Below are 72,089 nucleotides of genomic sequence, written 5' to 3'. Positions count from 1 at the left end.
CCACAAAATTCCTCACAATCGCTCTCAAACCCACGAGGTCCTTAGAAAACCCACGAGTTCGTCACGAAATCGTCTCAAAACCTCACGAATTGCTCACAAAACCCACGAATTCCTCACAAAACCCACGAATTCCTCACGAATTCTTCACAAAAACCTCATGAAAACCTCACGATTTGCTCACAACAACCCACAAATTCCTCACAAATCCTCACAACCCACGAATTCCTCACAAATCCTCACAAAACCCACGACTTCCTCACAATACCCACAAAATCCTCAGATCTACACTTAATTATGGTGAACTTTTAGCCACTTACAAACGTAATCTTTGAGAGTGATTGCGATGATGAAATTGCGTTCCTTGTTAGGTTAATTGAGTCGATTGAGCAAGACACCCCCTGGGCGAAAAATTTCACATTCATAACAAAGGTCGTGACATTTTGAGTGAGCAATCGCTCATTGCTTTGGGGGAAAGTTCTCGGCGAGGTCGAGGATGAAAAAGAGGAAAAACGAGCAGTTAGGACTTTAAATTTGGTCGATTAAGGAAACAAAGGCTGAGGGGGGCGGTTCCAGTATTCGAAGGGTTTCGTGCTATCAAATTCGGAGAATGCATGGAAAGGGGGCTAAAATATGCGACCTCCTCCTACCCCTGGTCTGAATTTTGGAAAAAAATAAATGGTTAGATCGGGGCAAGTTGTTTATGAGGACGGGGTTCATCGTTCTAGCACTGTAACGGTGTTTAATTAAAAAAATAAACCGACAGATATTAAAAAAAATTCTGGTCCCCACTTTCCCTCTCCGCAATGTTTAATTGCTTGCATTTATTCTCTTAATCTTAGCTTACCAAATTTTGCAAAGTTGCCAATGTTATAACTAATAAAAAACGGAGGTAGTAAAAAAAAAATAAACTAAAACTTAATAAAAAAAACAGCCCACGCCAACCCTCTGGCAGCCGCAACACCCTCCCTCCCTCGGAGCGCCAGCCGAATTAGCCTCCCTCCCTCCCACAAGTGCCGGCCAACCTAGCCCCCTTTCCTTCCGTCGCTAACCACCCACACTCCTAAACATAACTCGTAAAACCCACCCCTCCCTTCGTTCCACCACCACGAAACATCCCCCCTCCCTTTCCCACACCCAAACGGCGAAGGGGGGCCATTTTGGGGTGTGGGAAAGTAAAGGTGGGTTGTTTCGTGGTGGTGGAACACAGGAGAGGTGGGTTTTACGGGGTGGGCTATAAGATTGTGGGTGGTTCATGGCGGGGGTATGGAAGGGGCGCGGCCATGGAGGTAGGTCGGCAGCGGTTTTCGTTGGGTGGGTGGGTGAAGACTAGGGAGGGGGGTTGTGGTAGTGGGAGGTGGGGAGGGGGTTTGCCGGAGTGGAGGTGGTGGTGGACTGGTGGGGGTTTGAGCTGGAGTAATTTTGTTTTTTTTTTTTTAATGTTTTAGACCAATGACATTAAATAATTTAAAAAAAAAAATTACCCAGCCTATTTGGTCACAAAGTGAAAATTTTGAGGTGGAGTTGGTACATCCAACCTCTCATTCTTAAAATAAAAAATAAATAAATAAAAGCGGAAAGAACGTAGTACTATTTCTAAAAAACATCCAGTTTTTGAGTCATTAAAATGAATAATTTGCTCCGTAATTGAAGGAGTTTGGCAATTATTTTCCATATTAATAGGATCTCAATTTTGAAATTTCTCCATATTTTTAATTTTTCGAATTTTTTAGAGAGAGAAATAGAAAACTTAAGAGAAAAATAGAAAATTTCTAGAGAGAGAAATTCCAAAGATCGAAGATGCCGGATGCGCATTCAGAATTTGTCATGATTTTGATCACTGCTTTTTAATGGTGTGACTGATGAATGTGTATGTTGAATTTGATATCAATGTGACAAAGGTTGAAGGTGATAATTTTTATAAAATATGTTATGTTCATTGTTTTTAATAACACTTATGTTCTTTTTGTATATCTTTTATGATCTTTAAATATACCCCTTATGTTCTTTTAATTTATCCCTTATGTAGTTTTTCTAAGTTTTTGTTCTTTTTGTTAATCTTATATGTGTTTTTAAGCCGATGTTCTTTGAATTCAGCCCTTATATTCTTTAAATTTACCTCATATGTTCTTTGAATTTAACTACTATGTTCTTTGAGGTATTGAGCAATACATAATTTATGTTTTAACTAGTTATTAACCCGGGCGATGCCCCGGATCAGAACACTATAAATTTATAAGTTTGATCGAAATTAAATTTAGAAGGTTATTGTGTTCAACAATATTTATAAGTGAATAAAAATATAATAGTTAATTTAAGATTAATGAGTGCTAGTTTTTATTCATTTTACTTTATATAATAAAATAATAACTTATGTAAATATTATTGTATTTTGTACAATTACTTGACCGAATCTTGAAAATTAGCTTCCAAAGAATCAATGACCATTAATGTGTGATTAATGTCTTACAAATTAAATTGTTAAATAATATGCAATTACTTATGAGTTATATTCAATGGGAAAATTAAATACAATTGAAGGTTACACATATGAAGAGTTTTAGGATGATAAATAATAGTAACACATAATGTAACATATAGCACTCATATGACGCCAAATCATAAAGAAGGGCGATGACACGTGGTAGTAGCATGTTGTCCCTTTGATTTTTAATATTATCATAGATTATAGATAGTACGCACAAATTAAAATAAGATCAATAATAATAATAATAATAATAATAATAATAATAATAAACATTTAGCTACTTAGCAGAATATATATAGTGAAGTTTATACACTATAACAGTATAACCTTGAGAGCTTTATATGTATATTTTACGTCCAATTAACTATATTGAGCTAATCAATGAAATCCCAGACTAAAATATACTTCATAGCTAATTCATACATATTATTACACAATCATTAAAACCAAAATGCTTGTAAAAGAAGTGTAAAACCAATATAGCTTAGGCTAAAGTGTATTTGCATTAATAAATCATAAATGTATAAAAACATGAAAACAGCACAAAACTTGTTCCAAGAGGCCAAGGTTAGTGAATCGTTTCCAACAATTATAATTTAAGTTTTATTATTTATAGGGATGAATTTGTTGACTAATTACTCACTCATTCATTGTTCAATTGTAGAATTCTAATTGATTGACAATTGATCATCGGTTACAAACGACTCCAATTCAAGCAATTCAATAATAATATAATTGTTCAATTCTTAATTAAGACCATTATAAATAATGTCGGTTACAAACTTTGAATTGGGAGAATTTTTTTTTTTTTTTTACTAATAATTGAAATATCATGTCGCTTATGTGGCAAGTTTATAAGTCAAAGAAAAATGATGTGGCGAAATGAAACAAAAAAAGTAACACATGGCGGAATTGCACTCCTTACCTTGGAGTTTTAATAATAATATAGATATATGTAGTTTTTAACGCCATTTTTAATTATTATAATATTAATTTTGAATATTATTTATTAATTTTGTGTTCTTTTAAAATATTAATTATCATTTAATAACTATGTATTCCGTATATTATTATTTTAAAATGAGAATCATGAAGGTTGATGACGATATTCTTTTGGGACCTCATCTATTGATGATTGATTTCCAAACCTAAAGAACATCCTTAGTATTAATAAAAAACATGATAATACTATATAATGAACATTATTTATATTTATTCACCATAATTTAAAGACAAAATTCAAAAAACATTTCACAATAAGCAATGAACATTATGTCACAAATAAAAATACATTACACTTACAATCAAAGAACATGGACATTTACAATCTAGTTTATCAAAATATTCAATAAAGATCATTATCTGGTATAATAATAATGGACATATGAAAAGAACATAGTGTTAATAGTTAATTGACAAACAAATATATAAAGTACATCATGTTTTCTGATAAAGAACATTATTTAACAGTATATTCATTCACTGTAGGTATATGTTTATTACAGTTTAGCAGTATGTTCTTTCACTATAGCTATATGTTCATTACATTTCTATAATATTTTTTTCCGCCTTTTTTTGAAAAAAATAAAATAAAATGGATGTACCATGCGCTTCTTGAGGCGCCTCTAGGAACCACCGATTGGTCACAAAGAATCAGTAGAAGAAAATGCCCTATAAAAATGGAATTATTAAATAATAATAAAAAGGTGTGATTATTAATATCGAAATGACCAAAGGTGGGATTATTAAAAACAATTTTTTCTTTTTTTAATACTTGTGAGATATAATACTAGCGGCTCACCGAGAGCTGTTAGTACTTCCTCAGCGAAAGAAGAGTTCCCTAATAAGTCCAAGAGATAAACCATTAAAATAATGACCTCATTAGCCTAGTTTAGTGTAAGGGTTTGATACTAGATTATTGTCTTATTGCCTATTGGTATGTATATGCAACATAGCATGCCACTTACCATAAAATAAATGAAAATGATCTTAAGAACTGCAACATATGAGATGGGTTGCTTGGATTTCTGTGGAAAAAAAAATGTTGGCTTACTGTTTTTTTTTTTTTTTTTTTTTTTTTTTTTTTTTTTTTTTTTTTTATTATTATTTTTTTCATTTTATGTTCCTCCTTTATCGTTTAGATTTTCTTTATTGGAGGGATGACGGATGATTGTTACAACTTTGGTACTTAGTTTTCGTGCCTTTCTTTTCCCCTTATTTTGCTTGTGTTGTTGACCTATGCTTGTCTGAGCAAAGTTGTTGGAGTAAAGAGAGAAAAAGTAGTTGACCATAACACACTAGCCCGATCGTGCACGAGTACAAGTGTTTCTTTATACGTTCGCCCGTCTAATCGGACGCGAATGTAAAGTTGATTTTTGTTGATTGTTTGCCCAATCAGACGCGCATGAAAGTTGAGATTACATATTACTCTCACCCGGTCGGGCAGTTCCGACCGGGCGCGAATACGCGTCAACAGACCAACGACTCTTTCTCTTCCTATTCCTTTGTAACTTCCTCTTAACACCCACAATTAATGAAATTTCTAAGAGGTTGTTAACCTCCCCCTTTATTTCTGATTAAGTCTGCATTCATTTGGTCTTCTTCAACCTCTTGAATTTCCATTGTTACTCTATAAATTCCATGAAAAGAAATCAAATTTTTACACACAAAAATTAGCTAAATACATTTGTTCTTTGGGCATAAGTTTACTTTGACTCTTCCTCTTACTCTAAAGTACCTTAGAGTGAGAGTGGTGTGTAACCTTAGGGGACGATCCGGCGATACAAATGTGCACCCCAGTTGAGCCGGAATTCTTTTCAAAGGCAGTGATTTATCACGCCACACCGAATTTCCTCTACTATATTGTTCTTGCTAAATGATATAATTTGGGTTGACAATTTGTGCCATGTAAACCACTTACACAACTTAAAATGGAAACATGATTAGTAGCAGCGACAATGAACGTGCTTTGATAATCATAAATCGAAATACCTAAAGTTAATAGTTATTCAAGTAAGAAACAACTTAATCCATTGACACTAGCAGATTTCAGTAGGTGGTCCCTACAGGCACCTGTACGGTGCATCGTACTACCGTTTTGTAAAAAAAAAGCGAAAAGAACATAATATAGAAAAGTAATGAACATATAGCTATAGTGAAAAGAACATAATATTAAAATGTAATGAACATATACCTAGAGTGCAGAGAATATATTTGCACCAAAAAAAGAGTGAAAAGAACGTCCATGTTTTTTGATTGTCAGTGTAATGTACTTTTATTTGTGACATATGTTTATTGCTTATTGTGAAATGTTATTTGAATTTTATCTTTAAATTATGGTGAGTATATATAAATAATATTCATTACATAATATTATCATGTTCTTTATTAATATTACAGATGTTCTTTACAAAACAGTTATATGTTCTTTACAAAGCAGCGGTATGTTCTTTACAAAACAACTACATGTTCTTTCCGCGTTTTTTTTTGTACCAAGTATGGTACAGACGCCTGTACCTTAAAATTTTCAAGCAGATTTGACTTTTTCGAAATATTTAAGTGGATTATGCACCTATTCGTTAAAAAAATAATAAAAATAAAATAAAAAGTAGATTATGCACCCATTAGAGTATGCACTTGCTAAAAAAAGAAGTGAAACGCTAAACATCGCCCGCAATTTACCATATAAAGCCCACAAATATGTTATGATTTGACCATTATGCCCTTTTACTAAAATTGAAATAATCTCGGTGTAAAAAATGTGGAGCCGTACTGGCTCGCCGGGGGAGACCGGATGGCAGGCCGGAGATGCGGGGGACGCCGGAGGTACGTCGTTGTCGACGGAAAACGAGGTAAGTCACCGTTAAAATTCACGGTTTACCGTCGGAGTGGCTCCGGCGCCTAGGGTGGACGCCCAAACCGTAGCCTGGACGTCCAAGCCGGACGCCAGAACCACCAGAGTGGCGTCCACGCTAGACGCCCAGACCACCAGAGTGGCGTCCAGCCCAGACGCCCAGACCACCAGACTGGCGTCCTGGGCAGACGCCACTCCACTGGGTGAGGCGGCCCTGCCAGGCGCCAGTCTAGTGGCTGTGGCAGCCCTGGCAGACGCCACCTTTAATAATTAATTTTTATTTTTTCCTTTTTGATTTTGTTGTTGTTTTTTATTTAATTTTTTTGTGAAAAAAAAAATCGAAAATGATTTTTTAAAAAAAATTCGAAATGGGTTTTTTGTAAATTAAATTTGAAAATTCGAAATAGGTTTTTTTAAAATTAAATTTGAAAATTCGAAATGGTATATTTTTAAATTTAGTTTGAAAATTCGAATTGGGTTTTTATAAAAATTAAGTTTGATTATATATAATTATGTTTTTTTTTGTGTTAATTATGTGGAAATGTAGAAATTAAATGTATTATCCGTTAAATGTATTTATTGTAATATATAATTGATGCAGGAATATGGTGGAGACGGAAATGATTACAGTGGGATATTTGGACATGATGGTCCATTCGAAGAAGCTCAACAGGCGATTGATTGGGCAAAACAGGTTGCAATTGCAGCTGGATTTTGCTTGGTAGTAGCAACTCATAAATCTCAACGGGATAGTAGAATGGATCGCATTTTGAGATGTGACCGTTATCGCAAAAGAGAAGAAAGAGATTTTCGTACAGCCACTCGGTTTGACACAAAGCGGAAAGGTTGTGGGTGTGATTTCAGAGTAAAGGTTCGACAACTACGAAGTCGTGACGGTTGGGAAGTGATAGTTTACTCTAAATGGGGGCATCACAACCATGAGATGATAGTATATGAAGAGGGTCATCGACAACTGAGCGGCTTAAGTCCTGCTGCGAAACTAGTTGTGAAAGAAATGAGTGATGCTCAAGTGAAGCCTGCTAAAATATTAGCATCTGTGTTAGAGAAATTTCCAGAAGACCATCCAAACCGAAGACACATCTACAACGTCAGACAGCAGCTCAGGTTTGAACGGTCAGAGGGAAGGAACCCTATACAGCAGCTGCTACACCAGGCACAATCACGTGGTTACCTGTTCTGGTTTGATTCTGATGAAGATACAACGGAGGTGACTCATCTTTTCCTTGTGCATCCTGATTGTGCTGATATGATCAAGTCTTGGCCATTTGTGATTTTGATCGACTCAACGTACAAGACAAACAAGTACAAGTTCCCTCTGGTTGAGATGGTTGGGATGGCTCCAACGAACCAGAACTTTCTGATTGGTCATGCAATCATCAGGGATGAGACGGCTCCAAGTTATTATTGGGTTTTGGAGAAGCTGAGAAACTATATCGGGCCTAATGTTCATCCAGCAGCCATCGTCAGCGACTGTGAGGGAGGTCTCTTTGCCCCCATAGCAGAGCTGTTTCCCGAATCGAACCACTTATTGTGCACATGGCACATCAACAACTGCGTGAAAGTGAAAGCCTACAACCTTTTCAAGAATAATTTGGAAATGGCAGAGAGATTGGTGAATGGTAAGTGGCGGAAGATCCTACAGGCTACCACAGAGGAAGCGTATGAGCGAGCATTGGCTAACTTCAGGGATTCGTACCAGTGGTGTCCGGCACTGGTGGACTATGTGATGCATCAATGGGTCCCTCACAGGGAAAAGTTTGTCAAATATTGGACAAACCAGGTACTTCATTTTGGGAACACTACAACATGTAGAGTTGAGAGCGCTCATAGAGCTACCAAGGACTGGATTGATTCATCGACCGCTGCTTTGGATACACTGTTCGCTAGACTGAACAAGTCAATTGAAACTCAGAAGAACGACATCAGGAACTCTCTTGAGGACTCCAGACGACGACATGGTACGATGTATAGCCATTTTATATTTAAGATTCTCCATGGTCGTGTGTCGCACTACTGCTTGGGGTTGATTTTCACTGAGCTGAACAGGGTGAGGGACTTGGCTGACGAAGTGTATACTCGGTGTGGGTGTACTATTTCAGTAACTCATGGATTACCTTGCGCATGCACCATTCATCGCGTTATTACAGAAGAAAGGGCGTCGTTACATGTTGATCAGGTCCATTCATTCTGGAGGACGCTTGTTATTGGTGAGCATGCAGACAATCAAACGGACGACCGTGAACAGGAAGAGTTGGAGCAGTTCCGTTCGATGTACGACCGAGTGTCCTCCAGCCATCCTTCTATTATTCGTGACGCTACTCATGTGCTTCATGACATGTTCCACCCGTCTAACTTAGATTATGAGGAACCCGAAGGAGTTGACCGTCCTCGAGGTCGACAACGGCGGAACAGGAGTGCGTTTGAGTATATCCGTGGTCTTGGTCGTGGTCGTTCTCGTGGTCGGACATCGTCATCTAATCGTAGTCAATCTTCATCGTCTGTGAATATGCCCCTGAGAACTGGTACGTTTTGGTTGTTTTTATTGCACATAGTTTTAAAGTGTTACTCCTGCCTTCTTAACTGTCTATAATTAATTATTTGGTGAATAGGAAGAAACGATGTTGATCAGTTTTCGTACAAGGAAAGGATACCTGCGATCATCATGTCGTACTTGGAAGGGTGGAATGATGTAATCGGAGATGGTAACTGCGGATTCCGGGTCGTGGCTGATGTTTTTCAAATGGGCGAAGACAACTACGGTTTGGTGCGTGAGTTGATGTACAGCGAAATTGCCTCTAACCGAAATGTTTATCGTCATGTGTACCAGGATGACTTGGATGGCGCTCTCCGGCGTATCCGGTGGGGAGGTGGACCTTGCGGCGAAAATCATTATTTTGACGCGCCCCTAGATCTGTTTGCCGTTGCAAACATTTACAAATGCGCAGTCATGCATTTCATCCTGGGAGTGCATAGTCAAGCTTATTATCCTTGTACCACGGTTCTCCCTTGGCGGTCGCGTGAGACTGTCACCACACCGGTCAGAGAGCTAGCTATTGCGTTTCTTGGGTCGTCATACAGACATTTCATCCGACTAGACATGTCAACCGATTTTCCGGTGCCACCGATTATACCTCGGTGGTACAACATTCGCACAGCGAGCGTAGAGGGTTGGGATGCGCTATATAATGACCGGATCCACGAATGGAACACCCTAGCTGCATTTTAGTTTTTCATGTTTACATTCTTTATTTGTAATCTTATTTGTACGTTGCTCTTTTAATGAGAATATTAATATTTTATATTGTATTGCTTACTGCATTCTATATGTTGCATGGGTAAGTTGCGCGGATCCACGAACGGTTATATCAAAATTTAAAAACAGCACTGATAATATGTTTAAGTTGGAAGCTAAAAGAACAATCTAAAATGTTACAATTTTACAACATAATATCCAACATAATGCTCTATAAATAAAATACAATAACCATCAGTAATCCCTCCTCGACGACGACTCCCACTGCGCAAGGGTCTGTTCCAGACTATCAACAACAGCTCTCCCTGTTGCACTCATGTTGTCCTTCTCAAGAGAGAGTTTCTGAACGTCTTGCATTATCTTTCCCATCCACTGCATACAACAAAAAACAGAAGATGAAATACAATAACAACAAATAAAACTTAATTAAAAGACAACGATAAATATAATAAAAGACATACCGCTTCCGTGGCAGTAGGCGGTGGCACATAATCATCATCGCTGTGGTCGAGATCAGCGATCAACCTCGGGTGCGAATACCGGTTGAACCATTCCATGTAGTAATGGTCACACATGGGAGTAACCCCAGACGGCGGCCGCTGCAACTCCGCTGTCCATAAGCGGGCCACCATCGGAAACTGGTCCCACGTCCCGGTCATGATATCCGGCCATTCCACGACGTACTCCCTCGACGATGCAGGTCGGACCGCCTTCATCGGGCACGCCGGGGGAGGAGGGACAACTTGGACAAATCCAAGCTGGCGAAGACAACGCTGGGGCATGTACGCCTCGACGATGTCACGATACTGAATGAGTCCCGTGTACAGGGTCCTGGGTACCCTAACACTAGGGTTCGGGCCGAAAGGCATCCAGTTCACCTGTACAATTACAACATATAAAATTTAATAACATGAATATAATATGTGCAAATAATAAAATGTAGACTCTATAAATAAACGTTACCTCTAAGGGGGACAGCCTGTCCAGCAATAACCGTATCGATCGGAGGCGGTCAACGGACTTCTTCTCCGAGCGCGGACTCCACGCACAAGCACGCGGCATCCCCTCATCAATAGGAACTGGGTCACGATGTGGTCGCAATGCAGGAAAGTACTCGTATATCCAAGTCTGCAATAGAGTCAGACACCCAGTGATACCTGCCGCGTCAGCCCGACTCGCAAATCCTAGTTGGCGATACAAATACGCCAACGTAGCCGATCCCAAGGAAAACTGGCCTACACTTTCGGGGTCACACGCCTCTACGATGTCGCGTGGCCTGAGCTTGTTTCCGCCGCTCTTATCCGGAAACAAGGTACATCCGAGGAGTAGAAAAACATAAGCACTCAGCTGTGCGTCGGGCGTCCTACGTGCACTCGGGTACAAACACCGCTGCAACACGGATGCGATCTTCACACCTCCGTGTTCCCAAACACCTAGCGCCTCGGTGTACAGTGCAGCCCTGTCCACCGCCAACAACTCCGCCAGCGAATCTGCCTGATCCGCATCAGCCACAGCACAAAGTCGTTTACCCTCAACACGAATCCCCAGAATGGCCTCGACGTCATGTAACATGATCGTCATCTCACCGAACGGAAGGTGAAAAGAGTTTGTATCCGGCTGCCATCGCTCAATGAAAGCCGTGATCAGCATACTGTCAATCTTATCGTGCATGGTGGCAGGAACGTGCTTCACCCCAGTGCCCTCCAGTAGCTCGAACATCTCACTCTCCGCCGGCCAGGCCTCAGCCCATGTACGCAAAAAGCTACAAGTCTTTTCCCGGGTATGACATTTCAACAACCCCGTAACTGAAGGCCTCTCCTGGTCCTCCCAAATACGGGCAGCTATGTGTCCTAGAAAGCTAGGAATCACACTCCCGTCAACAGGCCCACCGGGCACCTCACTCCTAACAACCCAAGAATCATTACCCGCCCTCGACCGTTTCCTGCTTGCCCCAGATACAGTGGACGCAGATGATGTGCCAGATCTACTAACAAACCTACCACCCCTACCCTTACGCACCTCCACCATATGCGTCTCGTACATGTCATCAACCCTCTGACTGAATGGACCGTAATCATCATACGGTCCACTGCCATCGTCCACATCCTCATCCTCATCTGCGCCCTCCTCCTGCTCCTCCTCCTGGTCACCCTCCTCAGCATCATCATCGTCATCGTCATCCTCATCCCGACGGTGGATCCGTTCTCTACGAACTGAGGCCGAAATACCACGGGATCTGACATGTCTATGCCCCGACCTCTCCACTGAATAACTTCTACTAAGAAGTTCTATATTCTTCCCCCCCACCATGACGACCCTACACAATTTTAAAATATATAAACATACAAAAATTTATACGATAAATAATCATCATCGCAAATCAAATAAACTAAAAACATACAAATAATTGTAAACAAAATATAAACGTAGAAAAAATACAACGAAATTGAAAAAGTTTATAAAAATAAACAACAAAATATAAAAACAATTCAAAATTATATTAAAAAAAAAAAAAAAAAAAAATTAAAAACAATTTTTTAAAAAAAAAAAAAAATAAAAAAAAAAAATAAAAAATTGGGGGGGGGGGCGCCTTGGCTGGACGCCCAGCCGGCGGTGGTGGCGCCAGATGCAGACGCCGCCACCAGTTGGCTGGTGCCTGGGCTGGACGCCACAGCCACGGCTGCGGCGCCTAGAATAAACGCCACAACCGTGGCTGTGGCGTCCAGCCCAGGCGCCAGCCAACTGGTGGCGGCGTCTGCATCTGGCGCCACCACCGCTGGCTGGGCGTCCAGCCAGGGCGCCCCACCGCGTTCACGGCGGTTTTCCCCCTTTTTTTTTTTTTTTTAAACAAAATATACCTTTCCTCCTTGGGACATCCTTCCCTCCGCCGCCGCCGCCACTTCCTTGCCTTGCCGCCTCGACATTGCCGTTATTTTGAAATTTTTTTTTTTTAGAGAGGTTGAAAGAAGATGAGCAATGAGAGTGTGAGTGATGAGAGTGTGAGTGATGAGAGTGTAAGTGTTTTTTTTTAAGGTCAAGGGCAATTTTGGGAAACCAAGTGAATTTTGTGGGCTTTATGTAGTAATTTGTGGGCGATGTTTAACAAATCCCAAAAAGAAATATTTCATTACATAGTGAAAACCCTTAAATCGAATCTCAAACCTACGTGAGAGGATTTACGTAGGATCACTCATTTTAAGAGTGTTGTTCATAGATTGCTCATATCTATTAGTTAGCGTGTTAAAAAAAAATTGTCTTTAAAGTTAATATTGGTATTTACTTTGTGGTGCCTTTTTATTCACTTTCCATTCCTATCTCCAATCCTTATTTTCATTTTTTTTTCTAAGAGAATGGAAAATATATTAATTAGCAAACACTTGTGTGGTAAAAATGGAGTCTAATACAAAAGTCAACAGAAATATGTTAAATACTCGTATTTTCTTTAACATCCTAAGCCCTTCTTAATAATCCTATAAAAGTCCCGTAAAATTACGTTGAAATACGCAATTTTTTCGATGTCACGGTAACACTCTAGGCAGTCATCCATCGGATGGGCAGACCATATGAAAACAAAGTCCAAATGAAGTGTCATAAAAGGAACAAAAAATAGAAAAATAAAAAGGTGTTGAGAAACATGATTGAATTGAACTTCACATGTGGTAATTAAAGTCAATGAAGACTTTACTAAGTACAATAATTTGTATAAAGTACAATAATGTATATTATTGTATTCAATTATTTTGGCTATATAAATAAAAGTTCACGTATTGTGAACTCAAGTTGAAAAACAAGAAAAGAGTTTTCCTACCATTCTACTACTTACTTCCTATCTTCATCCCTTCACTGATAAATATCTTCCCATCAGTAAAATATTTTTAACACGTTATCAGCACCAGCTTTCAGTCAGGTATATTTATACCTACTTCTAAAAATTTATAACAAATAATACTATCTACTTCTAAATGTTTCGAGGAGTATGCTCTATAGTTGCCCATATTTGGGATCCTCTATACCAGAAACTCAAACATTTACTGTATTATATATATCTCAAAAACAATGGTGAAAGTTCTCTTTTGTTTATTCATGTTGATATTTCTTTGTTTGATCCATGTTGATATTACATACTCATTTTACGTAAATTTTTATCTTAGTTATTATAATTGCTAAGTAGTAGCTTTGCATGCATATTATTATTAACTAGATTAACAAAAAGATGCAGCCTTTTTATACTTATTATTTTTCTTACTTTTACATACTTTTTGTGTTTCTTTCCGTTTTCGAACCCATGATCTTTTATAGATATTAGGGCTCTCGGACCACTATGACTTGCATTCCCAGTGTGATAACCTTTTACAATTATAAATATATATATTTAGACCATAATTTTTGTCAGTATATTAGATTGTTATATGATATTTTTACAGTTGTACAGAACAGTAACGGATAAACCTACCTCTATAAAAGACGGATTTTTCCCCCAATTTCACCACAAATCCTTTATCTCTTCCCACTTTTTATCCAAAAATCACCTAAAAAAAATAAAAATTTCACCCCCTTCTTCTCCGATATGTTCCCCGACGACGGCAACCAAAACACCCAAAACACCCACAACTTCACTTTTGAGAAAGATTTAATGAAGATAAAACAATATTTCCTTCTAATTACCGCGCTTGTAATTTTATTAGTAGCAATATTAATTTTTGTCATTATGTATAAGTAAAACTCACTTATTTTGTCGTTTTAGTATATTAAAAGCTTGTTTTTGTTTTATTATGTATGTTTGTTGTTATTAATCATCATTGTATAATATTACCGTTATCATTATAATTATTGTTACTACTGTCATTGTTGTCGTTTTGCTGTTTTTTTTTGCAACTAACATGATTAATTTTTGTTTAATCATATAATTACTCACAATAATAAACCAAGGGGGAGAAAAGACTATATTACTTATGGTTTATTATTATTAAATTTAATTATCACGTGTCTTATTAACTTAAATATAAATATGGAAGAACTAAACATGTGAGTTGTACATATAATTTGTTATTATAATCTAATTATCACGAAATTTGTTGTAGCTAAAATGGGAGATCTTATGAAAAGACAGTTCAGCATCTTAGATTTATCTGGAAAGAAATTTCTGGAATGGAAAGTGGACGCAATGATGAATTTGAAAGCTCAAGGCTTGGAGCACACTGTTAAAGAAAATAAAAGTCCCCCTGGTCAAACAACTGATACTACCACTTCTGCAATGACGGTTGAAAAACCCATTACCGAACAAGAAAAGGCAAAAGCCTTAGTGTTACTAAGGCATCATTTACATGAAGGCCTTAAAACTGAGTACATGATGGTTGAAGATCCCAAAGAATTATGGGATTGCCTTAATGAAAGATTTGGACACCACAAAAGGGTGCTCCTTCCTAAGGCATTATTTGACTGGACAAATTTACGGTTCCAGGATTTCAAATCTGTAATATATTACAATTCAACCATACATGAGATAGTATCTATATTGAGATACTGTGATCATCCAGTCACCGATGAACAAATGATTGAAAAAACACTCACTACCTTTCATGCAAGCAACATACTGTTGCAAGAACAATATCGTGAAAGAGGTTTTAAGAAGTTTAATGAATTAATGAGTGTATTGTTTGTTGCGGAACAAAATAACGATCTTTTGTTGAAAAATCATAATCTCAGACCAACTGGGTCTTTGGCCACTCATCATGAGGCAAATGCAACAAATTCCTATCCACCCGAGTCAAATGCTACAAGAAGAGGTGGACGTGGAAATTACAATGGCCGTGGAAGAGGCCGTGGAAATTATCGCGGACGCGGCCGTGGTCGTGGTAGAAATAATTTTCAAAGAAACAGTAATTTCAAAAATTTTGAAAAACAGAAGGGACAGTTATCTGGAAGCCACAAACAAACTCCTTCGAAAGGAAAAGACGCATGTTACAGATGTGGCATGACAGGACATTGGGGACGTACTTGTCGAATGGCCAAACATTTGGTAGACCTTTACCAGGCTTCTGTAAAAGGCAAAGAGAAAAATGCAGAAGCAAATTATGTTAATGAGGAAAATGCTCCTTGTCCCAGCCTTGATGTGTCTGATTATTTCATGGATAATGCTGAAATTGGAAATGATTTCATTCTCGGAGAAAACAACAATACTTAGGTTTCTCATCTACTAATGTAACATATGCTATGTTTTAATGTATTTTCTTAGTTCCCTGTATTTTAATGTACTTTTAATCTCTATCATCAATAAAAGTTTGTATGATATTATTCTAAACTAATCTCAAATTTATTTTAAGAAGATATGGATCTACCTGAAGTTAGTTCCGAATATCAATGCCTTTTGGACAGTGGAACAACGCACACTATCTTAAAAGATAGAAATTATTTTTCACAACTAAAGTTGTTTCAAGCAAATGTAAACACCATTTCCGGGTCAGCTAAATTAATTGAAGGATCTGGAAAGGCTTGTATAATGCTTCCAAATGGAACAAAATTAATAATCAATAATGCTTTATATTCGAGTAAATCTCGAAGAAATCTCATAAGCTTTAAAGATGTACGCCAAAATGGCTATCATCTAGAAACAATGACAACAGATCAAAAAGAGTATATATGCCTCACGGCAGAAAAACATGGCAAGAAATATATATATGAGAAATTGCCAGCATACACTTCGGGGTTATATCGTATAAACATACGACCCGTGGAAATCAATATGGTATCTAACCAGAAGTTAGATGACAAACATTTGATTATTTTATGGCATGATCGCTTGGGACATCCAGCAACTGGGATGATGCAAAGAATAATAGCACATTCAGTTGGACATTCAATAAGAAATGTCAAAATTCCCAAATCAGATGAATTAACATGCTCTGCATGTTCACTTGGCAAATTAATAATAAGGCCATCCATGAACAAAATTGCTACTGAATCTCCAAAATTCTTGGAAAGAATTCAGGGAGATATATGTGGGCCGATTAATCCAGCATGTGGACCATTTCGATATTTCATGGTTTTAATTGATGCTTCTACACGATGGTCACATGTTAGTCTACTTTCAAGTAGAAATGTTGCCTTTGCAAAATTACTTGCCCAAATCATCAAATTACGAGCACAATTCCCAGATCATACAATAAAGAAAATAAGACTTGACAATGCTGGGGAATTTACATCCCAAACATTTAATGATTACTGTATGTCAATTGGAATTGATGTTGAACACCCAGTAGCTCATGTTCATACACAAAATGGTCTAGCTGAATCACTAATTAAGAGATTACAATTGATTGCAAGACCAATATTAATGAGGTCAAGATTGCCATCATCTGCTTGGGGACATGCTATAATACATGCAGCAGCGCTAATTAGATTGAGACCTACAGCTTATCATAAATTCTCAACACTACAACTTGTTTGTGGTCGAGAACCAAGTATCTCACATCTAGAAATCTTTGGTTGTGCTGTATATGTTCCCATTGCTCCACCCCAACGAACAAAAATGGGTCCACAAAGAAGGCTGGGAATTTATGTCGGGTTTGAATCCCCCTCTATAATTAAATATCTTGAACCATTGACTGGTGACTTATTTACGGCTAGATTTGCGGACTGTCACTTTAATGAAACAGTATTCCCAGCCTTAGGGGGAGAGAAAGTGGACCCACATAAGAAAGAAATTGAACTCATTTGAAATGCAACACAACTGTTGATGTTAGACCCACGAACAAATATGTGTGAACAAGAAGTTAAGAAAATTGTTCATTTACAAAGTGTTGCAAATCAATTGCCTGATGCATTTGTAGACACAAAGAAGGTGACAAAATCACATATACCAGCAGAAAATGCCCCTGCACGTATTGAAATCCCAACTGGTAATAAGGCCATAGAAAATGAATCTCAGGCACGCAGAAAGCGTGGAAGACCACTTGGTTCAAAAGATTCTAAGCCAAGAAAATTGAAAAGATTGGATGTAATAGAAAATGAGACTAATGATGTTCCCCCGTCAGAAGGTCAAGAAAAACCAAATGTGGATGAAAGTAAAGAAAATGATGATAATCCAAAAGGGGACGAACAAGAAGACAACCCTACGGGGAATGAACAAGATGTTCAAAACATCGATAACAATGAAATTTCAATGAATTACGTCTCTACAAAGACTCAGTGGAATAGGAAAGATGTTATCGTTAATGAAACATTTGCAAATTCCATCGCAATCGACATCGTGTCTGATGAAAATGATGTTGAACCAAGAACTGTAGAAGAATGTCGACGTAGGAGTGATTGGCCAAAGTGGAAGGAGGCAATGCTGGCTGAGTTAAAGTCACTTGAAAAACGAGAAGTTTTTGGGAAAATAACCCTTACACCAGCAGGTATAAAAACCCGTTGGATACAAATGGGTATTTGTGAGAAAACGTAATGAGAAAAATGAAATAGTTAGATACAAGGCAAGACTTGTAGCCCAAGGATTTTCTCAAATTCCAGGGATTGATTATGAAGAAACATATTCTCCAGTGGTTGATGCAACTACATTAAGATTTCTGGTAAGTTTGACAGTCACAAAAGGACTGCAAATGCGATTAATGAATGTAGTGACTGCGTATTTGTATGGGTCACTCGATACGGACATTTACATGAAAGTCCCCGAAGGACTAAAACTACCAGAAAACCACAAGCCTAGACAACTGCTTTCCATAAAACTAAAAAGGTCACTTTATGGATTGAAACAATCTGGAAGGATGTGGTACAACCGTCTGAGTGAATACCTTATGAGAGAAGGATTCAAAAACAACCAAGTTAGTCCCTGTGTTTTCATAAAGCGATCACAATCAGGATTCGCTATCATTGCAGTTTATGTTGATGATTTAAATATCATCGGAACCCCAAATGAACTCGAGAAAACTGCAAAATACTTGATGAAAGAATTTGAGATGAAAGACCTTGGGAAAACTAAATTTTGCCTTGGACTACAAATTGAGCACTTGAGTCATGACATTTTTGTCCATCAATCAAACTATACAGAAAGAGTTTTGAAACGTTTCTTCATGAACAAAGCAACCCCAACCAACTTCCCAATGGTTGTTCGTTCTTTGAATATGAAAAATGATCCATTTAGACCCCGAGAAGAAAATGAAGAGATTTTGGGTCCAGAAGTACCATACTTAAGTGCAATTGGAGCCTTAATGTACTTAGCTAACAATACTAGACCCGACATAGCTTTCTCTGTGAATTTGTTAGCCAGGCACAGCAATGCACCAACATATAGGCATTGGAAGGGAGTTCGACACTTACTCCGGTACCTACGAGGGACACAAGACCTTGGTTTATATTACCAACCAAAACAAGATGCTGCTCTCATTGGGTATGCAGACGCTGGATACTTATCAGATCCTCAAAATGCCAAGTCACAAAATGGATATGTGTTCACTTATGGCGACACTGCAATATCATGGAAATCAACAAAGCAGACATTGACCGCGACATCATCAAATCATGCAGAGTTGATAGCCCTCTATGAAGCAGGACGGGAATGTGTGTGGCTGAGGTCGATGACCAGTAATATCCAAAAGGAGTGTGGAATGAACACTATAACAGAAGACCCAACCATCATCTTTGAAGACAATACAACATGTATCGCTCAAGTAACTGAAGGATATATTAAGGGAGATAAAACGAAACATATTGCCCCAAAACTGTTCTTCACACATGATCTGCAAAAGGACAAGGAAATAAATATCCAGCAAATTCAGTCTTGTGAAAATCTTGCCGACCTTTTCACCAAATCACTTCCTTCGAAGAAATTTGAACAGTTAGTTCACAAAATCGGAATGCGACATCTTCGTGAACTATGCTGAGATCAGGGGGAGTATTATATGTACTGCACTCTTTTTCCCTTCGATCAGATTTTTATCCCACCGGGTTTTTCCTGACAAGGTTTTTAACGAGGCAGTATACCAAAGCATATAATACTATATTGTTGTACTCTTTTCCCTAGCTATGGTATTTACCCCATAAGGGTTTTACCTAGGAAGGTTTTTAATGAGGCAACTTGTACCCCATTCCATGTGAACGTTCAAAGGGGGAGTGTTGAGAAACATGATTGAATTGAACTTCACATGTGGTAATTAAAGTCAATGAAGACTTTACTAAGTACAATAATTTGTATAAAGTACAATAATGTATATTATTGTATTCAATTATTTTGGCTATATAAATGAAAGTTCACGTATTGTGAACTCAAGTTGAAAAACAAGAAAAGAGTTTTCCTACCATTCTACTACTTACTTCCTATCTTCATCCCTTCACTGATAAATATCTTACCATAGTAAAATATTTTTAACAAAAGGCATTTTTTCCCCTTCCAATAGCAGTTGATTTATGGTATGTGTTTAACCTTATCAAGAACAACACAGCTGGCATAATTACATGGAACAAAAATAGCACGAGAACAATCAAACAAACAATGGTCCTCTTCTCCTCCAAAATACACATACTATTAGTTCATAGTATCACAAATTTCGTGGGTTTTCGCTTTTATTACAAGCAGTATTTTGGATCGGATTTTATAGCTGATTGATTGATTGACTGACCCCAAATTTAGGATTTTTAATTGGGTTTGGTGAACTTTGAAAGAAACTGCAAGAACAACTACAACTACTGCTACAGTTTCTGGGATTTTGGAGGGAGAAAGATAGCCTCAGATCTGGGTAATAAATCTTGTTGGACTTTAATTATTTTCAACTGGGGTGAACATTCTTGTGATTTCTGACCCCTTTTTGTTTTGTTTCTTTTTCATGACTTTGCCTTTTTATGCTTTATTTTTCTAGTTCTTGTTAGTTCATAAATTTGATTAGCCTTTTTGCTTTCTGGATCACAAGATTGTGAAATTTGTGGTGTGTGATTGAGTGAGAAAGAGGGGAAAATTGGGTATTTTTTGCATATTTTTTAAACAATTGTTTTATATTGGGTTTCTTTTTTTTTTTTTTTAAAGAAGCATGGGAATCTCATTTTCGTAGTTAGATTGTTGTTTCTTCACTGTTCTGCAATTTGGGGGACTAAATTTGTTGTATAAGTCTTGCTGTTTGAAGGTGTGAATGAATTGTACTAAAAGATTTGTGGTGCCCAGTTTTTGCAGTTCATCTTTGTAGCTATTGAGATCGGTCAACTTTGTGGTTCTTGGTGATTTACGCTTCTGGGTACCCGGAATTAGGTGAATGCCTATGTCTTTAAGGATCATGTGAAGAGAGAGATAAAGGGGTAGAGAGAAAGGCCGAGACCGAAGTGGGGTGTGCTTCTGGTTGGAGGGTTTGGATAATCAGATTAATCACTATGGGGAAAAGGGATTGGGTCGATGACATAGCACGAGCAATGAGTTTGCGGTTATTTGTAATGGGTACTCTATTCATTAGTGAAGTGAAGATTCTTATTTCTAGTAGATTACTAGGCTAAGCAGATACAGTTTTAGGTTTTCTTACGAGGTTATATTGTGATGAAGACGGAGGATTCTTCTTTGATGGGAGATGATGGCTCCTATTGTGAGAATCCGGTAGTGAACTTGGTAGTGGTGAAGGAGCCCTTGTGTGAAAAAGAGAATGATAGAGAACCTGATTCATCTAGAGGGTTAGCTGACATTGATAATTGTTGTGCTTCTAGTGATAACGTTGATCAAGAAAGTGGAGAGGAAGGTTTATTTTCAAGTTCTCAGTCTTGTGACTAGTGATAGAAGTAGCAGCATCAATGGTGAGGAATTTTTGGCATCCGAGCCTAATTCTTTGCCCCAGTCACCTGCTTCAGTGGATCTGGATAAGGGTATTCAAGAATCTGAAGTCACAATTCCTTCCAGCAAATTGGAACTAAAATCTGGGCTGGAGCCTATTGGAGATGTATTGGCAGTGGCAGAGGATCTTGATGTGGAGGGTAATGATATACGCAATTCAACCTTGTTGCCTGGAGATGAAGTAAATTACGAAAAGATAGTCAGAACAATGAGTAGCCAGTGTGCTTTTGACATGGAATCTGTGCCCCTATGGGGATTTACATCTATCTGTGGTAGAAGGCCGGAGATGGAAGATGCGCTTGCAGTTGTGCCGTGTTTCCAGAGATTGCCTGCTAAAATGTTGATGGGTGAAAATGCAGTGAATGGTATAACTGAAAGTATAAGCCAAGTTGCGCACTTCTATGGTGTATATGATGGACATGGGGGCTGTCAGGTATACAGTCATCTCTTCTTTCCTTCAGTTAGCCTTTGTTTGAATTGTTTTTGCTTAAGAGCTTTTTTTTTTTTTTCTTTTTTTCCCTAAAGAATAGGTAAAGTATAGTTTGCCATAGGAAACTTGCATATCTAGGAGGAATCGTCAAAATGAAGATGTGTGCTATGTATAGTGATATTATTGTATTTTTGTGCGAATGGCTTGTCATCTTATGCCACTTGCTTCTTAGGTTGCCAATTATTGCCGGGATCGTTTGCATTTAGCATTAGCAGAGGAAATTGAAGTTGTAAAAGGGAGCTTCCTGAGTGGAGGATCCGGGGAGGATTTGCAACAGCAATGGGAGAAGGCTTTCTCTCGTTGTTTTTTGAAAGTGGATGCTGAGGTTGGGGGAGTCAAGCAAGGGCCTGAGGCTAGTGTGGAACCTGTTGCTCCTGAAACTGTTGGGTCAACTGCTGTTGTAGCAATTGTTTGTCCAACCTATATCATAGTCGCTAATTGTGGCGATTCCAGGGCCGTTCTTTGTCGTGGGAAAGCACCCATGCCATTATCTTCAGATCATTAAGTAGGTCACTATTGCTGCTTAATTGATTCTCTTTTAACTCTTTTGCTCTTGGTTGTCGATGGCTTCAGATAATTTTGTAGCTCATCTATATTATTGTTTGTAGCCTGATCGAAAAGATGAGTGGGATAGGATAGAAGCAGCAGATGGCAAGGTTATACAGTGGAATGGCTACCGTGTTTTTGGTGTTCTTGCTATGTCAAGATCAATCGGTAAGCTTTTCTTTGCTGGTTACTAAAATCTAAATGCTATCTTTTGTTAAATAGTGCAGCTCTGCAAGTTCAGGGTCTAAAAGGAGAATTTTGCCTCTATATTTAGAATTTTTATCAGGAGTTTGTGTTCCCTATACCATATACAGAGTACCATATTAGGCTTGTCGTAATTTGCTGCAAATATGTTTTTATATATATATATAAAAAATAAAGAGTTTACAGGTACCTGTTTACTGTGCCTATTATGTTAGGCAATTAAGGCAACATTGTCGTGGGAGATTTTGGAGCATTTAGTGGTGGGGGACTCGGTATGACTTACTCATATGCTGCTTATAAGGAAATAGCAAATATAGTAACATCACCTTGTACATGGATTCAAACATTCCTGTTTGTTGGGGTTTTGGCTACAAGAGATGTGGCTTTTGCATAAAAAGGGAAACAGGAGCAATTTATGCCAATATGTGAATTTTGAATCAAATGTCAGGTGGCAAATTTGGTGCGACCTTTTTTTGATACAGTTATCTAATATCTAGTTTCTTGGGCTAAGGATTTAAGCCTAGATGTTGGGAACATTGAGATAATTGGATCTTTTAGGTGAAGGTGTCGCTATATTCCATAGAGTTAATTTAGCCGATAACTCCTTTTGTGGTTTATATGGTTGAGTTGTTCATACACTGGAGAAATTCCCGGGAGTAAGTTGTGGAAAGTGGATTTGAATATTAGTGTTAGTAGCCCACAAGACTGTTTGTCAGATATTTGAGCAGTATCAGCTTTTATTAGATGCAGCTTGAGGAATTGAGACGCTTAGGAATTCGGTTATTGATCGTGTTCTATTGGCATCTGGTTGGTTATATTGCCTCGTCTTCATTTCCTATATGGAACTCCCACAAGATATTATCTGATATTCAGTATGATTTGTACCTGAATATGTATTATAAGGAATGATTGGCACTTTTGGGTCCTCGAAACTTTCCAGGGATGCCTTATCAAAACATGAATGATGGAATATATGAATTGACAATTGAGCACTGACCTTTCAGGGTGATGTAATTATGGCTATTTTTCTAGACTTTGATAGAGTATTCTTCAGTACTTTGCAGTCCATCTGTTTTGTGTTTAGTGAGTAGATGGTTGAACTGTTCTCTTGATTTTCTTTGTCGATGACCTGTGTACCTTAAGCAACTTAGGGGTTTAGACTGTAAATCTTCAAATTTTGGCTTTATGTCATAGGCAAACAGGAAGCATGTTGTTCACAACTTACAAAATAGGGCGAGTTGGACAAACTGTAGTGCTATTTGCAATTCTTATGGGTAGAAGATACTACTTGAAAATGTCAATCAGTTGAAGCTCTATAACAGAAGTGCTAATATTTAAAGAACTGGTCGTATCCCAAAATTCTTCTAGGATTATCTATAGAGAAGCAGAGTAGCCACAGTTGAAGACAAACTTGCCCATGAGTTTTTGATTGGAGGCCTAAAGTTCATTAGTACTCAAAGTAGATTTGCCAGGATCAGACATTTTCAACATTGGGGTAGGATGGATCATGAATTTGGCTTTAAAACTTTTAGAATGGTTCTTGTCTACCCAGATTGCTGCTGTTTACTGTAAATGTAGTCCTAGAGTTGACATATATGTACCATAGAGTGAAAGGCATATTCTGCAATGCTGAACATCTGATCGCCAGTGAATACTTTAGAGACTTGGCTACCCATGTCTATGCATTTAGTTGTCAGACTTGATCATCTTATGAACAATTTCCTTTTTAATTTTAGTTCAAAATGGAGCTTCAATATCCATATTTGAATATCTACTTGTGCTTAATATGAATGCTTGAGATATGAAGAGGCTAGTTCTATGGGTGTTGGATTTGACTACCAGTAGCAGTGTCCAACACAGCTAGGTGTCGGATGTGGCTATTTAATTGAAAAATTGGATGATTTTGGTCCAAATTGAAGTATCAAGTGTCCAAACTCATGTCGGAATGTTGAATATCCAACATGGATGTGGAAATAAAGTGAAGAGTCTGAGCAGTCAAAGTGACATATTTCAAGCAATATGTTTTATGAGTATTATTTTGTGATGTAGCTAGATCAGTATACATTAAACGTTTAATGCATTAGGACGACTGAACAAAGTATGGTGCTGCCTTTTCAAGTTTTCAGATTGCTGATACTGATTGATACACAAAAGAAGTACTTCATCAATTGAATAAACAGCACATGATTATTCCTATTATATAAGCTAGTGATTAAGTACATTAATGGGTCATCATATTAAATGTTATGGAGATACATGCATCAAATGATTGCCTTCATGGATATTGAACTTTCTTGGCACTTTCTTTATAGATGGGTAAAAGTAGTTGATGATGGAGGCTTATTCACTTTATGTATATCCATTAGTGTGAATATCCTGCAACCAAAATTCTAAATATAGATTCTTATTTTACTCAACTTTCTTTCAGGTGATCGTTACTTGAAACCATGGATTATACCAGACCCAGAAGTGACGATAGTTCAGCGGGCAAAGGATGATGATTGCCTTATTCTTGCCAGTGATGGTTTATGGGATGTCCTGAGCAATGAAGAGGCCTGCGATGCGGCACGAAGAAGAATTCTGCTTTGGCATAAAAAGAATGGCAGTAATATCATTTCGGATAGAGGCAAGGGCGTTGATTTGGCTGCTCAAGCTGCGGCGGATTACCTCTCCAAGCTTGCTCTCCAGAAAGGAAGCAAAGACAACATTACTGTCATTGTGGTTGACTTGAAACCTTATAGGAAGTTCAAAACTAAAACTTGAAACATTTAAAAGGTTCACCTTATTTTGGCAAAATGTTAATTCTTTTTCTTTTCTTTTTTATATTTTTAATTTTTCTATAATTTTTTTTTGCTTCTTTTGACCTGTAGTTTGTATGAGGTAGAATTATCTGTCAGCTCTCAGAAGCATCACATAATCTTGGATTGTAACATATTTGTAAGCCCATCTTTTTAAAATGGGCTGATTTGGAGATCAAGAACATGTATAGTATATTTCAGATAGAGCTAGCAAGAATATCCTTGTATCTGTTGGTATAAGTTCTAACTAAGAACAATTTTATGAACAGTTTCTCTTAAGAATACTTCTTTCCATGCAAATTACATATGAAGAATTCTATGCAGGGTTCAGGTTCAATTCTCTAGTGCAGTGTTCAGGTTCAATTCTCTGTTATATCTTGTGGAACCATTGTTTGGGAGATCTTCTACTCCTAATATTTCGTGTCCTTTTGTTTTCATTAATTGAATGATTTTATATTTTGATTCTTGAGAAAGCAATGAAGTGAAGGTAACATGAATGTGATTGCCATGTGCAAAAATGTTTCCTGGTTTCACAGAATTGAAAACCGGGCGCATCCGTCTTGAACACGTTTACGAATGCACTTGGAGTTCTGATGTAAAAGTTTTGTAGCATTGATCTTTTAATAGAATGATACGAAATAGCAAAGCCTGTTGTTTTTTTGTGTATGGAATTTGGCATCGCAAATTCTACCATACGGTGTACCAGATCTTAGAGCGAGTGAGGGATAGCTCAAATGGTTAGAGCTTTCCATTCGGTTCCAGGAGATTTGGGATCGATTCTCACCTGCCCTAATGGTTCTCTAAACACTAAATAAATAAATAAATAAATTTACCTGATCTTAATCACTTGATTCAAGCTCGCACTTAAAATCATGCTATCCAATTTCTAACAAAAATGAAAAGTGATCCTAACTGTAATTTTTTATAAGCAATAATGATTTTAACAAGACAAATGGTTTATTTGTACAATAATTTTAAAAATACTTATTGAGACGAATTTAATAAGATCCTACATTACTTTATTTTTCTTTACGTATAAATTACAAACAATACTCCATAGTTATAATGGAACATGACTTAATTTTTTTTTTTTTTTTACTTATAAATTACAAACAATACCTTATAGTTAAAATGAAATTTGTGAATTGTCAAAATAAAAAAAAGTTAAGAACAATATAAAAAGGAGGCTATACAAGTTATTTGTGAAATGACTTGAGACAATTTTCTCAAACCAAACTTTTTTTTTTTTTTTTTTTTTTTTTTTGAAGAACTAAAACCAAACTATTTTTGTCAACCTAGAATGCTATGGATATTTTATGGAGAGTAATTTCAAGGCCATCGGATAATAAATAGTATATAAGTCTAGAGCTGCACCCAGTTGATCTGCTTGACAAACTTAGGTGATTTATCTGGGGGTATTTTCGTCATTTCACATAAAAGTTAGGGGTACATGTATATTTTAGATCAAACTCCAATTGATGGCAAGTTAACTGCCTCTTCCTTCATTCTTCTTCTTCCTCTATTGAAATTGATTTCTTCTTCTTTCTCCATCTTCTTCTTCCTTCCGCAATCTCCACCCTTCCTCCAACAGCACCATCTCCGGCGGCATCGCCACCAAATAAAACAAAAACCCTATTAAAAAGGGTGTAATTAAGGGTATGGTGAACCCCTAAGGTTAGTGTTGGCCTCGTCCTCCGTCAAAATCCTCAATTGAAGCTGCCACCACCATCTCTGAAAAACAAATACGAATAGATGAACATAACTCCATAGGTGAATTGAATTTACTAAATAATTTACTAAGTGGGAAAGTTCTTGATTGGGTTGGGCATATGCAAATGGACGAAATAATGCTTAAACAGAAGTTCCTGATTGAATTGGGCATATGTAAAACCTTGAAAGTTTGGATCTTTTCTCTCTCTAAACTTTTCCCCAAAATTTGCCGTCAAACGACCGTCAAGTAAGCCGTAGCTATCACTTTCAACTTTTCATGTAAGCTGATGAAAAGTGGTTGTCCAGCTAATCGATTACATTCTTAAAATAAGGAACAATATATCTTTATTTACCAATATGCCACCAAGATTAACAAAATTTGTTAATCCCGCTGATAAACTTGGATTTTCTCTATAAGTCCACCGTCCACTCACAAAAATTCTGACCCAAATAACTCCTCTATACCACTAAAATTGTCCCATTTTCTATTAATAGATGTGATTGAGTCACAACCTTCCCTTTATGGAATTTTCCCCAATTGCCAACCAACCCACATGCCAAAAAAAAAAAAAAAAAAATCTTCTCAATTGAACCAACTGTTTAAAAGTGAATACAAAAACTGTAGATGTGATATGAATATGCGACAGTGTGATACTGATAAGGAATTACAAACAACATAAAGTATTGAGGGATCCCAGTTTTCTCTCCGTGATAAACAAATCCATTTATCTCGGTGGCAAAATTGACATCTCTCATTTGATCCCCACCCACCATCATCTAATCATCTTCTTCGTTTCCTTCTTCAAGCTGCTTCAATGGAGAACAACCAACACCACCAAAACCAACAAAAACCCTAAGAAAGAAAAATGAAATTAGGGGAATGGTTAACCATAAAGGGTAGCAGGTGTTTATCGTTTGCTTGCGTGATATCCCTCTATTTATTTCACCATTGATGGTGGTGCTGAGCTTTGTATTCATGAAGTCTCCATTGAAACAGATTGAAGCTTTTTTTCATTATAATGGCAAAAATAACCTTGTTCTAACATGAGAGATGACAAAAAAATAGTCTTGTGATATTAACAAAGTTTATCAAGAAGATAAACTTGTATTGGCTCTAAAGTATTTCCTTATTAAAACTCATTAAAAAATTATAAAAAAGAAAAAAAAAAAAAAGAAAGAAAGGGTGATCAATGGAAAAAAAAATTCCATAAGAGATAGTATTCAGAAAACCAACCACAAAGCTAACCTGGGGAACCAATGCCCAATAGAATACATCAAATAGTGTAGTTCAAGCATCGAGTAATGCCCATAATTTAGCTTAGCAATATCAAATAGTGTAGTTCAAGCATTGAGTAATGCCCATAATTTAGCTTAGCAATACACGTGCATGAAATACTGACAAAACATTGATTCCTTCAAGAGTAAAAACCTAAAGTTGACAGATACTGCAGTTGGACAGCTGATCATTTCAATGCTTCAACTGCATCAATCAAAAGCTTTCTGTCATGAACAAAAATACATCTTCCTAACTCTAAAGTCTCAAGGGCTCATGGCATTAGCACCCTTCAACATCCACCAAGCATTGTGTGGTTTTTGGGACAAGAATTCCGCATCTAATTTCTTTTGCTCTGATAGAACATTGCCTCAATCTCATCGTGTTTTGTACCTAATAATTGAAGTCCAATTTCCAGAAAAGGAGTTATGCACCACAAAGAAATAAATACATTTTTAGCTACCATATGTTGTCATGATTGCTAGATTCAATTAGATAGTGTTTGGTAACTCAAATTTAATTCCAAATTAAGTGTTAGGCAAACACTAATAATTTTAATTCCAAAATTATGATACATTTTTAGTATTTCAAGTCTAACTTAAAAATATCCTTAACTACACCATTGTCGGAGTTCCAATTCTAGCCACTATCGCCAATGAATCCCTCCGCTGCCGCTGCCAGTGTTTGAGGAGAAGCAAAGGAGGCAGAGATCAATCTAAGCTTGAGAGTGAAAAGGATGTAAAATTATTGGTGGAAAAGTGAGAATTGTTGAGGGAAGAATGATAAAGGAGTTCAAACATATACACCATTGATGGAGTTTTCAGATCTTTTAATGGTGAAATATTGCCGGCAATGGCGGCTCTAATTGATTTAATGGTGATGGCATAAAAAGGAGAGAGATGGACTGAAGGAGGAGAGAAGAGATAGAAAGGGGCAAAGGAGAGAGGAGTGAGAATGACGAGAAATGAAGAATTTGAAATGTCGAGTGTAAGTAATTTGATTTTTTTTTTTTTTCTCAACAATGTTTTAGTTCGTCTTGGATTTGGATCAAATCCAATTCCAAATTGTTTAATCTGCCAAAAACTTGATTTATTCCAATTTAGGATTTCAAATGAAATCTCAACACCCAAACAGAACATTAAGGATTTTCATAACCAGCTTGCTATTCCTTCTAACTGAGGCCATACTTCAGACTTCCTAGGGAATTTGTCACCTTTGAGGCTTTGACTCAACTGCATTGAATAAATTTTAACGAGTAACATTTTAATAGTCCAAATCAAAGACATACCAGAACGGATCCTACAAGGTTGTGAGTGGAGATCCAGCATTCGAGAAGTATGATGCCAGATCAATATACAAATCATCATACATACTGAGGAAAGGATGTTCCTGAATAACACATGAAACCAGCCAGAACTTTGTAAGGTTCGCAGAACAAATTGCTTCAGACTCAAATTAATTACGAAGTATATGCACGAGGAGAGCAAAAAATTGAGCCACGTACCATTAGCTGTTGAGCTGAGAGCCTAGCCTTTGGATCTTTCTGTAAGCTGAGTAAATGAACAAAATTTCAGCATAGAAAAATTATAAAGCTAATGCAGATTGCAAGAAATGCAAGGAAAGCTTTGAAATTTGCTACATCAGGATACACTCCAATTTTTTGATATAAAGTTTAATGTTGTCTCCAAATTCCTAGGATGCACAAGCACACATATTATATTGGGATTGTCCATGGATTGCTAGAGCCATACCTGTTGGGTTTAATTTTCCTATGGGAAACACAAACTAATTTAACGGTTTAACCAATCGGCAAGCCTGAAGTCAGGATTTATTACTACTGCCATTGCAAACTTGAGTCCATAAATAATGTTAGTCAAAGTTACTAGGTTTAGAAGGAAGCTTTATATTAAAACTGCCCTACAAAAGACAGCCTATACAAAAATGGTCTTCCATACCACTTGCCCCTCTGCAAAGAAAAAAATGAGTCCAATGACCACAAAGATCTATTCTTTAGTTACCCCCAACTGTGTAGGTGCATGGGTGGTTTGGAGAAGGATGTTGTGGTGGCTTGGTAAGCAAAGGGCTCCTAAGGCTATGCTCCACAATATGAACACTAAGCAGGCAACATGCCATTGACTACTGCTGTATGTTTTACAGTTTGAGGGAGAATGAAGGTGCAAGGCTGTGCACAAACAGTTTCCCTATGTGGTCAATACTTTAGTGGACATATGATACTCTAAAGTTAATGATCATAGTGAAGTTAGTTGTTAATTCAAACAACAACTAGACTATTTAACTTCTAGAGAGAGAAACAAATGGTATTGACCACAAAATATTGAAGAAAAAAACAAAGGGTAAATTGAGCTCACAATATTTTGGGGACGGGAAATTAAAAAGTTTTAGCTCACAATATTTTGTGGACGGGAATTCTTCAAAACAAAGGGTGGATTTAACTTCTAAGTTTGTAAGTCAAATTATATTTACGAAAGCTCACAATATTTTGTGGACGGGAAAGTAAAAAGTATCCATCACAAATTTATAATTTGCCATCTATATTTGTTCTTGGAATGTAACGCCTCCAAAACAATATATTACTTGACGAGAGAGAGAGAGAGAGAGAGAGAGAGAGAGAGATACCACGAGGATACAAATGAACAGAACTCAGGAGAAAACAGGTCAGAGGGGGCACAAGGTGGTGGCTGCTCAATAATGGTCTGCATAATTGAAAAATAATTAATCCAACCATCATCTTCATCTGGTAGTGGATAGGGAAATTTTCCTGTTGCACATTCTAGCACAACCAAACCAAAGCTCCAGATGTCACTTTTGGCACCATAGCTTTCTTCACTGAATCTCTCAGGCTGCATAACATCAATGCACATGGCAATTTGGAGAGATCACCAGACAGCTGTCAGAACCTCAAAACAGACTCGTAAAATCGTATGGACAATTAAATTATATTAAGGTAAAACTTACAGCCATATAGTGATACGTCCCGATTTTAGTATTAGCCTGGGCGGAAGTACTTGCAACAATTGCACTAACACCAAAATCAGTAATCTTGACTTCTCCTCTATGATTTATCAACAAATTTGATGGCTTTAAGTCTCTATGAATGATGTGCTTCTCATGGTGAAGATAATACATACCTCTTACCACCTAAAATGTAGAATCAATCAGAAGTTATCAAAAGTTAAAAATAGGACAAGAGAACACAATAGGAAATTGAAGACATCATCTAAATATGCTTAGTTTATTATTGCATACTATCAACCTGTTTACAGATGGCTGCAAGATACTCTTCTGGGATAGTTTTAACTTTTTTCAATAAATCTACAAGGGATCCACCATCCATGTACTCCAGAATTATTGAGAAAGCCTCATTCTGGTAAAAACACTGGTAGCAGGCAACAACATAGGGACATTCAAGTGACTGATTGATTTTCAATTCTTGTGCGGTCTGCTTGCGAGCAGACTCTTCAATGTTCATCTGAATAACCTGAAAGTAAGGTTGTATAAATTAATATACTGCCGAAACAAGATACATCACATATACTAACATAGTCAACATAGGTCGTAGGGGTAATGATTCCAAAAATCAGATTTCTAAAATCAAAATCTAAAAGTCAATAAGATCAAATCATAAAATGTACCATCAATTTATTTCAAGATCAAATCTAAAATGGACAAACATTTAGAGGTTGTCAGGTTGGTCAAGTGAAGAAGTTAGAATTCCACTTGGAGCTCATTCAATCAAAACTGAGATCCTAGGCTTCTCAAAGTACCAGTCCAACATGCATAATTTGTAATTAACTTCATTCATGAGGCAAAGGGGTAGGGATCAACAATTCCAGGAAAGTGCATTTAATGTCCTGAACCAGGACATAGAGATCTACCCAATTAAAGAGTTGGTAACAGTTCAATCTGAAAATCCAGCCAGATCACATTAGTTACAGAATTGAACTAATTAAAGATGGGGGATTGATCCAAGCATTCCGAATTGGGCCTTGTTTGGGAAAAAGCTTTTTGGAGAGCTTTTAGCTTATTGAGGCCTATTAGAGGTCTGACCTTTCTGACAAAAGCTACATTGGGAGTTTGATAAACAGCTTATTGAATGAGCCTTTTGGCCTTAAAAAACATTTTTTGAAAATGCTCATAATAGGAGCTTTTTGAAATTAGTTTATTAAGCATTTAACTTTTTGGTTATCACGTACACTGAAACAGCTTAAAATTGACAGCTACCAAACATGCTTACACAACCAGCCAACTAGTCAAATCAGTTGTACAATCAGCTATATCATTAGCTAACAGCTAATTACCAAACAGGGCCTAAATCAATAGTTTTGCATTCTTGAGTGTTCAATGTAGTACATAAAAAAAAAAAAAAAAAAAAAAAAAAAAAAAATTCATTAAGTTTAAGGAGGTTGATGGAGATAAATTAGAGAGAAAAAATGGGTAGTGAGTGTGTGTCTCAAGGAGGATGACCAGGGGGTAAAAGTAGAATGTTAACTATGATTTGAGGATTTTTTTCGACTTTACCACCTTTTAAAAACCCCCTATGCCTGGGTAAGCCATGGGCCATGCCATTACTCTCCTTACATTACCTCTTTCGGGGTCTGGTTTTGAAGTGATTCACTTGAAATTATGGCAGAAACACCACTAGATAAATTTATTACTCACTGCTGATTAAATATTGAATTGAAAGTAAAAAGTAAATAAGGATTGAATTGAAAAATACCCCTCAATTAAAAATTGTGGTCAAAAGATTGATACCCCATCCCACTACACTACAACCAACCAAGGGACCAACAGAAACAACAATAGTGTCGGTGACTCGGCGAGAGAAAAAGCCCAACAATATGACTGTTAAAATTTAATTTAATATCAATAACAAATAGAACAGAGTCAAATAATGAAGATGGAAGTGGAGAGGAAGGTTGAAAGAAGTGATGGAGGGAGTAATGGAGGACCGTGGAAAAGAAAGGAGAAATGGGAGGAAAAGGGCCCACTAACAGATTATTGGATGGAATCTGTTAAGTGGTTACCATGTTTTTTAAGGTGGTAAATTACATAAAAAGTTATAAGGTAATTAATCACAAAAGAGGGTTTTCTTTAAGGTGGTAAAAGTATACTTAGAAAAGATAGTTGATCAGATCTTGCACGCTACATATGAAGAGTCCGAGTGGTAAAGAATCACATAGACTAGACAACTTGAGGTGAAATGAAGAGCCTGACATAGCCTATAGAACTAGGAAAATGTGCTGAAGTTACCCCATGAAAAGATGAAAAAGAAGCAGACAGATTAGTACATCATTTTGCAAAATCATGACTTTGACATCCATGAAATAGAAATTATAAAATAAAGTTCAAACAGCAGCAAAAAAAAATATAACAAATAAGCAATTGATGCTAGGGATGTAGCATAGACACAAGTCAGACAACATCTTCACCTTGAGGAGAAAAGGACTTGAAACATGTAATTAAAATTTCTACAATTAATAAACACTCCAGTCAAAAACAATTCTAGGAAAGTTTGGAAGTGAAGTCAATGCTTTCCTAATGGTAAGGTAAAGGTGTCATTGCAAGAAAATCTAAATCTCACTGAATGTGCACTATGTGAATATTGTCAGATAGATTATTTAAGATTTGAAGGCACATTCTTTAGAGAGAACATAAAAAAATTAAAAATAAAATCCAAGCTTATGTATCAAGCTATGTTCGGCTGGAGTTTTCCAGACAAGGAACGGAGTCCATGATAGGACAGCATTACAAATCAGTAAACCACGATGTATGCAGACAAATTCTTTCCCAAAGGCTTCAATTTGGTACATTGAACTCAAAGAATATAGACAAGGTGGGGTACATTTACATATTGGAAATCTGAATGTTCTTTTAGAAGATTTACCAATATGATAATACATCAACATGCACAAATGTCTCATGACAATGATCATCCTGAAATAGATGATTCCATTCCATGTACTTGTCCAGTTTCTGTAGTATTCCTTATAAAAGAGTAATGAGTGTCCAGAACTGTCCAAAGCTCAAAGTCACCAATATGATGTCATTCTAAACATGAAAGAAGGTTCAGAAGAGAAATTCAGCCTCAAGATCCAAACATTCCATTCAAAACATTAAGATGAATGTAATGACAGCTAAGTTAAGTGTGTGTTACTTACCTCTCTAGCTCTCTCTCTCGGGGTCTACACACCCAGAGAGAGAGGGAGAGAGAGAGTAATAGAGCCGAGACAAAATTGCTTCAAATTCAGATATTACTGAGAATACATAAAGACAATCAAACAGTCGCATGACTCATCAAATATAAGAAAGTGGTGACTGTTCGTGGCTAGTGGCGGAGCTAGGGCACCACCGAATACAAACTGATCGATAACAAAATAATTCAATATAATCACACTTTAATAGAATTATTAGATAATATAAACCAAATTTGTCAAATAAAACAAAAACTTTACCTACTCGAGTCTAATTATTGACACAATAATTCTTATAAACCATACCACAATATCACTAGTTCTCAACCAAAAGAACATAATTTATGCAATTTAGCAAGTAACACAAGAACAAACCAACAAAATCACAATTTAACAAGTGTAGCAAATTAGCATTTAGCAACTTACAAAAGCTACATTCTTAAATCTAATAGTCCTTAAAATATTAAATTTATGCAATTAATTGAGGATTAAGACCAATGATTCAAAGATTAATTTAACTGACGACAAATTTGTAAAAAACTAAACCCTAGATTATTGAATGAAATTGAACAATTTTTTTGGTAAGTATGAAATTGAACAATTAAAAACCCAATAAATTTAAATTCCTTAAATAACGGTAGAGGTGCGGCAAGTGTGCTAAGACGGTGAAGCGGTGGTGATTTGGTGGAAATCCGACGTCGGAGCTCAAAGGAGCGAAGTCAAAACACCAATAGTCGTACTACTACAATGCTACTGTATTAAAGTCAAGTTTTTGAGGGGAGAGAATGAGAGAGAAAACTTTTTTCTTTTTAAATTGTATGTCACCTACTCATGTCAAATTGGAGTACTTTTTTTTTTTTTCTTTTTTCCTTTTTCTAATAAACTAATAATAAAGCATGGCAAGTGGGAAGCATGGCATTAACAATGGGGCAGGAGATGGCTTCGGCCGAGTGATCAAAGCCTTCTTCCATCATGAATTGAGGCTGGGTTTCTCTTTCCTAGAACTGAGACTTGTTGTTGGTTAACCGTAGCGCTCTACCCATGCGCCATGACCACGGGTTGAACGCCTAAGGGCTTCTTGGAATTTTTGCAAGCAATATTAAGTTATGAGATTCATAACACAAAATATATTCAAAAACGATGGGTGGTGCCTACCTAGTCTTCATCGCCTTTTTCATCATGGCAACTTGTAAGTTTAAGATCTTCTTGTTCTTTTGTACCTCCTTGTCCATGGCACAGTTGTAGACAAGTCAAAAGAAAGTTAAAAGTTAGACAAAAATAATCACAATAACAAGTGCAAAAGCCCCTAACCATCATACCTAGCGGATAACGGAAGCCAAGGCCGAGAGCATAGAGTTTCCTCTCATTAATGGCACAATCTGTGCATCGCCCTTGATCATGTGACTCTTGGCACAAAGCAACTATAGCCTCCTTCCTTTTCATCGGGGGATGTCATAATTCAACCTTAAGTTGGGGTCCCCTATGTTAGGAACCAAGAGGATATCCCAACTACAACAATAAATATCCACAAATGAGCCCCAAAAATTTTCATTCTTCATTTTCGAGGTCAGGTCCCTCACTACTCTTAAACCCCTGCGGACGCGAAACGTCCACCTAGCAAGCCCAAAATTATCCTTGAATGAGACCAACTTGAACAAATTTCTCCAAAGCCTCAAAGTTGGAGATCTGTCTAACATAGAGCACACCACTAAAAATGAGTACACTTGAAGCCAAGCGTTGGGCGTTAAGTTACAAATGGCTACGTTGTATTGACAAAGCAATCTCTTAACAAAGGAAAGGAGAGGAAGGCACATCTCTTAGGAAAACGAAACCCAATACACAACTGCACACACCTGGGAGGCGAACTCATCGCGGTGTCCCGCTCACCAAGTGAATATAATAGTTATAACAGTCATCGAGAGCGCTACTAATCCAATCGGCGCCTAAACACCGCTCTTAACCCATAAGTCGATAAACTTCCCCCCCACCCCCCTTAATGGATATTCCTCTTCATTGCCCTGATCTCCCCGAGGTTATTCTCTTCATCACCCGACCTTTCATCGTCTGTGCTTTCCCTCGACATTATTTCAACTACACCATTCACAAGGTACTTATCACATACACTCCTAACAGAACGGGGGTAGGCCACGGATCCAATCTACCTCATAACACGAGTATGTAAATCCACTAGGAAAATCCGACAACAAGTCGGCATTAGGGATGTTGGAAGCAACTAAACAATCCGCCGCTACTCTCACGGCGGGCACTCTTAAAGAGCTTCCCGTTAACAATTAACTAAGAGAAGAACTTGAAGACGAAGCCATAAGCAAGAAAGAAATCACAAGGAAACAAAGGCATACCCTTAAAGCTAACATCTTCCAATTGAAAGAAGCTCCATCTAATGCTTGGTCACGAAGGTTTCATCGCCTACCTTCATGCAAGAGTTTGCCAACCTCTTCTTGCTACCTTTTCTTACAAAGGTTTTCTCTCACTACAAATGTTTTTAAGATTGAAGTTGTGAACGAGATATGAGTAAGGAAACACTTGCTATATATAGAGAAAAATAAGCATCGAAAAGTGAACCACCCTCATGGGCTCTGTTCATTAATAACAAAGGCCCAATCAATTTGGTCCACATAGGTGTCACTAACACTGTTCAATAGTTATAACGAAAGTGTACGAAAGATACATATAGTTATATAAAATTGTTCATGTAAAGAGCAAATCGTATCATCACCCATCCAAGGGCAGGGCCGTCATGCATATCATCGCCCATCCAAGGGGCTCGTTAGCCCCAAGGGGCGAACCTTGCACATCATTGCCCATCCAAGGGGCTCATTAGCGCCAAGGGGCGAACCTTGTATATCATCTCCATTAGAAATTGATCCTATGTTTTGTCCTTTCCATCTGCTTGGACCTTTTCTTTTACATCAATTTTGTTCAGATCTTCCTTTTCTTCTATAAAGGGGAGTTGAAAGACATCTACAAACACTTGCTTCAAGATTATCTAATTAAACATCCAAAACCAGAAAACAAGATCTAACAAAGTAACAAGAGAAATCACATTTCAGACTGACTTAACAGAAACATATTAACTATTGTCTTATACACATTCGCTACAGCCTTTAATAGTTCAAATGGTAAGAATTCCGTTTCCAAATGATGTGCCCGCTCACTATAGTCTCGGGTAAAGAGCTCAAAGTTTGACCATGAATTCTCACCAACAAGCAAGGAAAGACATAACTCAAAGTTTGACCATGAATTCTCACCAACAAGCAAGGAAAGACATAGTCATGTGTGTTCTTGTTAAAAACGCCTCGAAATGTGGTTTCAAAAAGTAACTTTTTATAATTCATTATAATACGGATTTGGAGAATATTGACGATTAAAAAAATGCATTGAAAAGTGTGAGATAAAAACAATTGGATACATGAATAGAAAACAGAGCGAGTATTAAATATTGAAATGTAAAGTTTCAAATAATTGCAAGACAAAACACAATAAAACTATCGGATCTAATACAGTGTAGAGTATAGACAAAAAAAATACCGTTCTTAAAAAAACAATTATTGATGCAAACAATTGGGCAATAGTAAAAGTCATGAAGTATTTATAGTTACTAGTGGCACATCAGAACCGTGACGGATCCAGGAATTTTTCCTTATGGATGCAAATTCTTGGAGTTATCAAACATAAAATAAGTTATCGAATTGATGTAATCGAGAAATATAATAAAATACTTCCTCTATTTCATACTTCGTATTAGTTGACACATTTTATATAGTCATGTTTGCCAAGATATACTCTTTAATTTAAACATATTTAATTACGTAGCAAAATTTATAAGAATGTGATATTTGAAAAATAAGCATTAGAGACAAATTTTAATAAAACACCGGCCCGCATGAGTATGTTTTTTCATAACACTATATCACAAAATAAAATCAAACTAAGTGATGTGAATAGTGCAGAAGTCAAAACGTGTCGATTAAAATTACAAGCACGATTGTGTAAAATAATATACGAAGTATATGCTTTGATTTAAATGAAAAGGAAAAATATTTTACAATAATAAAAATGAAATGAAGCAAAAAAAAAAATTACAGAAAACATTAGGCCCGCCACACCTACTTTCTTACGAAAGTAAGTGCCTGCCACACCTAAGGGAAAATCGTCTACGTTGGTTTGGGTATGTAAGACGGAGACCCGAGGGTGCACCGGTATGAAGAGTGGAAGAGTGGAACCATGGAGAGATTACACGAGGGAGAAGGAGACCGAAAATGACTTGGTTGAAAGGAGTTAAGAAGGATATGAAGCATATGAATTTGCATGAGGATGAGGCATTGGGTTGTAAGGGATGGAGGAGGAAGATTTTTGTGGATGACCACACGGAATAATCAAATTTGGTTCATATAGCCGACCCCAATATGGGATTAAGGCTTTGATTGATTGATTGATCAAGCTAGCTAGTAATAAAATGTCAAGTAAAAAAAATAGATAAACAAAATGTATGATTGAGTAAAAATTTTGCTCCACTATGTGCTTTGATTTAAATGAAAAGTAAAAACAATATAATAAAAATCAAATGAAGCAGCAAAAAAAAAATTTCTTAAATAAACATAGAAATTAATAGGCTAGGCGCTAAGATATAAAATGTGAAGATGAAAAAAATTATAAGAAAAAGACAAAAAAAAAGAAAGTGGTTTGGCAAGGGGTTTGATCCCGCGCCAAGCTAGTGATTGTATTTCAACTAAAGTACTTGACCACTTAGCCATGAACGTGCATAGTGTTACATAGTACTTTCGTTTATATTTAACTTATATTTTTGTTTCCTCCGAATTACGAAGTTTCTCTTGAATCCAGTATGGGAACCCACTGAACCCATACTGGATCCCCCACTGGATCAGAATGCATTGATAACCCTACAACCTTTTGGTCTAGTAATTTCACTAAACCCTTACCTTCAAAGCAAAGAACTGGTTAGTCCATTTGTGCTGTACCAGCTGCACAAGTCCACCACTACCTTTTCCAATGACCTTAATTGTGTCTACATCAGCCAAGCTTATCTGGTTGTCCAACGGCTTGATGGGGGAGGAGGCTGAGGGCAACAAATAAGATGACAGTGAGCAGTTATTTATGAAACAAAATCAAGACTAATCGCTAAGTTGCACTTCATTATAGGCATTAAAAAGAAAATTGAATACTTGAAAAGAATGGCTTTAGGAGCTTATTATAAGACCAAGCGTCGATGGTTTTAATTAGTTAACTACCATTCTTGCACTTTGGGGAGGGGAAAGGGGAGGAGAGGAGGGGGGGGGGGAATCGAGCAATAAGAGTTTTCCACATGCCAAATTAAAGAGTTTTTTTTATAGAGCCTAGGCATGCTAACATTGCCTTTATATGAAATAGATTATATAAGAGGAAAAAAAAAAAAAGACAAAAAAAAAAGAATCATTTTGATGTAGATATACAAGTATGTCTTAAAAATAATTAATTACTCATTGATGAAGTATTATTTTCTAGCAACTATAAAGTTAAAAACACTCTCTTTCTGTATGTAAGATGCATGACTATTCTTGTCTATACATGCCAGAATCCATCAAAGGAAAGAAGAAGTATCATCAAGGCAGAAACCGGAATAAGCCACTTGAAATCTCTTGATAACATCACCACATGCAGCACAAACAAGTCAATAGAGCAAACCGTACCCAGTCACCATCCAATTTCCGGTCATATGGATTTCGTAGGGGAAGAGGGAATTTAAGTAGCTCCAATGTATGCTGAAAGGCAATGGCACTCCCTTTTATTGATTAGACATTTACTAAATTGCCATTCCGTTATACGAAGTAAGTTGGAAGAATCAGACAACTTTAGTGAAATATACTTCGTATATTATATAATTTGCTTCCTTATAATCCAAATCTAATAATGAAGTTCGACAATTATTTTATTCACCTAGGAGATCAGTTAAGAGCTAACAATCATACCTATGTACAAAACTCATGCGACTCTCGACATACACATGCAATTTAACTTTAAAAGAGTATCAAGTAGAGTCGTAAACAACTTCAGAAATTCATGACGAAATTAGACAATCTCAATCATTTCGATTCATAAACAGCTTTTGATATAGGATTCTAACCAACATCTCTAGTAAGAATTTGAAATCCTTTCACAACAATTACTTCCACCATTTCATTTCATTTCATTTCATTTCACAACATTCAACTTAAATTTCAATCAACATTAAAAATAAATCAACAATTATTCAAAAATTATAAAATTAATATCAGAAAATTAAATTAACCTTAAATAATTAAGAAGTACTTCGTAGAAAACTAACTTACAGCATCAGAATCAGTTTGGGGGACAATTCGAATTCCATCCAAATTAACCAGAAGATCACCATGACGAAATGTACCACTTTGAGTTCTACCAAAAAAATCAAACAAAAACCAGGAAAATTAAATAAAAAAAAAAAAAGATGAACAAAACAAAATCAAATGAAATGAAATACATTATGAAAATCGAGTAATTGAAGGAAAGAATTACAGAAATTTGGCAAGAGAATCTTCATCAGGAGGAACATCGAGCCTGAGATTGAAGCCGCCTCTGTTGGGCATAGTTGTATCTGCTGAAGCTTAGCAGAAGAGAAGTTGAGAGAGAGATTTAGAAGAGAGAAAGAAGAGAAAAGTCGCAGCGAAGTCGTCGTTGTTGATTTGATTTAGCAGAGGAGAAAATGAAAGAAAATGCCGTGGGTTTTGACATGTCAACGCATCATCATTATTGACACGCGGATTATTATATGATTGTTGTATATACCAGTATATACAAAGTAGGTACGGAGTTGATGATTTTCTCAAGTGGAGTGGAAATTGGGACTAGGGGTGAAAGTGAAAGGGGTGAGAATTTGGTTTGGCAATTCGATTTGAAACGGTTTCGGTTTGAAACGGTTCGGGTTAAAACGGTTTTATTTAGTTGATGGGACAGTTCGGTTCTGATTAGTCTCGGGTCGGTACGATTTCGGTTTATTTTTGTACGGTTTAAATTTGGTTCGGGTCATAAACGGTTCAGTTTATAAACGGTTCGGTCATAATCAGATCGGTTTAGGGGGCGAGTTTACCCTGGTCAATGCCGGTTCGGTTTACAAACGGTTCGGGTCATGTCGGTTCAGTTTATAAACGGTTCGGGTCAGGGGCGGGTTTAGCCGGGTCAATGCCGGTTCGGTTTATAAACGGTTCGGGTCATTATCGGGTCGGTTTGAAACGGGTCGGTTCAGGGGCGGTTTTACCCGAGTCAATGTCGGTTTGGGTTCATATCGGTTTGGTCATGAACGAATAGGTTTGAAACGGGTCGGTTCAGGGGCGGGTTTACCTGGGTTAATGCTAGTTCGATTCATATCAGTTCAGTTTATACTCGGTTTGGTGCTAAAATCGTTCGGGTTAGTTTGGTAATTGGTTAAATTGGATCGAGTCGAAATGGTTCATTTCTTTAGCGGACCGGTTTGATTCGGGTTGAAATCGGGTTCTAAAAAGTGGTTTTAGCCAGTTAGGGCATTTTGTTTTATATCAAGTTGGGACTAGTATTTCCATTTCATTAGCGGGTCGGCATAGGTCGGTGAAAAAAATAATGGATCGAGTAGAAATTGGGTTTTAAGAGGCTTTTGATCGGTTAGCTGGTTTCGGTTTATATCAAGTTGGGACTTCATCACTTCATTTTCAGACATCGGATTATATACAATTACACAAATCTTCATTTATTCAGTTATTCACTTATTCAGTTATTCTATATCATGTTAATATGTTATGTTTCAAGTTTGGTTATACTCTTGTTATTAGGCATTAATGTATTATTGTTCCATTATCAAATATTATCAAGCTATGCACTTCTTGTTTGATTGTTTTACAGATCGCGTCATGACCATGATTTGATGAGTTGCTACTTTGAATACGATAAATCGATTCACACATTGGACTATATACAATTACACAAATCCTCATTTATTTTATTATTTTATAAATATGTTATGTTTCAAGTTTGGTTACACTCTTGTTGTTGTTTATTAGATATTAGTTTATTACAAATTTATAAGGTATTAATGTATTATTATTTCATTATCAAATATTATCAAGCTATCAGCTTCTTGTTTTGATTGTTTTAAAGATCACGTCATGACCATAATTTGATGAGTTAGTACTTTGAATACGATAAATCGATAATTGAGGAAGTAGAAGTATTCAATTAGATCGATCATCAAGTGTTTTAATTTTTAATAATCAGATACGTTTATCGATTATCTATACATACCAATGATAGTATGATACCAATCGTACCATACGTTATTATTTATTACATATACTGATATACATATATACTCATATTAGTCATATACTTATACTGATATACATTAACTATGTCGATAATGTTGTATTGAATCAATTTCAATTTCCAAACATTTGCGTTTCTTACAATTTATAAGTTACATAAGGTTAAATGGATTAGTTTGTTACTTTATTTAGGTTATTAACTCAAACAGCCTGAAAGGCTAAATGGACGAAAGCCACGAAACCATTATATATTTATATTATTTATATAGTGCAACTGTACAAGTGTACAACGAAATAAGAATCGTTTAAAGCTACATTTTTCAATTAAGATAAACTATAAACCGCATTTACCTCGGAAAATTAATAATAATAATAATAATAATAATAATAATAATAATAATAATAATAATAATAATTAATGATAGAATTGTGGGAAATAATATATACATATATAAATATTTTTTTTTGAAATAAATATATACATATATATTTATAATATTTTACTTAGTTTTTTTCTTTTTTGGAAAAGAAAAGAAAAAAAAACAGAAAATTAAAAAAATAAAATAAAAGAAACGGTCATAAAAAAAAAAAAAAAACAGATTTCTAGAATCTGTGAATCCTGCCAGCCACACATTAAATAAAAAAAACAAACAAACAAAAAAAAATGAACGGTTAGATTGAAACCAACGGTTAGATTTCATTAAAAAAGTTAAAATTAACCCTAGCAAATATAACCCTGATCTCATAATCTGAGCATCTCTATTCGGCGCCCCTTTTTCTGTCTTCTCTCTCTTCCTCTCAATCTCTCATACAGTCTCATACTCATACAGAAATACCACCTCTCAATCTCTCATACACTCATACGGTTCCTTTCTCCTGGTTTCTGTTAAACTTGGGTGAAATTATAAACGTTATTGCATTGAAAATCCGGTGAAATTATAAACGATTTTGCATTGAAAATCTGGTGAAATTTGTTCATCTATTCGGCAAGCAACCATTTCAACCTTCAAACTCTAATCCCGAATATTGTGGGCTTTTCCTCGAAAGTTTTTAGGTATTTTCTGAACTTTGTGATTTATTTTTCCGAATTTTATCTAATTCTAATTCACTTTCTGCATTCACTCATTAATTTTGAGATTTATTGTGTGTTTGGATGAGGGGATTTGGAGGGAACGCGAGGGTAGGGAGATTTGGGGGGAGGGGTCTACTTTTTGGTTATTTGCTTATTTTGATATACGTTGATGAAAGGGAGAGCAAGGAAGGGAAGGGAAGGGAAGGTGGGAATCATATTTGGAACATGTTTATATTTCTCGTGTTTCCTCTCCTCCCCTTGGTTCTTTTAATCCAAACACAGTGTTGATCATGTTCTAGATTTTTCTAACTATACCTAATTAAAAATTCAATTTAAGAATTTGCAATTTTTGATATACTGGTCTACATTAGGTCATTATGTTTCCAGTCTTTGTTGTCTTTTGGTTGCGTTTTGATATACTGGTTTATTTGGTTTGTTGTTGTATGCTTTTTTTTAGTAATAAATAAAAGGGAACTGGAAGGTATTATGATTTATGAATGTTGAGGGTGTATACTTGTATGATTGTATTAGTTGTATACTTGTATGTGTATTGACAAGGTTGCATGCTCAGTTGCTCACTATTAGTAGAATCTGTGTCACTTCATTTGGTACTTATACATGCTGTTTTTTTTTTTTTTTTTTTTTGTTTAAGTCATGTATCATGCGTATGATGAATTTGACTTTAAGAGGCAATCATATTTTGAAACTGTAAGCTCTCAAGCTCCCTCTGGCCCGGTTGATGATGCTCATAGTACCAGCATTATCACTACTGCTGGTAATAAACGTCAAAGAACCTCAGGTATATGGAAGCATTACACATTTTTTTTAAGACAATAGGTAATGAAAGGGTAGAATATGCTCGTTGTAATTTGTGTGGCAAAGAATATAAAGCACCTGGTAGATCAAGTACTTCAACTTGTAGAACTCATATTAACGCATGCTTGCTAAACCATGGTCTTCAACAAGGTGAAGAATCAGCATTTGATTAAAAAACTTATTTACAACAGTTTGCTAAAGCTATAATCTGCCATGCATATCCTTTAAATATTGTAGAGCATGAATATCTTAGGGAACTTCATGCATATTTGAATCCTAAGGTGAAGCATGTTTGTAGAAAAACTATGTTAAAGTATTGTATTGCTAAGTATGATAAATATAAATCCTTGTTGCATGAGTCTTTGGCTAATGTTTATGTTAGAGTTAGCTTTACATGTGACTTGTGGACTGCATGTACTAACCGAGGCTATCTCACTTTGATTGCTCATTATGTTGATGACAGTTGGTCTCTTAGGTCTAAATTTTTAAATTTTAGATATTGTGGCCCTCTCCATACTGGTGTTGAGGTTGGAAAGTTTGGGTTTAAACTGATCAAAGAGTGGAACCTTCAAGGTAAGGCTTTTTCAATGACCGTTGATAATGCTCGTTCTATGAATGTTATGGTTGAATATTTGAAAAAAGAATTAATGCAATGCTCTCCTCTTCCTTGTAATGGTAAATTCTTTCATGTTCGACGATCAGCTCATGTTTTAAATCTTATTGTTCAAAGAGGTTTAAAAGAAGTTCATGAAAGTGTTGTTAAATTGCGTGAAGTTGTTAAATATACTGATGCTTCTGATTCTAGATTAACTCAATTTGAGCATGCTTTGTCTGAGTTACAGTGTGCTTTTAATAGTAAGTTATGTCTCGATGTTGTGACTCGTTGGACTGCCACTTATACAACGCTCCGAAAAGCCTTAGAAGCTAAGGATGCCTTGATTCTATATACTAGTAGGTTTTTGGGTATTTCTTATAGACTTGATGCTGATGAATGGGATACCATTCAAAAAATTTGTGATTTCCTTCAGTCATATTATGATATTACTATGTTATTTTCTAGTACTGAATATCCCACTGCTAATCTTTATTTTGTTAGTGTTTTAAAAATTGAGTACACTATTAATCAAGCCCATAAAGACCCTAAACTTGCACCCATGGCAGCAGTTATGCTTGAGAAGTTTGAGGGTTATTGGGAGGATTATTGTTTGATTCTTTCAGTTGTTGTTGCTCTTGATCCTCGTTATAAGCTGTATCGAGTGAGAAAAATGTTGAACTTGTTGTATGATGGTGAGGCATGCGACGAAAAGATTCAGATGATTAAGGAAGCTCTTTGTGACCTTTATAAATTTTATTCTAGTACATCTAATACAAGCTGCAGAAATCCTGTCCCTTCCGTCACAGCTCAATCTGAAAATTCTAATCGCATGTTGAATTCTCAAAATATTTTCACGGTAATTATGTTATAAAATATTAATGGCAGTATTTTATTTTTATCTGTAATAGAACTTTTTATAAAAAAAACTGTTTCAGTTGTGTGAGATTGATGATGACGAAGATGGTGATTCAACTAGATGCCCTCTGGCTGATCTTGAGTCATATTTGAATGGACCTCGTTCGCGAATAATTCAAGGGGAACATTTTGATGTTCTCAAGTATTGGGAATCTCAAGCTTCTTCTTTTCTTATTTTAGCTAATATAGCAAGGGATGTTTTGGCCATTCCTATTACATTGGTGGCCTCCGAATCTTCTTTTAGTTTGGGTGGTCGTATTTTGAACAAATATAGGGGTAAGCTTTTGCCAAAGAATGTTGAGGCATTGGTTACCACCCAAAACTGGTGTCGTGGTTATCAAGGGGATGTTGAGGAAGACGTCCTCCTTGTTGGTAAAGTGATTGAAGCAGAAAGTGCTTCATCTACATAACAGGTATTTGTGCAGCGGTGCTGCCTCGCTGTGGCTGTTGTTATATATGTACTTGTTGCTGTTGCCTCACTGTGGTTGTTTTATTTTATCTTGAAAAATCATTGCTCTTGTCATTTATTTTGAGACTTGCTGGTAGCATTTTTCAAGATTTAGGTTAAAACACCCACTGCTGAGTGATGAAATTGTAAACTTAAATCTGAGAGCAATTTTTAAAACAAAAAATTGTAAACTTAAATCTGGTTACAATTCATGTTGAGCTGCTTCTGCTTATTCTGTTGCCTGCTTCTACTAAACTGCTAATTTGTTGCTGCCTGAGCTGGTTCCTGCCTCCTGCCAGCTTGAGGCTGCTGCTGTTTCTTCTGCTCTTGGGTGTTGTGTTGCTGCTTTAGTATTGTTGCTGCCTTTTGTGTTTATGATAAGTTTTGTTGCTGCTGTTTCTTATGCTTGCTGTTTTAATTTATCTTGAATCATCGTTGCCCTTGTCATTTATGTTGAGACTTCAATGTATATGTACTTGCTGGCAACATTTTTCAAGTTTTAAGTTATAACAACCATTTCTCAGTGATGGTACGATAAACGTAAATCTGAGAGCAATTTTTAAAAATAAAAATTAGTTATGAAGTTGGTTGAACTGATGTTTTGTGAGCTGCTTATCTACTTTTGGTTGTTGTTCCTGCTGAGCTGCTTCTGCTTATATTGTTGCCTGCTTTTGCTGAGTTGCGGATCTGTTGTTGCCTAAGCTGGTTCCTGCCTGCTGCTGCTGTTTCTTCTGCTCTTCGGTACTGTGTTGCTGCTTCAAGATTGTTGCTGACTTTTGTTTTTAGGATTTTTTTTTAGGTTAATTTTGTTATTAAGATAATTTACGATCATATGTAAAATGTAAATCCTAAACTTTTTTATTCTTAATGTAAAATGTAGATGAAATGTATTTTTTGGAATAATTAAAGTTATTTATTTTAAATATATATTTATTGTTACCATTGTTAAATTAAAGTATATATATATATATATATATATATATATATATATATATATATATATATATATATATATATATAATACATTAATACTAGCATGTTACATTTTATATTAATTAAAATAAATAAGTAATCTAAAACGACATCAATAATGTCGTTGGCCTAGGTGATATATATCGTTGTATTAACCTAAGCCGTTTGATTAGATCTACTTTTATTAACTTTTTTACGTTGTAATCTAATACAACGACATATTAGATGTATATGTTATATTTACAAAATTACCAATGGCTACGGTTAAATTACTTTAAACATTAATTGTATTTAGGTTGTAAATAATTCAATTTGAATTAACCAGTTTGTAATCGAATCGGTTAAAACAAGTTGCGGTTTGAAAACAGTTCAGTTTTAAAGGTTTAACGGGTTATAGCAGTTCGGTTTAAACATTTTTTCCAGCGGTTCAAATGGTTTCGGTTCATAAACGGGTCGGTTTAAACGGTTAGCGGGTTACAAATTGTTCGGTTTAAACGATTTTTTCTACGGTTTAAACGGTTTTGGTTTATAAATAGTTCGGGTCAATAACGGGTTTATAAACCATTTGGTTTGGTTCCCTTTTGGTTCGGTTTTGAGCAGTTCGGTTTGTTATCGGTCTACGGTCCGTAACGGGTTGATAATGCAAACTTTGAGCGATCCGCCAAAAACCAGTCAATCTTTTGATTATTTTTTAATTATATAAACTTTGTGGAGTATCCGCTTTAAACGAGATATTTTACCTGAAACCTAAATAACCGGTTAACATTTTTTATTTATTTTTTTTTATAAATTGTTTAATTAACTCCTAATTAAAGCTTTAATTATAGCTTAACTCAAAAAAATTAATTGTAATTAATTAACAATTAAATTATTAAAATAATTATTAAAAAAAACCCCTCCCTCCCTCATCACCAGCCACCTCCTGTTCCCCCCCACCAACAACTCCCCTCCCCAAACCCCCCGGCGGCGCCAGCCCAGTCATCTCGCCACCGGCCATTCCTACCTTCGTCACCGTTGTTGTCGCCCTACCCTCCCCCAACCACCATCACCGAAACCTCATTCCCCTCCCTTCAAACCACCAACGAATCTGAATGTTGGAGCAATGGGATTGATACGTCGTCGGAGTTAGGGTTTTCACTCGCCGGAGTATTGACGATTGGTTACCGTGATTTCATGGGGGAAATCATCTTTGTTGCCGGAGAAATCATCATCATCGTGGCGTTTTCGATTTGAGTTCGGGCAGAGCCGTGTGGCGGTGACTCGCGCGGTTGATTATTACGTGGTAGGTAGGAGTCGGGGAAGGGAGAGGGAGCGGTAAGGAGGCCGGGGTTGGTGTCGCCGGTGCAGGGGAGGGGGCTGGGGTGCTGGTAGGGGGTCGCCGAAGGCCCAGGAGTGGGGGAAAGTGGATGTTGGCAGGGAGGAGAAAGGGTGGCTGGTAGGGGAAGATTTTTTTTTTTTTTTAAATAAATATAGTAATAACATAATAAAAATAAATATTAAAGACATTAAATTAAAAAAAATAAAAATTAAAGTGTCAAACCAATAACAACATGTGTCCTATATACCTACTAATCAAGTCACTAACCGGTTATAACCTGTTTATAGCGGATACTCCCCAAAATTTGTATTATTCAAAAATAATTAAAAGATTGACTTGTTTTTGGCGGACCACTCAAAGTTTATATTATTTTTGACAATTTTTCTAAAAGCAAAACAAAAAAAATGTTGAATAATACGAACTTTGAGCGGTCCGTAAAAAACTAGTCAATCTTTGAGACATATAAGAAACAGTCAAACACAATATAGTTCCATTATCGTAGCTATGTTGATATACACAGTAGTACCCCTTTTCCTCACAATGATTCTTTAATACACATGTAACAGCAAAACACACCTAATATCAAAACCAAATAAATCTATCTTATATACCAATACAATTACAACCACAATCAACTACTCTATGATACTAGTTAAAGTTCACCGTACAAAGAAAGCGCCAGTAGACTACTCCATGCTCTGCCCAGAACTAAAATCCTTTCTGCTACATATCATTAATCTCCAATATAATATATATTGTATTACATTACTTCCATGAACTCTAAGCCTCGATCATGTTGAAAGAATACTTTGATAATAGCTGCGGGATCCCAGCTATTATGGGTCCATATGTCTACAAGCATAAGATAATAAATTTATCAATCTTCTATAAAAAGCATTTCCAGCAACACACAACATCATATAAGATGAAAAGCTATTAAAAACTCCATCTAAGAAAGTAAATTGTCTACGAAAAAAGTAACTAGAACGATCAGAGACTGGAGAGTACAAAGGTATGACTTCCTACACAAAACATATGAGCTATTAGTGAAGAAAGGCAGCATAACTGGCAGTTCGGCAATAATTTTTAAGATTTTTTAGGCTCAGCACACGAAAATAGTAGTGTTGGGATTCACTCAAATAAACTGAATTAAAAAATTAAAATAATAACAGTTCAATTCCAAAGTGTATACTGAAACTGAATTTACAAGATCCCCAACTGACTTGACGAGCCAATTGAGCAAGTATAATCGAACCACATTTTAGCAGGTCATTGAGCTGAGGGTTCGGATCCAATGCATTAAAAGAGCTTCTATAGCTCAATGTACTGTATATCTTTTGAGATGTAAAATATAACTATGCAACAAGGATGTCGATTGTATACTAGTGGAATGAGATAAGTAGTTACCTAAGTGGTTTTTGTTTTCTCATTATATGCAACAAACAAACAGACTTGTGATCAGACAAAAATTAACCAAACAGACATCACGAGGTTCACGACATGAATGGCAACTTAAGTATTCCAGGCAAAAGGCTTTTATAACACCCATCAAAGCTAAGATTTCAAGGGAAACAACAGTACCACGCAATTCCAAATCCACACAAATAGCTGAATCATACAACAATCAAAAACAAGGTTGATACCTTGTGGTTGTCATGAACCTGACATAACGGAACAGCGAGCAACTTTAGATTCTTTGGCACAATGAATTTTCGACTTACTGGCAACTTCACCAAAAATAGCTTGGCACACTCCTACAAACATGACAGTCAAATTAAATCAGTTGAGTACACTAGTTATATAGATATGATAATCTAGTACAATAATTGATTTAAACCAACCTTGGGTTGCTTGATATTAGGTGGCAAATATGGGTAGAGCAAGGTCTCAAAATCTGGCCTCCACCACATTCCAAGGCAATCTCCCACCTAGATTTAGAAAGATAGCAATTTAAAGTTACAATAATTCTAACATTAAGATTAAAGTAAAGAATTAATACATCAACTCCAATATTAATAGTAACCAATGATTTAATTACCTCCCATTCTACCTCGTCACTGCCTTCATCAAGAGATAGCTTCCTCGAAAGTTTGCGACGCAACCCTTCAAGATCTAAATCACAAGCAAAGTAAGCAAATGTACTCCCCTACTTCTACATCTCGAAACTGTTATGAACTTATGATGTGAATTACCTGATTCACCCTGCCTTAAGCGGCCTCCAGGAAGGTCAAAAGTTCGATTATTAACTTGTAACAATAAGAGATGTGGATGTTGAAACAACTCAACCTGAAATGATAAGTTCCCTCATCATTGTAACATTGTAATCTAACAAAATCAAGCAACTAATTCAATAAGCCATAAGGTTAACTAGCCATCCTCATCTAATGATACCTTGGCACCTTCCATGCTTTAGGTGACACTTAGCACAAACCACTAACAAATTATATTTTAAAATTTAACACTAGTGTGACATGCCCTCACAAAAGACTAACAAAATCAACATTTTATACCGAACCCTTATAGTGGTTTGCGCTAAACACCAACCATTGTACAATACTAATGTGTTTAGACTTTAGAGTTTAGACCCATTTTAACAATATTAGATGTGGATTTTTAAACATGCACAAGTGCACAACATTTTGTGTTCTAAGCTTCTAACAGAGATTAATAACTAATAAGCCGAAAGGTTTACTAATTATCCTCACCTAAGGGTGCCTTGCGCATAAGGGTAAATCTATAGTGATTGATACTTAACACTAGAGTGACATAGTCTCACTAATAAAGACCAACTATCATAGAAAATATACGTAGAATATTCTTCTCTTAGGTTTAGGAAATATTATTCATATTGAATCCTTTATACTTCCCATTGTCAAGGAAAAATGCAACAACATTCCATTTTGAGATGTTTTATTTGATATATCCATTTCTACTTTATTCTAATCATAATTTGGGTAGTAGTGGTTTCCTAGTTAGCACGAAAAGCCAACTACTATACCATTACTAATGCATAGACTTTAGCTCCATTTGTTTGTACACGAGTTGGGAGTTCTTTAAATGAAAATTGCAGGTACATCTAGTGTTAAATGATGCGTTTTTAACATTTCAGTTTATTATTAAAAAAAAAACCCAATCTCTTCTACAATTCATGGGATTCAATGTGATATTCTCCATTTTTACATAACTTCCAAAATTAAATTTCACCATATTTCAATTTCGAATTAAGAGAGAGAACAAAATTTATAGAGAATTTTGTAGGGAGAAAAATATAGAGCAAAATATGAGGACATTGTAATCGATGGAGTAGGTAATTTAATTTTATTTGTTATGATTTTAATTTCAGAATTTTGCTTATCACGTTGATTATATTTCGTTATTATATTGCACGATTATTGTAAAAATATCATTGATTTTTTTTTCAATTTTGATATTTATGAAATTGAGATCCATATGACAAAGGTTGAAGATGATGTTCTTTATATTTTGTCAAAGATGATGTTCTTTATTAAGTTTACTTATGTTCATTATTATGATTATTGAACAGTCATATGAATGTTCTTTATTTTTATCCCTTATGTTCTTTTCTTCGATGTTCTTTGATTTATCCTATATGTTCTTTGAATAATTATAATATAAATTTTAAATACTATATCATTTATTAATTCTATATGTTTTTTAATATTAATTATCACTAACTACGTATATTTTTTTTTTTAAATCAGGATCATGAAGGTTGATGACGATATTGTTTTGGGATCTCCTCTATTGATGATTGTTTTTCAGATCTAAAAAACATTCGTAATATTATTAAAGAACATTATAATATTATGTAATGAACATAACTTATATATATACCTAGCACGATCCAAAGACAAAATTCAAATAACATTTCACAATAAGCAATGAACATTATGTGACAATAAAAGTACATTGCAATTACAATCAAAGAACATGGACATTTAAATAATTTGTCAAAAGATCTAATAAAAATCATTATATGATATAATTATGGACATTAGGAAAAAAATATAGTTTTAAAAAATAATTGTACATTACAAACAACTATAAAGTACATCATGTTTTCTAATAAAGAATATTATTAAATACCATATAGCACATCACAAGAAATATATATACCGAACCTAAAATGAATATTATTACTATATATATTTATAATTGGTGAAAAATAGGAATGAAATAAAAAATTTGAAAAATGAAATCTTGAAAATGATTTAAAAATTTGAATTTTGATTTTATAAAACGAAATTTTAAATTATTTTTGGGTGAAATAATTTTAGAAAATAATAATAATTATGAAAAACTGTATTTTTTGAGAGAAAGCTAAATAGATTTTGGAAAATGATAATTTTTGAAAAGATTTTAACAATTAATGTGAGCCATGGGTAGATATTTTCCCGTAATTAAAGATTTATATTGAGAAAATCTCGCGTTCTTTTGGTTTTTATCTTAACTTGATGTTCTTTAAAATATGTATGTTTATTATTTACTAATATGATGTTCTTCCCGCTTTTTTAAAACTTGTTTGGTGCCTGCGTTTTATGAAGAAGCGGATGTCGTTTTTGCACGGGTGCACCGTGCACCCGGGTGTCGAGATCAAGCATTTATTTTAAAAGCTATACTTAGCCCTTAGCACTGCGTATATCAAAATCGTAAATAAATTCATATCAAAAGCAGTAAACATAAACCCAAGGTAAAAAGGATTTACCAAAATAACAGCTTGAACGCTAGTCCTTAATCCACGGGCTTCATAACTAAACAAAAACAACACCCACAGAATAAAAAATACAAAATCAAATCAATATACAACAACCCCTATTCAATTCAATCAAAGAAGAACAGAGGAGAGAGAGAAAATAGTACTTAGATTTCAAGCGAAGAAGTGAGTCAGCAAGGGTTTCGTCCTTAGTAGAAAGAGCATCTTTAGACCCAAAACAATAGCGGTTTAAAGGGTAAACATCAACCACATAATCCGCTAATCTCTCACCATCTTGTGGGTTGTCATCGGCGCCATTAGCAAGCACAACCACTTCTCCTTCTCTCATCTTTCTATTTTGGGAAAGTTTCAGTTGTTACTGAAAGAGTAAAATACTGGGAGTTTCATTTTATATAAGTGATAAGTTGGTGCTGGAGAAAGAGGAGAGAGAAAGAGATGATAGCGGATTCCCCGAGAAGGTTGCGGAAGAAGAGAGAGAGAGAAAAAAAAGGGGGTTGATTGTGGGTGGAACGTGGTGGAGTTGTTGTTGAGTGTTGAGGTGGGAGAAAGTGCAGGAGTTTCTAGAGGGTGGATGGATTTTTGAACTTTTTTATGGATTGTGACGCTTTTGAAAGTTGTAGATGAGTACACTGTGCACCTCAGCACCTGGCAGAGGTGACTGGGCGAATACAGATGAGGATTAAAAGTTTAAAACTGATATGAGTGGAACTTGGAGAAATTTTCCGACTCTAGCTTGCTTAGACTTCATTCTTTGGACTGAAACTCGCTGAATTGTAATGAGCTGAACTGAATTAAAATTTATTGAACTAAACTGAAATTTATTGAAATTTGTTGAATAAATATAATAATATATATTATAATGATAATAATTCTATTATTAATAGTAATGTTCATTAATAATAATTAATAACAATAATATTTAATATTAGCTATTAATAGTAAATATAATAATAATAATACTATAATAATAATGTATTATTATTATAATTATTATTATTATTTTAATATTTAAAATTACAGTTATTAATATAATAATACTATAATACTAATATTAACAATATTTATAAATATAATACTGATAATAATAATTAATAATATATTTTTAATCATAATAATTGCTAAATTAGTAATAATTAATATAATAATATATTATTAATAGTATATATATGTATTAATAATATTTATTAATAATATAAATATTATAATAATATAATATTATTTATTAATCTAATAATGTTAATAATTATTAATATAATAATAATAGTTATTATAAAAGTAATAGTAATAATCTCCGCGTCAGGTTGCCTTATGGAAGTCTCAACAGAGGGATCACACTTCTACCTGGTTGCGGGCGGTCCCAATATTGGGGTCTGGTCAGATTATGAATGGTAAGGCTTACCGTTCTGTTCTTTGCTACCGGTTGGGTGTTCCTTTGTTCTCCGTTTCGACACCGTGTTCTGCTTGCTCAAGGATTTTTGATGGGGACATTTATGGGGATCATGCAGTGTCTTGTGCTGGGATGGTGGGTATTAAACACCGACATAACGTTGTTCGTGATACCCTAGTTGATATTTGTTTTCGGTCTGGGATTTCTGCAAGAAATGATGTAAACGTTGGGTTGACTGGAGGGAGCGATGAGGCTCTTCGACTTGCAGATGTGTTTCTTTAATCCTAGGACAGAGGCCTTGATGTATGTGTTAACTTGACGGGGTCTTCTCCTTTAACACAGTCTGGGTTGTCTGACTTTCTTCCTGATCGTGTTGTGTCGACTGCGGCTCAGCGGAAGCAGGACAAGTATGAGGAGCGTTGCAGGGCAATTGGTTATGGTTTTCTTCCTTTCTCCTTTTCTTCTTTGGGGGAATTAGATAAGGATGCTGTTGCGTTGCTGAAGCGAGTTCAGGCATTTGCAAGGACTCAGGATATTGGTGTTCGTGCAGTTGCTCACATTTTCAGCAGGATCGGGTTCGCTATAGCTAGAGGGGTGGGGCCCCAGATTGTATCTCAGCTCCCCACTAATTTCTTGTAAATTGATTAACTTTGTAGGTTTTTATTATTTTTCTACAATAATAATGGTAAGGCTTACCGTTGTGTTCTTTACGTGCTATCGGTTGCGTGTTCCTTTGTTCTCCGTTTCGACACCGTGTTCTGCTTGCTCAAAGGTTTTTGATGGGGATATTTTTGGGGATCATGCAGTGTCCTGTGTTGGGATTGTGGGTATTAAACATCGACATAATGTTGTTCGTGATACCCTTGTTGATATTTGTTTTCGTCTGGAATTTTTACAAGAAAGTGTAAGGTTTCGTAGTGACCCGACAATACGCGGAAGGAAACCCACCAAGACCCGCCCCTTAATTAAAGCAATTAAACAAGCATAATAAACTTAATCAAACAAGATTAAGGACAAGAATTATACCTTTGACGCGTGCTTCGCTCCCAAAGAGCTCTTACTTCAAAATCCCGAAAAGACGAGATCTCCGACGGATCGTACCCTCGACCCGACCCGAGCGTCCTAAGTCTTGAAGGTTAGTCAAGACCCGGACAAAATAACTATGAGTTTTACGAATCAAAGGTTTACTCTTTTCTTAGAGTTGCCTTTTTAATTCCACTCAAGGTTGTTTTCTCAAAATCCCAACCAAGTGGGTATTTATAGAGAATGGGGACTTGAAACCCCTTTTCATGATCAATGTGGGATCATGTGCAATTGCAATGATTTATTTAATTCTAAAATAAATAATTATGCAAAACAATCACAAGCCAACAAAGTGGCAAAAGGAGAGAATGGGTTAGGTGAGGACCATATCCCATGGGGGGGGGGGACCATTGCCTTGCTCCCCAAGTGAAGCTTGGTGGCTTTGGTCCCCACTTCCCCTTCAAACCGCCATTTGCAAGGCAGCTAGGCTGGCTGCCATCTGGCGCTGCCAGCACGCACAACCAGCTAGCTTGCTTGGCTGGTGCATCACGCATCACCCAGCCAATCTGCCTAGTGCCACTATCGCACGCACAACATGCATCGCCCAGCTAGCACATGCTGGGCATTGCTGGCGCTGGTGCCTTGCTACCGCAGGCATACGCACACACATATGCGTGGTGCTGCCTTCTTGCTATCGCAGGCACACACACACGCATATGCGTGGTGCTGCCTTGCCATCACTTGCACAGCCATGCATCGCCCAGCTAGTGCTTGCTAGGCATCGCTGATGCTGGCCCTCGCATCCCACGCATTGGTTGGTCGCACATGCATCACGCACCAGCCATGCGCCACGCACCTACGCACACACATTGCTAGCCCACACGCATCATGCACACACTCGCACTAGCCAGTGCCTAGTACTGCTTGTGCTTAGGTGCGAGGCATGCACACACGCACACGCACATGCATGCGTGGTGCTGCTGCCTAGCAACCCAGCCAGCCATTGCAAGCACACGCACCAGCCCACACGCATCAGTGCGGCTGCTGTGTGAGGCTAGTGTGCGAGGCTGCGAGACACACACGCACACACACGCATGCCCCTGGCATTGCGATGGTGCTTGTGCGTGGTGCCAGGCCTTGAAATGGTGCCTAGCAAGGGCTGTGCACTGCGATAGGGCACCATATGCACCCAGGCATCACGCTAGCATGCTGCTAGCTGCTATGGGCTGCCTGGTGCCTGTGTGGCTTGCGATAGCTGCCATGCGCACCTAGGCACCCATGCTAGCATGCTGCTAGCTTGCGATGGGCTGCCAGGGTGCGCCTAGGCTGCCAGGGTGCGCCTAGGCTGCGATGGTGCCTAGCACACCAGGGTGCGCTTAGGCATGCTATGTGCTAGCCTAGCCTAGCTACGGCTGCACTCATACTTGTTGCTTGTGATTTTGCGACGCTTGGTATCGACGCCCTAGGCTCGATTTCCGACGTCTGTATTCGTAAAACTCTGTCGACTCATTAAATCCTTTCGGATTAATTTGACGTCTCGGATCGGAGATTTGATTGGGTTCGACCCGAAGGGTTCAGTTAAGATCAAGCTGTAATATCAATTGTACCTCGATATTACTGATCGGAAGCGGCCTCCACCTAGGAATTCCGATCACTTGACCTTACTGAAGAATTAGCTCTGTAATAATTCTGAACCCTCTATCGGAATAATACACTTGTTGGAAGGACACCATTCCTTTCAATCTCCCACTTGTCCTTCCGGACAAGTGTGCATATTGTGTATAGCTCATTTCCTTTGTCACTTAATGTTTCTTCGTGAACTATAAGGTAAGATTCTTTGTCATCCTTATTACGTTCAGAAGTGTTTCTCGATCTCCGAGTTTGACTGTCAATAAGCAGATGATTTCTAAAATCCATCTGAGCATGGCTATGCATTTTCACAGTCTCACTCTTCGAGCGGCCTTTTAAACAACAAAACATTTTCCCTATTGTTAGTAGGGGGACAATCCCAGTCTTGTATTGTAAGTTCTTCTTACTAAGAGGACATAGACTCCCGAGTGTTCCCGTTATGATCCCCAGTTACGGCAGACGTTTGGAAACATCAAAGAGCCTAGTACTCAAACAAGAAAACTTCACAGTACTTATGGTCGGAGGAAATAAGTTCCGATAGTCATAATGAGAAATGTACTTATGACAAAATTTAAATTTTCTTAAAGTACTCTCATAGGTCTTATCCAGTACAGTTCTAAACTGTACCTATGCAAATGATTTATGACTGTTACGTCCTCGCAGCACAAGAAACAGTGCTGTAAATCATACTACACACTAATCTATGGCGGTCATCAATCGTCCATCTGTTAGATGACCTCGATTAGGGATACTTTTCGATTTAATATTCAATGTTCACTTAACAGGTGTTTCTTTATCCAAGACATGGTCTTGATACCCTGTTTTGAATATTTCCGTTAATCGAATGGACTCATTATTTAATTCTAAACCACAATTAAATAGTAATTGAGTGAATGATAATTTTGCACAAAAATTAATTACTCCATTAATGAATGGTTTTAGTACAGTGTCTTACATTAAATCAACCCGTTTAATTAAAACACTTGTACAGGGAATATCAAAGTCAGTATCCTATGTGCTTGATTTCCATTGCCTCAACGTGTTTGTTGTGTTTCACTTGAGGCAATGGCTTAGTCAAAGGATCGGCTACATTATCATCCGTGCCGATCTTACAAATTCTGATTTCACCTTCAGATTTCCATTCCCTTATCATGTGAAATCGCCTTTGCACGTGTTTGACCTTCTGGTGTTCTCTCGGCTCCCTAGCCTGAGCGATAGCTCCATTATTATCACAATAGAGGTCTATCGGTCCCTTGATTGAGGGTACAACACCAAGTTCACTGATGAACTTGCGAATCCAAACAGCTTCCTTGGCAGCTTCCGAAGCGGCCAAGTACTCGGCTTTAGTTGTAGAGTCTGAAGTGGTGCTCTGCTAGGCACTCTTCCAGCTGAACGCTCCTCCATTAAGACAGAATATATACCCCGACTGTGACTTGAAGTCGTCTCTATCAGTCTGGAAGCTAGCATCAGTGTAACCTTTAACAACCAGTTCTTTGTGGCCTCCATACACCAGGAATTTATCCTTGTTCCTTTTCAGGTACTTAAGGATGTTTTTGGCCGCAGTCCAATGCGCCTCTCCTGGATTCGATTGGTATCTACTCGTTGCACTCAGGGCATACGATACATCCGGCCTTGTACATATCATGGCATACATGATCGATCCGATTAGCGAAGCATATGGGATCTGATTCATTCTTTCTCGCTCAACAGGTGTCTGCGGACACTGTTTCTTGCTGAGAGTTATGCCATGGGACATGGGTAAATGCCCTCTTTTGGCATTTTCCATGTTGAATCGAGTCAGTACCTTATCAATGTAAGTACTCTGGCTTAATCCAATCATCCTCTTAGATCTATCCCTGTAGATCTTGATACCCAATATGTACTGTGCCTCTCCTAGGTCCTTCATTGAAAAGCACTTTCCCAACCAGCCCTTTACGGACTCCAACAATTTTGTGCTGTTACCAATGAGCAGTATGTCATCGACATACAGGACTAGGAATGCAATATCACTCCCACTGACCTTCTTGTATACACAAGACTCATCTGGATTCTTGATAAAACCAAACTTGCTGATGGTTTCATCAAATCGCAGATTCCAACTCCTGCTGGCTTGCTTTAGTCCATAAATGGACTTCTTCAGCTTGCAAACCTTTCCAGCGTTGCCTGGATCGACAAAACCTTCTGGCTGTGTCATATACACAGTTTCTTCCAAAATCCCATTAAGGAAGGCGGTTATGACATCCATTTACCATATTTCGTAATCATAATATGCAGCAATCGCTAGGATGATCCGGACGGACTTTAGCATTGCAACTGGTGAAAAAGTTTCATCATAGTCAATCCCGTGGACTTGTCTATAACCTTTTGCCACCAGTCTAGCTTTGTATATCGATACATTTCCATCTTTGTCTGTCTTCACTTTGAAGATCCATTTGCAACCAATGGGTGTATAACCCTTGGGCAAATTCACCAAGTCCCAGACTTGATTTTCAGACATGGAGTCCATCTCGGATTTCATGGCCTCTTGCCATTTTGCAGAGTCGGGGCTCGTCATAGCTTGCTTGTAAGTCACCGGCTCATCACCATCCATAATTAGGATGTCCTGATCATCAGTTAAGACGATACCGAGGTATCTGTCTAGTTGAGATCTTTGCCGTTGCGACCTACGTAGGGTAATTGGTTGAGCATTTACATTGTTTGTTTGACTCTGACCAATCTTCTCAGATGCTTCCAAAGTATCTAGATTGTCAGTTTTGTCAGGTTGACATTGTTGCTCGTCCACTCGAACTTCGTCGAGTTTGATTTTCCTCCCACTTGTCATTTTGGAAAGGTGATCCTTCTCCAAAAAGACACCATCACGAGCAACAAACACTTTGTTCTCGGATTTATTGTAGAAGTAATACCCTTTGGTTTCTTTTGGATATCCCACAAAGAAACACTTATCCGATTTGGGGTGAAGTTTGTCCGAAATTAATCGCTTGACATATGCTTCGCATCCCCAAATCTTGAGAAAAGACAACCTGGGAGGTTTCTTAGTCCATAATTCATATGGAGTCTTTTCAACAGCTTTTGACGGAGCTCTATTCAGTGTTAGTGCTGCTGTTTGTAGCGCATGTCCCCAGAACGAGATAGGGAGTTCACTAAGACCCATCATTGACCGAACCATGTCTAACAAGGTCCGATTCCTCCGTTCGGACACTCCGTTCCATTGAGGAGTTCCGGGAGGTGTCAATTCTGAAAGAATGCCACATTCTTTCAAGTGATCGTCGAATTCATGGCTCAAATATTCGCCACCTCGATCCGATCGAAGTGCTTTAATTTTCTTGCCAAGTTGATTTTCAACCTCTTTCTGAAATTCTTTGAACTTTTCAAAGGATTCAGATTTATTCGACATTAAGTAGATATAGCCATATCTACTATAATCGTCGGTGAAGGTGATGAAATATCGGTAACCTTGCCTTGCGGGTGTCCTCATAGGTCCACATACATCCGTGTGTATTAGACCTAATAAGTCACTTGCCCTTTTTCCCAACTTGGAGAATGGCTGTTTGATCATCTTGCCTAATAAGCATCCTTCGCAATTTTCAAATGACTCTAAGTCATATGAGTCAAGAACACCTTCTTGAAGAAGTTTCTTGATGCGTTTGATGTTAATGTGGCCAAGACGACAATGCCACAAGTAGGTTTGATTCGACTCGATGGTCTTAGCCCTTTTCCCAGTATTCTCGATGTTATAGACCTGTTTGTCTAGTGACAACACATAAAGACCATTTTCTGAATGTGCTTTTCCATATAAAACATTATCAAAATATATAAAACAACTATTGTTTTTGATTCGAAATTCGAATCCTTTGGCGTCCAACGCCGATATTGAAATAATGTTTTTGGTCACTTTAGGAACATGATAACAATTTTCAAGTTCTAGAACAAGCCCAGTGGGAAAAGACAAACTGAGAGTTCCAACGGAGACGGCATACATCCTTGCTCCGTTGCCGACCCGAAGCTCGACCTCTCCCTTCTCTAGCCTCCTTCTTATCCTTAGTCCCTGAGCATTGGAACAAAGGTGTGAGCCACATCCGGTATCTAATACCCATGATGTTTTGCTAGAGAAGTTTAAGTCTATAACGAAAATACCTGATGAAGAAGCAACGTTGCCGTTCTTCTTATCTTCCTTGAATTTGAGGCAGTCCTTTTTCCAATGTCCCTTCTTCTTGCAGTAGAAACATTCGGAGTCAGACTTAGAAGAAGCTGCCTTCTTGTCCTTGTTGCCCTTGGCAAACTTTGACTTAGGCGGGAATTTCTTCTTTTTCCCTTTAAAGCTCTTCTTTTTCCCCGCACGTTTGAACGGCTTGCCTTTCCTCACCATGAGCATGTCATGCTTGCCCTCATCCTTGAGGGTTTGCGCGGCTTGCTCCAACATACCATGAAGCTCGGTGAGGGTTTTCTCCATACTATGCATATTATAGTTCATCTTGAACTGATCATAGCCTTTGTGAAGGGAGTGGAGAATGATGTCAATTGCCATTTCAGTTGAATACCCAGCATCGAGCCTTTCCATGTTTTCAAATAATCCAATCATTTTGAGAACATGCGGGCTGACTGGCTCTCCTTTCTTAAGCTTGCTCTCAAGGATCTGCCTGTGGGTTTCGAACCTTTCAGTTCGGGCCTGCTCTTGGAACATATTCTAAAGCTCAGAAATGATCTCAAAAGCTGTCTCCTTTTCAAAGAAAGTATTTTGAAGGTCCGGAGACATTGTGGCCAACATGATGCATTTGACATCCCGATTGGCACTATGCCATCGGTTAAGGGCAGCCTGAGTGACCTCCTCATTGGGAGCGTCGGGCATTTCCTCATCAAGGACGTATTCCTTTTGCTCCTACATTAGTACAATGCGGAGATTTCTTTGCCAATCAAGAAAGTTTGGCCCGCTCAACTTCTCCTTGTCGAGAATTGAGCGCAAAGAGAATTGGTTGTTGTTTGTGTTACTTGCAGACATGATTTCTACTATTGAAAGAATTTGAAGTGAAAAACCATTCATACATCAATAAGTTGAAACTTAAAGCATTCATGCACTTATTCACACTTATTGAACATTTTATCCATGCATTTTAAGATTGTCCCTTATGGGCGAGAATAAAATGATTCCGAGATCCCAAAGATCAAGAAATGGATAAGCTTGCTTTGGCTTGTCTTAACCATTAAATATCTTAAGGTAAGCAATCCAATTGCTAATAGCTCCAAGCTACTCTCGGTTTGATAAAATGTCGCATCTAATGCATACTTGACATTTTATCTCTTTTGCCACGACATCTAAGGACTCCTTACTGATATCGTTAAGCTTAACCAAGACAACTTGTATACCTAGTATACCTTACGTTCCTAGGGAAGTAGTGATGCCTCGCTTTGGCGTAATCCATCACGTACGCGCATTAGTTCGGTAAGTGTTGTTCTTGGAATGGCAAATTTTAGCTCAATATTATTAAGGGACCTAGGGTTTCTATGTTGGTTGATTTAAGTGAACTTAACTAATCATCGCAAAATCATAGAAATCCTAGACATGCATCTAGCAAACATATATATATATATATATATATATATATATATATATATATATATATATATATAACAATATATAAGGCATAAAAATAGATGCATTTGGCAACTAGCATGACCCCTTGAAATCTTCAATTTCCATGGGTCTTCATCTTGGCTCGTCTTCGTCGAAACGCCGTCTTGAGACTTCTTGGCCAAAATGAAATAAAAGAACCTAGCTAGAACGACTAAGATTAATCTAAATAGTACAAAAATACTTAACGGTTCGCAGACTGTATTTAGATTTACAAAAATACATAACGGAACGCAGTCCGTATTTTCTATCCTAGTCAGGCCCTACTAGTTGCCATTTTCAAAGAACTTGTTTTGAAAGCAATCTTTCATTCACCCGTTCACTATTTGTGAACGGCCCATGCAATTTTACGAAATACATAATTAAACACGCAAAACTAGTAACTAACTTAGGTCGTTAATCCAATTAACGCGCCTAATTAAAACTAGTCAAAGTGGTTTAATTCATTATTTCTAAACGTAAAATGCTAACGCATTTAATTAAGCTCCCACTAAATTCCGCATCCGTACTTAATTAATCCGATTAATTAAGTCGGCATAACCCGTAATTTGTTAAAATTTTGCAAAATCGAAAATCGATGTTTTTAGCCTCGTTAAAATAATTAATTAAAATTATTAATACGGGAAAAATCGCAAAATCATAGATCAACGTTAAGCAAAATCACCCAACAAATCCCTTGGTGGGTGCGCACCATGGCTGCTAGGCAGCCCATGGCATGGCGCCATGGTGCGTGGGTGAGGCATGCTGCGCCTAGCAAGCAGTGCCTCAAGCCCAGTTGCTTGCTAGCATGCTGCGCATGCTTGCTAGCACGCTGGGGCCTGCAAGCATTTGGCCTGCTGGGCAGGCGCATCATGATGCTTGTGGTGTGCTGGCTGATGCTTGCTGCCCTGCTGCCCAGCAGCATGCTTCACAAGCCAGCCCCAACCACCCCACGCACCCCAGCCATGCGTCCCAGCCACACTATAGCGCATAGCAGCATCAAGCCTCGCCCTTGTGCGCACCACAGGCAGCCACATGTGGGCTGCTAGGCAGCCCGGCTAGCCTTGGTGGCACTTGGGTGTGTTGCCTTGATTTGCGTGCTATGACTCGGGATTTTAATCCCGATTTATGTGTGACATGAATTAATTCCAAATTATATTTTAGAATTAATTTTAGGGAAAATAAAATAAAACAACCATTAAGTCTAAATTAAACAAATTTTATTTTAATTAGTGCACAAGCCTAAATTTATCCAAAATTTCAATTTTGAACAAAATTAGGTCAAACATTATGCTTAAAATAAAATGAGCTATGTCCAAAATTAATCTTGCCAATATGCAAATCAATAATGGATTTGACAAAAGGGAAGTTGGAAAAATAAATTAATCATCCAATGATAAAATTTTCCAATTTGCATACTTGTGTAAAATACCAAGATTACATCTTCCAATATGAAGATTAATCAAATTTTACTCACAAGTAATTGAACTTAATGGATTTTAATCAACCAAAACATGAAAAAATCCAAACTTTGTTCAACATGGAATTTAGGGTTAGGGTTCCAATCATTTAAACACTTAAAGATTAGAACTTTAACTTTACTTGGGAACTTAAAATAAAAAATCACAACAAGTTTTCACACCTTATTGCAATTTATTTGCAAAATTGTGAAAAACAAGTTTATGTGATAACTTGGTATATCAACTTAAGCACTAATAAACACTCCATTATTATGCTCAAGGATATTTTAAAACCAGTAGATTAGTGATGCAAATGTGCATTTAATCTAACCTTGTAATGCTTGCATTAATCAAGGCTTAAAAAGAATTAAAACTTTCGTTGAAAAACGAAAAACCCCAGAAACATTGGGTTTCTGGTTCGAATTTGGCTTATGGACAACCCTAAAAGGGCTGAAACAGTTCCAGAATGTCGATTCCACCCACAAATCACTATTTTTGAGCCAAAATCTGGGTTCGACAGCCAAATCGATAATAAAATCGAGTTTTAAAAATTAATTAAAACGAGCATCTAATCTAATTAGATGAACATGAACCAGAAAATTAAATTCTTTAAAACACCTTAATTAAACAATAATTGCAAAAATTAAAAGGAGCGTGGCTCCGATACCGCTGTAGGGTTTCGTAGTGACCCGACACTACGCGGAAGGAAACCCACCAAGACCTGCCCCTTAATTAAAGCAATTAAACAAGCATAATAAACTTAATCAAACAAGATTAAGGACAAGAATTATACCTTTGACGCGTGCTTCGCTCCCAAAGAACTCTTACTTCAAAATCCCGAAAAGACGAGATCTCCGACGGATCGTACCCTCGACCCGACCCGAGCGTCCTAAGTCTTGAAGATTAGTCAAGACCCGGACAAAATAACTATGAGTTTTACGAATCAAAGGTTTACTATTTTCTTAGTGTTGCCTTTTTAATTCCACTCAAGGTTGTTTCTCAAAATCCCAACCAAGTGGGTATTTATAGAGAATGGGACTTGAAACCCCTTTTCATGATCAATGTGGGATCATGTGCAATTGCAATAATTTATTTAATTCTAAAATAAATAATTATGCAAAACAATCACAAGCCAACAAGTGGCAAAAGGAGAGAATGGGTTAGGTGAGGACCATATCCCATGGGGGGGGGGGCCATTGCCTTGCTCCCCAAGGGAAGCTTGGTGGCTTTGGTCCCCACTTCCCCTTCAAACCGCCATTTGCAAGGCAGCTAGGCTGGCTGCCATCTGGCGCTGCCAGCACGCACAGCCAGCTAGCTTGCTTGGCTGGTGCATCACGCATCACCCAACCAATCTGCCTAGTGCCACTATCGCACGCACAACATGCATCGCCCAGCTAGCACATGCTAGGCATTGCTGGCGCTGGTGCCTTGCTACCGCAGGCATACGCACACACATATGTGTGGTGCTGCCTTCTTGCTATCGCAGGCACACACACACGCATATGCGTGGTGCTGCCTTGCCATCGCTTGCACAGCCATGCATCACCCAACTAGTGCTTGTTAGGCATCGCTGATGCTGGCCCTCGCATCCCACGCATTGGCTGGTCGCACATGCATCACGCACCATCCATGCGCCACGCACCTACGCACACACATTGCTAGCCCACACGCATCATGCACACACTCGCACTAGCCAGTGCCTAGTACTGCTTGTGCTTAGGTGCGAGGCATGCACACACGCACATGCATGCGTGGTGCTGCTGCCTAGCAACCCAGCCAGCCATTGCAAGCACACGCACCAGCCCACACGCATCAGTGCGGCTGCTGTGTGAGGCTAGTGTGCGAGGCTGCGAGACACACACGCACACACACGCATGCCCCTGGCATTGCGATGGTGCTTGTGCGTGGTGCCAGGCCTTGAAATGGTGCCTAGCAAGGGCTGTGCACTGCGATAGGGCACCATATGCACCCAGGCATCACGCTAGCATGCTGCTAGCTGCTATGGGCTGCCTGGTGCCTGTGTGGCTTGCGATAGCTGCCATGCGCACCTAGGCACCCATGCTAGCATGCTGCTAGCTTGCGATGGGCTGCCAGGGTGCGCCTAGGCTGCGATGGTGCCTAGCACACCATGGTGCGCTTAGGCATGCTATGAGCTAGCCTAGCCTAGCAACGGCTACGCTCATACTTGTTGCTTGTGATTTTGCGACGCTTGGTATCGACGCCCTAGGCTCGATTTCCGACGTCTGTATTCGTAAAACTCTGTCGACTCATTAAATCCTTTCGGATTAATTTGACGTCTCGGATCGGAGATTTGATTGGGTTCGACCCGAAGGGTTCAGTTAAGATCAAGCTGTAATATCAATTGTACCTCAATATTACTGATCGGAAGCGGCCTCCACCTAGGCATTCCGATCACTTGACCTTACTGAAGAATTAGCTCTGTAATAATTCTGAACCCTCTATCGGAATAATACACTTGTTGGAAGGACACCATTCCTTTTAGAAAGGAGGTTGACTTTGGGTTGATTGGAGGGAACGACAAGACTCTTCGACCTGCAGATGTGTTCTTATTCCTGGGACAGAGGCCTTGATGTGTGTGTTGACTTAACGGGGTCTTATCCTTTAACACAATCTGGGTTGTCTGACTTCGTTCCTGGTCGTGTTGTGTCAGTTGCAGCTCAGCGGAAGTAGGACAAGTATGGGGCGCGTTGCAGGCTATTGGTTATGGTTTTCTTCCTTTCTCCTTTTCTTCATTGGGGGAATTAGAGAAGGAGGTTGTTGCGTTGATAAAGCGGATTCAGGCGTTCGCTAGGACTTAGGATATTAGTGCTCGTGTAACTGCTCACATCTTCAGCAGGATTGGGTTCGCTATAGTTAGAGGGATAGGGGCCTAGATTGTATCTCAGCTCCCCACTAATTTCTTGTAATTCGCTTGACTTTGTAGGTTTTTATTATTTTTCATAATAATAATAATAATAATAATAATAATAATAATAATAACAATAATAATAATAATAATAACGATAGGCTTCCACATTTAATTTCCGACATCTTTTCCGGCAATATCAGGCGTTTAGGTTAGGGAGTTCAGGTCAGGCGTGGGTTTTCGGCTTTTTGGTGCAGTTTCTGGGCGGAATTTAGGTGGTTTCGGGCTAAATTGGTGCAATTTTGAGGCGCAATTCCACGTCTTTTTCCGGCAGCATCTATCTCCAACGTATCGTCAAGTCAGGTGTAGGGTTTTCGGTCAGGCGATTTTCAGCCGGCTTTTTAGGCGACTTTCAGGCGATTTTCCTGCGTCAATAGTGCAGTTTTGTAGTGCGTTCTTCAGGCATATATAGGGCTATTTTCAAGCGTAATTGACGCTGTTTTCGGGCGGTTCAACAGGTGTTTTTAGGGCTGGTTTCAGGCGGTTTATAGCAGGTTCCCGCGGCAGTTTTTTGGGTCAGCTTTCAGGCGTAATTGAGGCAGTTTCTGGGCGTTTTAGCTCTAGTTAAGGTCTGGTTTTGGACTGGTTTTTCTGGTTAGCTTTTTACTAGTTGTTCTGGTGCGTTTTGGGTTCAGTTTTCAGGCAGCTTTTTAGGGGTTAATGCAGCAGGTTTTACATGGTGGCAGCGTGTTTGCAATGTGTTGTTTTATGGTCAGTTTAGGTGCAGTTTTGTGGTTCATTTTTTGGTCAGTTTGGGTGCATTTTGCAGCATAAGTTTTATTATTGAATTTGGTTGTTTTTGTCTCGTATCGGCTTTGTTGGTGTTTCATGCAGCTTGGGTAGTTTTTGGTGGTATTTGTGTGTAGCTATGTCGGCTACCATTGTGTGGTCATTGTCCCTTTGTCGGTTTTAGTGGTTGTCAAGATGGGCATGAAAATGGGCTTACTAGAAATTTCTCTAACCATGCATCTTCGAGATCGTCATTGTTGTACGATGCGCGGGATATCGTACGACATTCCCTTACTTCTAATTTAGCTGTTTATACTGAGGCTGAAGTTACTTTTACATTTATGGGGATTTGTAATCTCCCTTGATTTTAAATATTTTATAAATAAAATTTTATTTATTTATAATATTTATTTATATTTTTTGGAATTTAATTTTAAAAGTTTCAAATTATTAATTTGGGTTGACAATTATTTTAGTACAGAAGGATTTTCTATGTGTTCACATTCTACAATTTATACCCGACAATTATTTTAGTACAAAAGGATTTTCTTATGTGTTCACATTCTACTATTTATACCCATCAAAACAAAGTCCAAACCACTTTATTATTTAATTGGCCCATTATTTTCATGAGCCCAATCTAACCCTACTTACTCCACAATTCTTCCTCCTATAAATACCTCATTAATCCCCAAATTTTTCCCCACACAAAAGGTTAGTTTTACTTCTATTCCCTTTATTTTTATTCTTTTCTTTTTCTTTTTTTTTTTCTTTTGTTTTTTCTTTCTTTCTTTTCTTTTCCCCCTCCTTTCATACGTGAGCCACTGCTCACTTTCTTAATGCTGCCGCCCTGCTACTGTTCACTGCCGCTGGACTCCGGCTGCCGTTGTCACCTCCGACCGTCGGCGACCCACCACCGACCCAGCAGCTGGCCCACGTGGCCCTCACTTCTTCTTCCTCCTTTTTATTTTTACTATTTTGTATAATTTTACATGTAATTGTTTGGATTTTGATTTTATAGTATAAAGTTTATGTTTTTAGTATCAAAATTATATTTTGAGGGTATAAAGACTATAATTTCATATTTTATAAATGTTTTAATTTTTTGATTTTGTGATTTTAAAAACTAGGGTTTTAATTTATTAAATATTGGGATTTTAGGGTTCTAATGAACAATTAAATTGAGACTTTTGTTCTTATTGTATTTCTAATCAATAATTAAGCATAAAAACATGTTTTTAAGGAAATTTTAAGGAGTTTTAATCAAATTATATTGCTAAAAATTAGTTTGGAAATTAATATATGATTGTTGGTTGTTTTCTAGGAGGTGATTATTCCCTAGGAGACTTTTAAGTGATTAAAAGTGGCACAAAGGATTATTTACACAAAGTATGTACATGTCTACTTCGTTGTAAGTAGTATCATGTTTAGGTACCAAATGAGAAGAACTTAGTTTCATGTTTATAGAACACTTGAATGGAAATTGTTTAGTTAAACACTGAATTAATGCATGTTCTTATGTTTCGAGACATGTTTTAATTTGGTTAATTGATTATGTTTGTATGGAATTATGGATGCAAACATGTTGAATTGGATAAATTGTTTGTATGGAATGTTGATACAAGCATATTTAATTGGTTTGGTTTATTGACCACATTTGGATAATTGAAGGATTGGAATTGAATGGTTTAAGTGGAATGAATTTATTAAGGCCAAATTAGAAAATAACACCTGAAAAAACACCAAGTTTTGAAAATAACACCACAAAATTTCAAAGTTTTATAATAACACCACTTAAAAAATTAAAATTTTCGTTTCACCACCTAAATGGTTACGACGATAGAGGAACTGTTAGTTAGGCCCACTGCAACGACTATTTTTTCCAAAGTCTTTTATATAATTACGATAGCCTTCACAAACATTCAACTGTTGATCAGGTTACAGAAATTAGGGTTCAAATTTTGCTAATTCAACAATCAAATTGCCCAAATTGTTTGATTTTAGCATCATTATTCGGGGAGGAAGATTTGAATTCAGGAATTTGTGTCAATACCACTGCCAAAAACCCTAATTTATCATCAATCTATGTTGTTGAATTAAGTGCATAATTCAGTTCGCATGTGTTAGTAATCATATAATTCGTACATATTTAGGGTTCATTGTGTGTTAATTATCTTCTAATTTGCGAAAAAATGAACTTAGGGTTCATCGCAAAAATAAATTAGGGGTTTTGAATATTAGGACTAATTGTTTAATTTCCTCGGTTCAATTGTATGGTTTTTCAAAGTAGGAATGGTTTTGCTTATTGTGGATGGCATATTGATGCAGGAGATGTCTTCCATAAGTTCCTCTCCTTCAAGGAAGAAGAAGTGCAAGTGTGGTGTTCCCTTTGCGAAGCTTACCCATTGGACAAGGGAGAACCCTGGTCGGAAGTTCAAGACATGCAAGTTCTATGATCCTGTAACTGAGAGTAGAGGTTGTAAAGCATTTGAATGGGTGGATGAACAAGATGGGACAGCCTGGCAAATAGAGGTGATCAACAATTTGTTGTTAGATAAGAAGCCGTTGAAGGGAGAAATTAGTGACTACAAAAGGGAAGTTGATGATCTTGGTGGACAGATGAGGTGTTTGCTCAATGAAGTGGACAGGCTGAAGATGAAATGCAAGGCTTTAAACTCTGACAGGAAGAAGATGAACAGAGAGATGCATGGAAGAAATGGAAGATCAGAGCACTCTGTTCTTTGTGTTGCTTTTGGGAGTAGTTTGGTCATATTAGTGATGCTAGTTATTGGGGGGTTTGTGATGCTTAAAGTGTAATTTGTCCTAAGGCATGAACATTAATAGTTATGCTTTTGTAATGGTTTATAGGTGGCAGTGAACCACTTTTGCAAACTAATGTACACATATTTTGGAAGGAATGATTTAAGCAAGTACCTAAAACTCTGATATTGCATTGAAGTAATTGAGCAAATTAGTTGCATTGCTTAACCAAATTGGCTGTTAAAGCCTAACACCAAAGTATTACTTTAACAAAATAGGCTCCTTTAGCCTAAAACCAAAATTATAAGTTCAAAATATTGCATGCTAATGTTCAAAATATCAACCTAAAACAGCAAGATCATTGAGTCAAATTTGCATTTTTGAAAGTCTGCAGCTTAGCTCTCCTTGTTTGCACTCCAGTGTGCTGAACTTTGTCTTTGTTTGTGGGTTCAGGTTGACCGGAAGAGGGGGTGCTATGTTGCTTGGATTTTGGCTGGCCTTGTTGACTTTGTGAACCTTTCCTCTTACTTAATGGTTCACAACATGGTTGCTCTTGGGGAAAAGTCTTGTTCCCAATGCTATTTGGACCAGCCCCTACTGCACTCTGAGCTTTAATGAGAAATAAACAAGTATCAACATCCAATTGCATCACAAAATATAAAAGAAAATGAACAAGTCCCAAAGAATACCTTCTTAGCAGCTCTAATCTCATTCTTCTTCCTCTACT

General features: G+C 37.2%; 4 protein-coding genes and 1 pseudogene across 4 annotated transcripts; 3 read left to right on the top strand and 2 right to left on the bottom strand.

Annotated features, from left to right (window-relative positions):
• The first annotated feature begins 14,698 nt into the window (after window positions 1–14,698).
• LOC110683136 lies at window positions 14,699–15,796 on the top strand. The gene is made up of 2 exons (XM_021859486.1): window positions 14,699–15,491; window positions 15,594–15,796. Exons 1-2 carry the CDS (start codon window positions 14,699–14,701, stop codon window positions 15,794–15,796), a joined length of 996 nt encoding a protein of 331 aa, XP_021715178.1.
• A 4,234-nt stretch (window positions 15,797–20,030) lies between these two features.
• On the top strand, window positions 20,031–25,734 carry LOC110683033 (annotated as a pseudogene).
• Window positions 25,735–28,344: 2,610 nt separating this feature from the next.
• Window positions 28,345–41,418, bottom strand: LOC110683032 (mitogen-activated protein kinase kinase 2-like). Its single transcript, XM_021859370.1, is given in 10 exon segments — window positions 28,345–28,826; window positions 29,722–29,822; window positions 29,938–29,983; window positions 31,071–31,294; window positions 31,410–31,592; window positions 31,708–31,932; window positions 39,607–39,731; window positions 39,734–39,743; window positions 40,993–41,077; window positions 41,198–41,418. Coding segments are annotated over 9 exon segments (1,059 nt in total). The 5' UTR covers window positions 41,269–41,418; the 3' UTR covers window positions 28,345–28,826; window positions 29,722–29,732.
• Window positions 41,419–49,574: 8,156 nt separating this feature from the next.
• LOC110683031 (pre-mRNA cleavage factor Im 25 kDa subunit 1-like) lies at window positions 49,575–54,500 on the bottom strand. Its single transcript, XM_021859369.1, has 7 exons — window positions 53,990–54,500; window positions 53,835–53,880; window positions 51,301–51,394; window positions 51,147–51,220; window positions 50,950–51,036; window positions 50,752–50,862; window positions 49,575–49,960 (listed from the first exon to the last, which is right to left on the bottom strand). Exons 1-7 carry the CDS (start codon window positions 54,169–54,171, stop codon window positions 49,889–49,891), a joined length of 666 nt encoding a protein of 221 aa, XP_021715061.1. The 5' UTR covers window positions 54,172–54,500; the 3' UTR covers window positions 49,575–49,888.
• Window positions 54,501–70,894: 16,394 nt separating this feature from the next.
• Window positions 70,895–71,419, top strand: LOC110683135. The gene has a single exon (XM_021859485.1). It carries the CDS (start codon window positions 70,895–70,897, stop codon window positions 71,417–71,419), a length of 525 nt encoding a protein of 174 aa, XP_021715177.1.
• The last annotated feature ends 670 nt before the right edge of the window (window positions 71,420–72,089 follow it).

Source organism: Chenopodium quinoa, unplaced genomic scaffold (assembly GCF_001683475.1).
Source record: "Chenopodium quinoa cultivar QQ74 unplaced genomic scaffold, ASM168347v1, whole genome shotgun sequence".
NCBI classification, from domain to species: Eukaryota; Viridiplantae; Streptophyta; class Magnoliopsida; order Caryophyllales; family Amaranthaceae; genus Chenopodium; species Chenopodium quinoa.
This window is presented reverse-complemented; position numbering and strand designations above follow the sequence as displayed.

What these genes read in the sequence shown, in the direction of transcription:
- LOC110683136 (XM_021859486.1), top strand. Translation starts at nt 14,699, where the DNA reads ATGGGAGATCTTATGAAAAGACAGTTCAGCATCTTAGATTTATCTGGA. An exon ending in AAATAATTTTCAAAGAAACA is followed by an intron (nt 15,492 to 15,593) that starts GTAATTTCAAAA and finishes GTGGCATGACAG; the next exon opens with GACATTGGGGACGTACTTGT.
- LOC110683135 (XM_021859485.1), top strand. Translation starts at nt 70,895, where the DNA reads ATGGTTTTGCTTATTGTGGATGGCATATTGATGCAGGAGATGTCTTCC.
- LOC110683031 (XM_021859369.1), bottom strand. Translation starts at nt 54,171, where the DNA reads ATGAGAGAAGGAGAAGTGGTTGTGCTTGCTAATGGCGCCGATGACAAC. An exon ending in CTTCTTCGCTTGAAATCTAA is followed by an intron (nt 53,881 to 53,989) that starts GTACTATTTTCT and finishes GTTTTTGTTTAG; the next exon opens with TTATGAAGCCCGTGGATTAA. An exon ending in AGGTTCATGACAACCACAAG is followed by an intron (nt 49,961 to 50,751) that starts GTATCAACCTTG and finishes TTATGCTTGTAG; the next exon opens with ACATATGGACCCATAATAGC.